Raw genomic sequence first — 72,089 nt, 5'->3', positions numbered from 1 at the left:
CAACATGAATGCAGCTAGAGAGTATTATGCTCAGTGAAATAAGCCAGGCAGAAAAAGACAAGTACCAAATGATTTCACTCATTTGTGGAGTGTAACAGTGAAGCAAAGCTGAAGAAACAAAACAGTAGCAGACTCACAGAGTCCAAGAAGAGACTGGCAGTTACTGAAGTAAAGGATGTGGGGAAGGGAAGAAAAGGGGATTAAGGGGCATTTGGATTAGCGCACATAATGTAGGGTGGACACAGGGAAGGCAGTATAGCACAGAGAAGACAAGTAGTGACTTACTATGCTTATGGACAGTGACTGCAATAGGGTGTGTGTGTGGGGGACTTGATAATATGGGAGAATGTAATAACCACAATGTTGCTCATGTGAAACCTTCATAAGATTGTATATCAATGCTATCTTAAAAAAACAGTCTAGTGTAAATGACAAAACTTCTGGTAAGATTGTGCTAGGAAAAAAGGGAAAGCCATAAGTTATAAATAATGAAAAATGGAAAGGAGGTGTCAATGGAGATTTCAGGAATATTAAAGAGAAATAAGAGTATTGTGAATAATTTTATAAAACATTTAAAAATGTAGTTGGACAGTGAAAAATTTTAGGAAAATAATTTATGAAAATTATTTCCAATAGAAAACATGAATAATCCAATAGCTGTTTACAAAATTAAATAGTCTAAAATACTATCATAAAGAGACTCTAGACCAGATTGTTTGATTTGTTAGTTCTACCAAGTATTTAAGGAAAATTATTCTAATTTTACAACAACACAAAAACCCTTGAGAATACAGAAGAGATGGAATGCTCCACAAGGTGAGCTTCATAACCAAACACAGAGGTAATATGAGAAAGGAAAATCATAGCCTTCTGTTATGAACATATATGCAAAAATCTTAAATAAAATATTAACATCTTTAATTCTAGATTGAATTCCTGGATAAAACATCATAATCACATCAGAAAATCAATGTAATTCACCATATTATTGAAGTAAATAAAAAAAACATGGTCATATAAATAGATGTAGAAAAAGCACTTGATGAAATTAAAATTTCATTAATGATTAAAACAAAAAATAACTATCTCTTAATGAATTAGTAATAGAAGGGAAGTTTCTTAGTTAATTTTGTGTTTCAATTTGGCTAGGCCACAGAACTCAGATAGTTGTTCAAATACTACCAGATGTTTCTGTGAAGGTATTTTTTGGATGGGATTAACATTTCAATCAATAGATTTTGGGTAAAGTAGATTGCCCTACATAGTGTGGGTGGGCCTCCTCCAACCAGTTAAAGTCCTTAAGAAGAATATTGATCTTGCTCAGAGGAAAGGGAATTCTTCCAGTGGACTCCCTTCAATCTTAAACTGCAGTTCTTCCCTGAGTCTCTAGCATTCCAGTTTTCTGTGCAAATTTTCCAGCCTCCAGAATCATATGAACCAATTTCTTAAAATATTTATTTCTCAATCTCTCTCCCTCTCTCTCTCCACATAAATCACACACACACACACACACACACACACACACACACACACACACACACACACAATTGGTTCTGTTTCTCTGGAGAACCCTGGCAAATATACCTATAAAAGAGTATTTGCAAAAAAAAATCATTCTTCATAGGGAAATATTGAAAACTTTCCCTTTGACACTGAGAAGAAAATATTTAGCTTATATTAGAAGCTCAAGAGCAAGAGAATAAGGCAAAGGAAATAAATGAGATAAAATCTGAGAGAGGAAGAAATAAAACCATCATTTATTTATATATGATGTGTGACCATGCATATAGGAAATCTAAAGCATCTACAGATAAATTCACTGTTAATATGCAAAAATTAATTGCATTTTGATGTACCAACAATTATGTAGAGAATGTAATTGCTCTCAGATATCATAAACTATTTTTAAAATCAAGCATCTCAAGGAATAAATCTTATAGTAAACAGATGTGTTAGAATTATATGGAGAAAACTACAAAATTTTATTGAAAGCAATTAAGGTAGATTTAAATAAATGAATGCTCATATTACAGATTAAAAAATTGATAAAATTGGTTTATACTTTACATATTATCATAATAAAAAACACAATATTTAGCATACCAAATTCAAAAATACATCAAGAGGATCATACACCATGACCAAGTGGGATTCATCTCAGGGACGCAAGGATGGTACAACATTCGAAAATCCATCAACATCATCCACCACATCAACAAAAGAAGGACAAAAATCACATGATATCTCCATAGATGCGGAAAAAGCATTTGACAAAATTCAATATCCATTCATGATAAAAACTCTCAACAAAATGGGTATAGAGGGCAAGTACCTCAACATAATAAAGGCCATATATGACAAACCCACAGCCAACATCATATTGAAGAGCAAAAACCTGAAAGCTTTTCCTCTAATATTGGGAACAAGACAGGGATGCCCACTGTCCCCACTGTTATTCAACATAGTACTGGAGGTCCTAGGCACGGCAATTAGACAAGACAAAGAAACACAAGGAATCCAGATTAGTAAAGAAGTCAAACTGTCACTATTTGCAGATGACATGATATTGTACATAAAAAACCCTAAAGACTCCACTCCAAAACTACTAGAACTAATATCGGAATACAGCAAAGTTTCAGGATACAAAATTAATACACAGAAATCTGAGGCTTTCCTATACACTAACAATGATCTAATAAAAAGAGAAATCAGGAAAACTATTCCATTCACAATAGCATCAAAAAGAATAAAATACCTAGGAATAAACCTAACCAAGGAAGTGAAAGACCTATACCCTGAAAACCTCAAGACACTCTTAAGAGAAATTAAAGAGGTCACTAACAAATGGGCACTCATCCCATGCTCCTGGCTTGGAAGAATTAATATTGTCAAAATGACCATCCTGCCCAAAGCAATCTACAGATTCAATGCAATCCTTATCAAATTACCAACAGCATTCTTCAACGAACTGGAACAAATAGTTCTAAAATTCATATGGAACCACCAAAGACCCCAAATAGCCAAAGCAATCCTGAGAAGAAAGAATAATGTGCAGGGGATCTCACTCCCCAACTTCAAGCTCTACTACAAAGCCATAGTAATCAAGACAATTTGGTACTGGCACAAGAATAGAGCCACAGACCAGTGGAACAGAATAGAGTCTCCAGACATTAACCCAAACATATATGGTCAATTAATATATGATAAAGGAGCCATGGACATACAATAGGGAAATGACAGTCTCTTCAACAGATGGTGCTGGCAAAACTAGACAACTACATGTAAGAGAATGAAACTGGATCACTGTCTAACCCCATACATAAAAGTAAATTTGAAATGGATCAAACACCTGAATGTAAGCCATGAAACCACAAAACTCTTAGAAAAAAACATAGGCAAAAATCTCTTGGACATAAACATGAGCAACTTCTTTATGAACATATCTCCCCAGGCAAGGGAAACAAAAGCAAAAATCAACAAGTGGGACTATATCAAGCTGAAAAGCTTCTGTACAGCAAAGGACACCATCAATAGAATAAAAAGGTACCTTACAGTATGGGAGAGTATATTCATAAATGACAGATCCGATAAAGGGCTGACATCCAAAATATATAAAGAGCTCATGCACCTTAACAAACAAAAAGTGAATAATCCAATTAAAAGATGGGCAGAGGAGCTGAACAGACAGTTCTCCAAAGAAAAATTTAGATGGCCAACAGACACATGAAAAGTTGCTCTACATCGCTAGTCATTAGAGAAATGCAAATGAGATATCACCTCACACCAGTAAGGATCGCCACCATCCAAAAGACAAACAACAACCAATGTTGGCGAGGTTGTGGAGAAAGGGGAATCCTCCTACCCTGCTGGTGGGAATGTAAATTAGTTCAACCATTGTGGAAAGCAGTAAGGAGGTTCCTCAAAATAGACTTACCATTTGACCCAGGAATTTCACTTCTAGGAATTTACCCTAAGAATGCAGCAGCCCAGTTTGAAAAAGACAGATGCACCCCTATGTTTATCGCAGCACTAATTACAATAGCCAAGAAATGGAAGCAACCTAAGTGTTCATCAGTAGATGAATGGATAAAGAAGATGTGGTACATATACACAATGGAATATTATTCAACCATAAGAAGAAAGCAAATCCTTCCATTTGCAACAACATGGATGGAACTAGAGGGTATTATGCTCGGTGAAATAAGCCAGGCGGAGAAAGACAAGTACCAAATGATTTCACTCATATGTGCAATATAAGAACAAAGAAAAACTGAAGGAACAAAACAGCAGCAGAATCATAAACCCAAGAATTGAGTAACAGTTTCCAAAAGGATTGGGACTGGGGAGGATGGGTGGGAAGAGAGGGAGAAGGCGGGAGAAGAAGAAAGGGGGCCTTATGATTAGCATGTGTAATGTGGGGGTGGGGGCACGGGGAGGGCTGTGCAACACAGAAAAAACAAGTAGTGATTTTACAGCATCTTACTATGCTGATGGACAGTGACTGTAATGGGGTATGTGGGGGGTACTTGGTGAAGGGGGGAGTCTAGTAAACATAATGTTCCTCATGTAATTGTAGATTAATGATACAAAAAAAACCCTCACAATACTGTTAGCACTTGTAAGTCAAAAACTGACAATGATTCTAAAATTTATATGGAAGGTCAAAGAATGAAAATACCTCATATAAGGTACTGTAAGGTAGTAGATTTTATCTATGAAAGACCTTGTAAGTTAGGATAATCGAGACAATACAATACTGGCATAGAGGCAAATAGCTACAGCAATGCAAAAGACAAAATACATTCGTGCATATGTTGAAACTTGATATATGGAAGGTGTGGCACTATAGAACACTGGAGAATGATGGATTTCTTACTTAATGGTTCTGTGACATTTTAGTGTCAGTATGGAAATAATTGTACCATTAATTATCATTTCAATATATCAAAAATATTAAATACCTAGAAATATGGCTCAAAAATGATGTGTAACATCTTTTTAGAGAACATTTAAAAACTCAATTGAATAGGTGCCTAACTCAAAGGAAAAACCAAAAAGTTTTAGAATATAGGAAAATTACATCATGATCTTGAGGTAGATAAGGACTTTTGAAAAACAGGAATCAGTAGGCACAAAATGAAAAGATTGATAAATTTGATTACATTATACCTATCAGAAAGCATCTCCAAATACCTAACAGATAAACTACAGGAGAAAATATTAACATCACACATAATCAACAAAGAGTTCATATGCAGGATATATAAAGAATTCCTACAAATGGATAAGGAATATACAATCTACAGCAAATCTGTAGAGTACATAGAATCTGTCTATAGGAAGTGGGCAAAAGAGTTGGCATGGCAGTCACAAAAGAGGAAATTCGAATGACCAGTGAACATGATAAATTACTCAAACTCATTAGGAATCAAGGAAATAAAATACTATTATGTACATATGTTGTACACACAAAGTGCTTAATTTCATGTTGGCTAGGATGTGGAATATCTTATACACTGCTGATAAGTTTGCAAATTGATACAACTCCTTTGTACAACAGTGTGATATTTTCTATGATGCAGTAATTCCACTTTTAGGTAAGTATCCTACAGAAATGCCTATTTACATGCACAAGGACACAAATTTTATTTTATGGAAGCATTGTGCAGAACAAACACTGGGAAAAATCCTAATGTCTATCAACAATAGAATGAAAAATTTTGGTGTATTTATATAATTAAATACCACATAGCAGTGACAATAAATGAACTAATGGATGAATCTTAAAAACAGAATATTGAGTGAAGAAAACAGCACACTGATAATACATACAGTATGCTTCCATTAAGCACTTTTAGAGTTTTATTTTATGTTTCACACTTAAAACATTAATTATCATTTCAATATATCAAAAATATTAAATACCTAGAAATATGTCTCAAAAATGATGTGTAACATCTTTTTAGAGAACATTTAAAAACTCAATTGAAAGGCATTACCGAAGATCTAAATAAATGGAGAAATGTACCACACTTAGAGATTGAATCTGTCAACATTGTATACATGTCAATTATCTCCAAATTAAGCTATTTATTCCACTCAACCCCAATACATGCCAACAGATTACATTATGAAATTTCATAAGATCATTCTAAAATATATATTAAAATGCAATGAATCAAGAATGCCGAGATACCTTTCATGAAGAAGAGTAAGATAGGGTACCAGCCAAGATTTATTTTGAAGCTATCATAATTAAAATATAAGCATTCACTGAGACATAGGAATACTAATGGAACTTGACAGAAATACCAGAAAATAAACCCACACATATATTGATACTTGCTACATGATAAAGTTGGTATTATTACGTGTTGGTCAAGAATAGATGGACTTTTCAATTAAGAATGCTGGGGCAATTGGTTAACCACTTGGAAAGAAATGAAGTTGAACTCATTCACACAATCATTTTATTGCACTTTGATTTATTGCCCTTTACAGATGAAGGTTTATGGCAACTCTGCATTGAGCAAGACTATTAACACCATTTTTCCAACAGCATTTGCTCACTTTGTGTCTCTGTGTCACATTTTGGTAATTCTCACAATATTTCAAAGTTGCTCATTATTATTATATTTGTTATGTCATCTGAGATCAGTGGTTATTACTGAAGCTCAGATAATGGTTAACATTTTTAGCAATAAGGTGCTTTTAATTAAGCAATGTACATTGGTTTTTTAAAGACATATTGTTATCACACACTTATTAGGCTGCCGTATAGTGTAAATATAATTTTTATGTGCACAAAATAATCATTTGACTTGCTTTATTGTAATAGTTTCTTGTGGTGGTCTGGAACCAAACTTTCAATATCTCAAAGTATGCTTGAATACACAGAAGCCAACAGGAGGTGAATTAAAGACTAATCTTTGAAAAGCAAAATTCTAAAACTCTTAGGAGAAATTATTGGAATATTTATAAATTCAGGGTAGTGTGTCAGAGTTCATTTCAGCAAGCAGAACACTCGAATATGGAATGTGAAGTGTGTGAGTGTGTATGTATGTGTAAAAGGATTTGTTCTTCCTGCCTCCTTCTAAGGAGCTGTGTCTTCCCATCAGATCCAGGAAGTCAGAAAAAAAGATGAATGCATGGAGAGAGAGAGCAACATGTAATCATACATGTCTTGGTAATTTTATTAAAGAAGAGAAGATGAGGAGTATATTTTCTTGGCTCTTGAATGTTTAAGAATATATTTCTCATTATCATTCAAAACATAGATACATAGAAAATTCTTGATTTAATTTTTCCCCTCAGAACTCTGTAAAAGTGTTGTTTTGTTCCTTTAGTATTATTGCAACAAAAGTAGAAATTCATTAAAATTTTTGGATACCTTTCAGATCATATTTTTTGTTTAAATAGCTTATAATATTTATTTTTTTGTCCTTATAATCTAAAACTTTTGTTAGAATGTGGTAGATATGTTTCTTGTAGTAGATATTATCAGTAGCTTACCCAGTATACTCTCCCTTTTGATGTTACCAACAGAATCTAAATTTTGTTTGAACAGTAATGTTCCCAGACAAAAAAATTCACAGGTTTCATTAGTTTGAGATGACCATGTAACATAGTTTGCTCAATGATCCAATAGCATATGAAGAGAGGTTTTGCTTTTCTACTCTTATCTCTTCCTTATTCCTTCTTCCTGCTCTTGAAACTAAAATGGGGTATTAGAGTTGAAGCAGCCTACATCTCAGTATTCATCTTTCATTTATGTTCATTAGCAGTACATCAGTGAACAAAATAGTAAAAAACCTCTCCCCTAACTTATACTTAGGTTCATCTTAAACTCCATTATATATCAGTTTATAACAACAGAATTAAATAAGTATGTGTAATATTGATGATAACAATGGGTATGGTAAAAATAATATCAGAACATAGGAAACAAAAGCAAAATAACTGGGACTACATCAAACTAAAAATCTTCTATAGAGCAAAAGAAACCATCAACAAAACAAAAAGGCAACCTATAGTATGGGAGAGTATATTCATAAACAATATATCCAATAAGAGGTTAACATCCAAAATATATCCAATAAGAGGTTAACATCCAAAATATACAAATAACTCATATGACTCAACAGCAGAAAAAGAAATAAAGCAATTAAAAAATGGGCAGAGGGTGTAAATAGTCATTTTTTGTAAAGAAGACATACAGATGGCCAAAAAGCACAGGAAAAGATGCTCTAATTGCTATTCATTAGGGAAATGCAAATCAAAACCACAATGAGATATTACCTCACATCAGTCAGAATGGCCATTATCCAAAAGACAAGAAATAACAAGTGTTGAGGATGTGGAGAAAGGGAACCCTCCTATACTGCTGTTGGGAATGTAAATTTGTGCAGCCACTATGGAAAGCAGCATAGATTCCTCAAAAAAACAAACATAGAAATACTATATGACCCAGAAATTTTACTTCTAGGAGTTTACCAGAAGAAAACAAAATATCTGATCTGAAAACATATATGCACCTTATTGTCACAGTACTTACAATAGCCAATATATGGAAGGAATGAAGTGTCTGTCAGTAGGTGAATGGATAAAGAAGTTGTACATATTTACAACGGAATGTTATGCAGCCATAAAAAGAAAGAAATCCTGCCATTTGTGACAACATGGATGGACTTAGAGAGAGTAATATTCTAAGTGAAATAAGTCAGGTGAAGAAAGACAAATACCATAAAGTTTTACTTATATTTCCCCACTATAAAGTTACTCTAATTCCCTTTATAGTTTATAGATATCTTTGGGAAGACATTGCAAGTTGTTTGTCCTCAGACTTTTGCCCACCAATTTGAGCATACATTGGTGAATCTTCTCTACAACAGTTATTATTGGGGCATTTTCAATGAGGATTCTGTATTTCTCTTTTCCATCTACATTTAGTGATTGGAATTAAAAACAAAACAACACAAACTGAACAAAACAGCAGTAGATTCATAGACACTGAGAAGTGACTGGTGGTAATCATGGGGGAGGGGTTGGGGTTATCTTTCACAACCCTGACACTTTGGAAGAATACTAATCAGTAATTTTGTAGAATGATCCTCAAATTGGTTTTATATGATATTTTCTCATGCTTGGAAAATGTATTAGTCTGCTAATATTAATAAGGCTGCCATAGCAAAGTACCATAAACTGGCTGACAAAAACAACATAAATTTATTTCTCGTGATTCTGGAGGCCAGAAGTCCAAGATCAAGATTCCAGTCAATTTTGTTTCTGGTGAGAGTTCTTTTCCTTTCTTGCAGATGGCAGCATTCTCACTATGTCCTCACATTGCTTTGCTCAAGGTGAGCATGCTGGCTTAGTACATTCATGCTGGGATTGGCAAGTAGGTGTGTGGGGTGGTTGCACTCTGATATCACACCTTATAAGGATACTAATACTGTTGGATCAGGGCCCCATCCTTAAGGCCTCATTAATGTTAATTACTTCCTTAGAGGCCCCATCTTCAAATATAACCACATTGGGGGTGAGGGCTTCAATCTATGAATTTTAGGGGGGAAACAAACATTCAGTTCATAACAGCAAGGTTTTGTATTTTGGGAAAGATTACCATGGACACACACGTCTATGCATCAGATCAAGGGATTCATAATACTGACATGTCTTATTGGTGATACTCACCGTAATCATTTGGGTAGCTTAGTCTCTGCTAGGTTTCTCCTCCATAAAGTTACCACCTTTTCCTTTATAGTTTATAAATATCTTTGGGAGACACTGCAAATCCTGTTTCTCCTCAAACTTTTGCACACTAGTTTTAGCATCCATGTGAATCTTATCTTCAACTGTTATTATTGGAGCATTTGCAATGATTCTGTATTTCCCTTTTCCATCTACATTTAGTAATCGGAATTAAACTGTAAGGAAGGGCTGTTACTTCTCTCCCATTTATGTATTTGATTTTTATATTGGTATAGATTCACTGTATATATTTTATTCTAGGGGTTAAAGTCAAGTACCATCGTTATCATTGTTCAAATTATACCAATTTTGGCTATTAAGAGCACCTTCAGATTGGCTCCTGTTTTTGATAAGATCCCATCTTTTTTTAGGCACACTTCCTTACCTTCTGACATCACAAGATGTTCTAGGTTCATCTTCTATTTTTCTTGCCCTATCCCACCCTGGAACCAAATTCTCCAAGAAACTCTGGTTCCTTATGTTGAAGAATCGTATTTAGAAAAAGATCTGGTGCTAGGTGTGCTCATTGTTCAGGAGTGTCAGTGCTTTTAGGTCCTCTTAGTGAACAATTAGGAAATACATGAATGTATACTAACCCCCCACCCCCGCCACACACACACCCATATGTGTATTTCTCTACCTGAATATATATTAAAAACTATTTATACTGATGCCTCTTATTCTAATCCAATGCCACAGAGTTTATTTTAGACTTTCTCCTTTCCTTATAATGTGGTTCTCCAACAGTGAGAAACCTGGTTCTCATTAACTATATGTACTTATTTGTTCAATTCTAGTGTACAGGCAAAGGTAGTTTCAGGATTGCTAACTCATACTGTTGTGAGAAACTTTTGCTACCTTGATAACAGAACTTAAGTCTTTAAATTTTCAGTGCCCAGTGAAGATACCGTTACATAGGTTAGTTATTTGCTTTCCCATCCCATTAAATGTGGTCATGTTATTCTTTTGTAGAATAATTTCGTTTGTTAGGATTTGCATTCTACTCTGGGTACGCCGCCACCCCAAGCATTTCCTGGTTGGTTTTAATCATTTGCTTATTTGGGGACATGTGAAAAGGTATGTGAGACTTTACTATGATTCTAAGAGAGTTATACAAAAGATATAATCAGGAAAATGTTACTCTACTTCATTTCTACTAACCCATTTAACAGTCCCCTTTTATTAGCCTTTTTGCTTATGTAGTCTCTTTAGTTTTTGGTTTATCCTTTCTACTTTATTTCTTTTGTACAAATGAACAGATGTCTATTTTCTTATATTGTTTCTTTCTTATATGTGGGGTAGCAGGCTTTATTTTTTTCCTTTGCTTTTTAAATTTTACAGTATGTCTTGGAAATTGGTCCATACCAGTTCATAATGCTCTTCCTCATTCTTTTCTTACAACTACTTAATATTTCACTGAATGTACATACTATGGTTTTTTCAACCACTCTAGTAATGGGTGTTTAGGTTGTTTCCAGTATTTTGCAATTACAGTAAAAACAATACTGTAATTAATAAACTTTGCATATGTCTTCATATCATTGGAATCATCTGCAGACTCTGATTCTTAGCAATAGAATTGCTAGTTCCATTGGTTGGAAGGTACATATATATGTAATTATTAGACATTGCTGAATTTGCTTCCAGAATTGTACCTCTTTGCATTCCCATCAGCAATGTATGAACATGCCTATTTCCTTAAAGCCTTGCCTACAGAACGTGTTGCCATATTCTTAAATCTTTTCTGGTCTGACCAATGAGAAATGGTACCTGAACGATTTTAATTTTCACTTAGCCAATTTTGAGTGGATTCAAGCATTTTTGTATGTTTGAAGGTCATTTCTCAGTCTTTTATGGTGAATTCTCTGCTTGTGTTTTTTCCATTTTGGGTTTTTCGTCCTTCCCTCCTTAACAAAATCACTTGGCTTTTGTTCTAAGTACAAGTTATAGGAGGAAATTGGTAGAAGGTAATTCCTTTACGTTAGTTGGTTATCTTAGTAATCCAGATCAGAGATAATGCATGGTAGTCACAGTACAGGTGGTGAGCAATGGCCAGATTCCAGGTATAATTTTCATGTAAATGCAAAAAATTTCCTAGCAGTCATTGTAGGGTATGAGGAAAAAGAGAAATCATGGTGGATTCCAACTGTGTCCACTTGAAAAGGCAGAAGCCTGGACTTGTCATTATTTAAAACAGAGATCTTAACTGAAACAAATTTTGGTGTGGATAATAATCAGAAGTTGGGTTTGGCATGTGTCAACTTTGAGGTGTCCATTAAGACTTCAAAGTGGAAATAGCAGGAATGTGGCTGGATATACAGTGTTGAATTTCAGACGGGAGATGCTGGATATAGATGGTATTTTGATCCATGAGATCTAGATGAGATCATCACATGAGTACAGATACGAAATAAGACATACAAGGACTGAGCTGTAGCTCAACTGTAAGAGATCATGGATGAGGAATCAGCCAGATACTGAGAAGCAGTAGCCAATAAGATAGTTGGAAAACAAGGAGAATATTGTGTCTTAGAAGCAAAGTGAGGAACAAATTTCAATGACAGACTGACAAAAAGTGTCAAATGCTGCTGAAAGGTCAAATAAGATGGCTAAAAACTGACCATTGGATTTAGGAATATGATTATTGGATACCTTGGGGAAAAAAAGCTTTAGTGGGGTAGTAAAGAAAAAAAATGAAGTTGAGTCAATTTCAGAATGAGGGTAGGAATTTGAGACCATCAGCACAAATTTGGGGAACCTTGCTGTAAAAGATTCAAGCTACATTTCACTACCATGGAAGAAATATGGGTACTTGATTTCATGAGCAGCAAAGCCTTAATAATATAAGCAGCAGGAAAATCAATAGGAGATAGGCTGAAACAGTAGTAAGAAAATGAAATGAAATGGAAAAGGATGTAATATATCAGGGTGATTTTAAATGAATTAACTTTAACAAACATTGATACATTGTTTATTGTGTCAGGTAAGGATTTAAAAACAATTCAATATTCTCTTCCTGCTAGCCTGAAAATTCGTTTGATTATCTTTTCCAATCTTAAAATGTACTCAGACATGAGCCCAATTTTCTTCTTCTGTTTATACTATCTCCCAAAGCGATATGATCCAAACCTATGACTTCAAATATAGTCTATTTACTGATAGGCTTTAATTATGTATCCCCTACCCCCAACATTTAGTATTTTAGCTTGATGGGAATATGAAGTTTCAATTTTCAATATTTTAGCTTGCTGTATTTTTTTCTACAATGCACATATACTGTTTAATGTTTGAAATATTTTCAAAGGAGGCAATGATACATGGAATTATGTTCTTACTGATAAATAAGACTGACAACTGACCACTGAATCTAGCAACATGGAAGTCACTGGGGGTCTTTGACAAGATTCATTTTGGATCCATTTGACAAGATCCTGTAGTAGGAGGAGCAAAACATGACTAGAATAGCTTGGCAGTTCCTCAAAATGTTAAACAAAGTCAGAGTATGACCTAGTAATTACTCTTAGATATATACCTGAGAAAAGCAAAAACACAAGTCCACACAAAAACTTGTACTCAAACATTCATAACAACATAACTTCCTAGTAACAAAAAGTATAAACCACCCAAATGTCATTTACAGATGAAGGGATAAACAAAGTGTGGTATATCCATACAATGAAATATCATTTAGCAATGTAAAAAAGAATTAAGTATTAATACATGTACAGCATGGATGAACCTTCAAAATAACCAGTCATAAAATATACTGAATTACTCATTCCATGCATATTAATGCCCACAATATGCAAATCCAGAGACAGAGAGTATATTAGTTGTTGCTAGGGCTGGGGGGAGGTGGGCCTGGAGGGTGACTACTAATGGGTATGAGGTTTTTTGGGGGCGGGTGCGAGAAATGTTCTACAATTAGATCATGTTGATGGTTGCACAACTCTGTGGAGATAATATCACCAAACTGTACACTTTAAAAGGGTGAATTTTGGTATGTGAATTCTCAATATAAGCAGTTAGTGAAAAAAAAAAAAAAAAGCTGGAGAAACTATTTGATGATGTTTGCATTTGTTCAACTCCATTTTCTGATTTACTATTTTCTATTTTGGTGCCAAAGTACAGATCTAGCCTTACTTCCAAGAACTTCTTAATCATTTTTTAAAATAAACTTCTCTTCTTCTCCTTAATCCTAATCCCCACACTACTCCCGAGTTCTCCAAAGACAACCAAATATTTGCTTCTATTAAGAAAAACTACACTTTACAATTTTAAGATGTACTAAATGTGGTCATTGTTCTGATTTACTTTTTCACACAATCAAATGACATGTACATATTAAAAAAACAGCATTTGCCTAGGAATAATAGCATATCACCTTAAGCAAACACTAAATAATCTCAACTCTAAAACCTGTCTTGGATTATATGACACTACTTTGTATAAATTACAAAACAAGTGTCCCTTACTCTTGAGAAATGTTTGAATTTTAAAATAATGCTGCTACATTTTCATCCACGAAATTAAAAAATATACAATGTGAGTAGAAGGTATCAGCATTTTATGGGTAAAAAGAGTGAATACATATACAAACCCACTGGTAAATCTAAGTTTAGAGCTCATTTCCTCCCTCAGATTGTATAACTTCAACATTATACAGTAATTATCTATTGGAACACCTGAGCAATTCAGCTAAAGATACAAATAACAAAAACTCTGCACAAATACTCAAACTCAGGTACTTCTAATTCAAATAATAGAAAAAAAGAAAATTTCCTTCCAAAAAAGGTACCCAAAGATTCAGATACCCCACACAGATTATTCATGGGGTCAGATGTGAATCAACCTTCTCTATATTCCCTTAATGTTATAATCAACTGATGAAAAAACAAGTTCCATATTCAAAGATATTTTCAGAATGTATATATAACTCAATGCAATAGCATGTGGAAAAAAAGAACAGCTTTTTCATTGACATCTTTAAGTATACCAACATTTTATTATTTCTGGTGCATCTTCTTCCGCATTTCTTCAAGAGCTGCTTCTTTCTCTCTCAGCACCTGCTTAAGTCTTCGTATTTTTTCATCTCGAATGGTTTCTTCTAACTCTGGTGGAGTCATGGGGAAAAAATCCTCAGTATAATTTTTATTAAAGCAATATCTTTGTTCAAAAGCTCTGTTTGAATTCAATGTACCTTCCTCCTGGTTCTCACAGGTACAGTGTTCTGCCTCACTTCTCTCTTCTTCTCTCATTTTGTCGCAGCTTGTGAGAATGTTATAGTGTGATACATTGGAATCTGGTAAAATGCTGCTAATGAGTTGGGAACTGGTGGAATTAGTTCCTCCATTTAGAGCTGTGTTAAAAGCACTCTCAGTTTTTCTCTTCTTTGTGTGATCCATCTTCTTAACGGTTTTTGCTTTTCTTTTCTTATCAAAACCCTGTTGCAATGTTGAGTAAGATTCCAAAAGAAAAACAAAATATCATTTGCCATATATATAGTATACTCTCAAATTTAAAAAAGTTCACAGGTACAAATATTCAACACTTAAATTCAACTCAACTCAACTCAACTGAGGAAATTGATCTTTAGCATTGTATAGTATCAAAATAAACAGCAATGTCCTAATGACATTCACTGAGAATGAAGTGCTTAGTTAACATATTTCTGCTTAAGTATTGGTACCACCAACATACAACAGCAACTAAGAGGTTGAGAAATAGAATTGATTAAAATGTGTTTTCCCTTTACACAGTAGGCATATATGGAAGATTTTCATTGTTTGGTCTCTGATCTGAAGCTCAGGTCTCTGATCTGAAGCTCAGGGTATTAAACAATGATACATTTATACAGAATGATAGACAAAGTTATAGGGCTATTTCTTTTCATCATTATTGACCATGTACACTTCCTAATGTTTTCATTAATAATACTGCAATGAACACTGCATGATTATATTTTTCCTGTACCTGGATTTATTTTCACTATGACCTTCAAAGTAGGATAACTAGTTAAAAAGCTATGGCCATTTTATGATTGAAAAAAAATAGGTGACTGAACACAAAACATCATCTTTAATTAACTGGGGATGCATTTTTTACCTGTGCACATTTAACTTTTTTTAACACTATTTTGGTATAACATATGTATGTAAAATTAATATATGAGACTAAAAAAATGAAATATATTTTTCATTTCATTTCAAAGTAAGTATATCCATGTACCTCCAGAGTATCTACAAAGGTCACTTTAAAATCTATTACCTGTTTTCTCTCTCCCTCCTTCACTGTAAACTTTGTTTCTTTGTAAGTATCACTCTTCACCAAACTGCTAAAGGACTCAAAACTTTTCCCAGAGCCCAAATGGACAGGAATACGAGTAAGGCACACTCTCAAATCTTTAGTGAGACCAAATATCTTTTTAAATTCAGCATCACTCTTCAAATATGACTTATTGCTTCTTTCTTGATAATTTTTCCTTTCATTTCTTTCTGGAGTAATTTTTCCTAATGTTGATGCCATCTCATTCTGGATCTAGAATTAGAAAAAGAAAACACACAAACAATACTGCCAATTACTTAAGCTATTTCACCAAATTAGCAATGAATTGATTACCTCATCTTAAGACATCATGCTTTAAATAAATGGTTAATTTGCATTACTCTTGTCTTACCACCTACTCTTTAACAAACTGAACTGAGTACAAAACTTAAAATGTTCCCCAATAATTTCTCATTTATTTTACTTTTTGCACTGCAAATGTAACAACTAGTCAATTCTCAAACAAGTGAAATAAGAATACAAACTAATGACAAGTTAAAATAATCTATATGGCATTATTTGGAAATTATAGTCTTCTGGAAAAGTCTTATACTCTAATCAATTGTATAGTTAATTAGAATTTACCTCTTTACATCTCTCAAGTTCAATGAATTCTGTACTCAAGGGAAGGAACTGACATTATTAAGTAGACCTCTAAGTAAGAAAAGGGTGGGTAAAAATATTTAAGAGCACAGACACACTTATCTTAAATAGAACAGAAAGGTAATTGTGGATATGTTGGGTAATAGGATGAGGAGTCAGAAATAAAGACTATAAAAAGGAAAAGAAAACATCAACTAAAAAAAAATCCCCAAAGATGTTGATAAATCCCATTTCTATAAATGACTGAAAGGTACTGATTAGCCCTGTCTTATCTTTTCCACCATTTATCTAAAAATATTGCCAGATACCTTCCTACCATTACAAACAAAAAACCCCAGCTCTTTTTTGTGCAGAACATTGACCTTTTCATATAGTAAAAGTTACTAATATATGCATGTATATATGTATGTCTATGTGTACAGACAGATGTATGTGTATGTGTCACATAAACACACAATCTTACTAGGCTTGGAATTCACATTATCCTTCTTCAACTCTTCTAAACCTTGTTTTTCTTTTTGTTTGTTTGTTTGTTTTAAAGATTTGGCACAAATGATTCAAGAGTAAGATACTGCTTAAACTCTCTCAATTATACTCCTCCTCAAACATTTCTTTCAGATATAATCTTTGACTTAACTAAGCATTCATGTGTGTATGGTATGTGTGTGATGGAGTGAAGGATGGGAGAGGAGGGGAGAAAGAAGAATCATAATTAACTAACTCTGAAAATTAAGAAAGAAAATTTTTCTATATAGATAAAAAGAACACCCTGACATGGGAAAATTACCTTTGGTTCTTGGTCTCTGAAAACGCACTGTTGTGAAGTAACAGTTGTTGCATCAACAGAGGAACTTATTTTCTCTATGCTCTGGATGATATTTTCTTTTCTGGGGGCATTCTGTCCTGTACTAAATCCATCTGGAAAGTCTGGCTTTGTGAATAAATTCTTACTCTGTTTTAAGTAGTTAATGGATTGGTTCATATTATGTGGGTTTGGGGCAGAAAGAGATTTTTCCTTCACTCTTTTATTCTTCTCTGCCCTTAGATTGGCCATGGAAGCAAGCTGGATATTTGAAAGTGATTTTGTGTCCATCTGGGAAGATTTACTTTTAGCCAAAACAATATTTACAACCTTTCTGGATAGTTCTGTGACTGGACTTGAACTCACTATCTGTGATGTATCTTTTCTTGGTGGAATATCAGGAGAAAAAGAATTCTGTTGGTCAGTTTGTGATGGCAAAACATCTGTCCCCTTTTTAGCCAACAGATAGACTTTCCCATTAAACATAACCAAAGCATTATCTTTAATAGGCATACTTTTGGACTGTGTCCCACTAGGACTGATGGTACTCAGTGGTGGCATGTTTACAGTATTATCCCCCGAACTCTGCCTATCTACAAAAGTTTTTAAAATCTTTGAAGCCACATTATTTGAAGACTTAACAGGAACAAGAGATGGAGTACAAGGTTGTAGATTTTCTTGAAAAATCCATTTCACTGGAGCAGCTTGAGAATGCTTACCACCTTTTAATTGTGTCTCTTTAGCAACATTCATTGGAATTTGTGTGGTATTTAGTATCACTGGCTTTGCTATTTCTGTAACAGGTTTTGGGTAAATGTTTTGAAAGTTCTTGGTAACTACATTTTTCACTGTATTTACAGGAGATACGTAAATAATGGTTGGTGTTTGGGAGGCCTCAACTGTTCCTGAGGTACTTGTGGTTGCAGTTGCATGTATCTTTTGCTGAACTGAAGGAGGCAATGATGACGCTGGTACAGATTTCACTTCAGCATGGGCTGGAATCTGTAAATGATGCCCAGAAGGCAAAACTGGAGACTTCACAGTCACTGGAAGACTCTGGGTATTTACTAAAATAAAAGGTGAGTCATTTTGTGTTGAGGAGGGAGAAACAGCAAATGTTTGCATGGTGAGTCCATCAATTTTCACACCATGACTCTGAACTTTAGAAACTGGTGAGGTAAAATTTTCAGTTCCCACAGAAGTAACTCTAACTTTTTCTGAAGTATCTACTGTTCTTGTAAGAAAATAGTTTGAAGAACTGGCTGGCTGAAAAATGGGCAATTGAACTGATGCACTTGTGGAAGAGCTGGAAATCTGAGTCTGAAAAGTAACTTGAACTGGGCTTCCTGTCTTCCCTTTCAAAGCATCAGACATGACTGAAGATTGAACTAGTGGTACAAGATTTCCAGAGGAATTAGGAATTGGAAGTAATTGCAGAAGATTTTTTCCATCCGAGCCAATCGTCTGAACTACTTGGTACATGCAGCCTGAAACACTTAAAAGAACATTGAGTAATTAAATACAACATACTACATGGTATATATTTTATTTTAAAACAAGTTTTGCAAATATTATTTAAAAATGTAAAATGTAATAAAAATATATGATTTGCACTTTGTTCAAAGTGAAGTATTACAAAACAAAGATTTTGAATAAGAACAAGAGATAATCAACAATATGGTCAACTTTGATTTAGATATTCTCATACGATTAGGCAAATGGGTATATTAACATTTATTCCTCAAATTAAAAGTACACTTTTCTAAAGTTTTACCCTGTGTAAAATTATGCATACCAGAATATGTTCCTCTTAAAACTATTAGCATTCTCCTTTTCCTCGAATTCTTTCATCTTCTTTCTTTACTCTTACTGATCAGAATTTTCATTTCACCTCTAGTTATGTTTATTCTATTTCCCTCACTCTTCTACTCCCTACTCAGTCTGTTCTGTTTTTCCTACTGACAATGACTCACACATCCTACATCAGCCATTTTTCTTTTACTTAAGGTATCTCTTATGGTGATACCTTAGTGTGTCACATTTTTGAAGACTAAAAACTGAGTTACTCATGTAGAAACCATTTTCCTCCTTGATTTCTTGATTTAGCACATTTGAAGCTTGGTGCTAAATAACCCTTGGTATGGCAATTATTCATACTAGTTCAAATGCCTGTTAATCCATATATATAATCGCCACTTCAGCTGAATGGTCTTCAATGAACACAGAACACAATGGAAGTCAACCATCTTTTTTTTTAACCTGGCCAATTTTGATCCTGATACTTAGGAGCTACTTCTTAAGCACAGATTGTCTGATTTTTTAAAAATCCAATATATACAAATCTCTTTATAGAATCAATTATCTGTAGCTTTCTTGAACGCAAACACCTCAAATTATTTAAACTTAAAACCACTTTTCAGTTCCTGGAAAAGGGACTCAAGGTGTTCCTGGAAAAGGGACACATGCTGTCTACCTAGGTACTCCACAAAACTCAAGTCTGAGCATAAGTGATACTTACTATGAGATACATTCTCTGATCACCTTGACTACCCTTACCCCTCCTTTATAATTAGTATATATTATCATCCCTGTTAATTTCTTTCATGGTACATTTCATAAATTGTTTATTAATCTGTTGTTCAATTCTAAAGACTGTCTCTCATGCTAAATTCCAGCAACGTAAGTACACAGACCATGTCCTACAGTCCCAGTATGGCTTAATGACTAAGATCAAATGACAAAAAGAATTTAAGAGTAAATAATAATTAGAATTCGCAGCAGTGTAAAGGTATGTTTTACTGCCTGTATGTTTTTAAAATGTGAGGTATTAATAAAAGTCAAAGCCAAAACTTCTATGCATTCTAGGCAGAACTGGAACTCAGCTTTACCTTTCTGCAACCTCAAAGAATATGACTATGTCCTTACAAATATTTAAAAGTTTTCTGGCTACTTGATAGTGCTTCGAAATGTTATATTCACTTTTACTAAATTAAAAGTTAATCTCTAAAGAGAATCATGAATATAAAGAAAAGTATAAACTCTTGCTTTCAGGGCTTGAAGAGGAAAACCTACCTTCATCACCTCCTCACCTGCCAAAAAGCACATATAAACTAGGTCAGAATTTATTCAACAAAAATTTACTGTGTGTCTGTTATGGTTCAGGCACCAGGCTCAGTTATGGGGTAAGGGTCAGTAAACTACAGCCTGCAGGGCAAATCTGGCTCTTTCCCTGTTATTGTGCAGTCAGTCCACAAGCTAAGAATGCTTTTAATATTTTAAACGAATTTTTAAAACTTACAGTAATGCTATTTTGTGAAATGTGGTGAGATTCAAATTTGAGTATCCATAAAGTTTTATAAGTATACAGTTGTACTCACTTTTACATATTGTATATGGCTACTTTCATGTAACAACAATGGAGTTGATTAGTTTTCACAGAGATCATTTTGTCCAAAAAGTCTAAAATATTTATTATCAGGCCCTTTACAGAAAAAGTTTGCCTCCACTCTCTTTTACAGTCTATTTTCTTTCCCATTATTTTACTACACCTCATTCTCAAAGATTACCAATTATGTCCTCACAGTTAAATTTGTCTTTATCCTCATTCCCTAGGTGCTCACTGCTGAAATTGACACTACCAACTATCTCTTCATCTTGAATCTCATCCTATCATTATTTCCAAATCACAATTTGTTTCTTTTGCCTTTCCTAATGCTTATTTTCAGCATTTTAAGCATCCAACTATATATCCCCAAAGTAGAGTTCTTTCAACACATTCTTCCTTAAAGACTACACCAATTTTCATTGTTTCACTATCTTCTTTGTAATAGATTCTCATAATTACTTCCTTTTATTCCTATTGCCCAATATATTGACCTCAGTTCCATATTTGTGATGTCTTACCAAACATTTTCACTTTTAATACCATCACTTTCAAGTTATTATTCCTTACTGAAAACTAGTACTCTCTTACCATCATCCAATCATGTGTGAATACTACTATTTTCCAAGTCACCCAGGTTTTAAATCATATAGTCACTTCTGCCTTATCTTTATCACCCTTCTCATTCACCCACATTTGTACATATGTTTATAATGGGTAAACATCCAATAAATGTACACTGGATGAATCACCAAGTTAATAAAGTTTTTTCTTTTTTTACAGCTCCTTATCATCATCTCTTTCTTCACCACTGTTACTTTCACTACCTAGATCAGACACACATTACCTTGTGTCATCTTCATTACCAAATCCCCATCTTCTGCTGATTTTTAATCTAGTTTTTCTAACTACAGTGACTATTATTATGTATCTCAGGCAAATCAAATCATTGTTTTGATCCTGTTATCTCCTTGCTCAAAGTTTCAGCAATTCAGCACTGTCAATTAAGTTTGGCATGAAAATCATCCAAAATCTAGCCTCAATCAATCTCTACAACAGTACCATCTATAACTTCTCAACATAAAATCTCTTGTTTTACCATAAGTCTCTTTGCTATTCTGGATGATCCCATGTACATGATTTACTCTAAATAATTCTTCAAGTTTTTTCTCCAACAATTTGAAATATAGTTATAAATTTAGGATCAACTCCATCTTCTCTGTAAAATATCTACTAGTCATTCAAATTCACATTAATTTCTTCCAACTTGGAATCCCCAAAGCACTACTATTGATGTCAGTAATATGAGGGGTTATATAATGCCTTCTATAGTGCCTTTGATCTATTAGCTAATTTTGAAAATGAATAAAGCACTGTTTTCCTTAGATTGAAACTCCTTACAATCAAAAACTATCAGTTACTTTGTAGTTGCTCTTGCAGTACAAAACACATTAATGTCTCAAAAAATTTATATAAAAAATAATGCAGCTCTTCTGAACCACCATTTCAAGTGAACTGTCTCAATACCTTTTATGGTTTATTTATGCATTTCATTTCTCAATAACACCTGGCTTACAGATTAGTAGCTTCAACAGAGCAGAACCCATGCTTTTATAATTACGTGTGTGCAGGCAAGCACATTCAAATTGTCATGGTATTTAAACAAATCACTCATGCTTCTGATATTCATTCACATACTTCATTATATGACCTCTATAATTCTCCTTTGCAAAAACCATTTATGAATATTGCACAAATTATTTTCAAATCTAATTATTGATTTTTCCTCTCTTCTCCTCCACTATCCCTCCAAAAAGGAAAAGAAAATAGTTTCTTCTATGTCAGCCTATCAGCAGAGATTCACATATTCTACCAGAGACCATAAATTCCTTAAGGATAGGTTATCCTATTCATATCTGTATCCTCTACACCTGATAGAGCAACTGGCACACTGTAAACAACAATATCAGCTAGAACAAAATACTACAAGGTCTACTTTTTAAAAAATCCAGTTTCCTAGAAACAAACGGAATGAGTTCTAAAAATTAAACTGAAATGCAAAATGCTAAGTAAAGAAGTGACAAATCAGGGTGAAATTCACACCTTTAATCAACATACTTTTTTTTTTTAAATCTAGAAGAGACCTTCCATTTAGAAGATTAACTACTCTGGTTTGTCCACAGAGGAATAATCATAACATGCCAATTATCTTAAAACAGCTAGTGTTTCAACTGAGAAGTTACACTGGAAAAATAATAACAGCTTAAGACTTTCTAAGAGAAAAGAGAAATACATTAGGAAGATTATGGGCTTCTAATCCTAGCTCTTCCAATTATTAGCTGATTTGACTTTGGTAAATTTACCTAGTATCTTTGAATCTCTGTTTCTTCATTTTTAAAATGGGAACAAGAAGTACATGAAATAGCTGGCTGGGATTCTGATAAACTTCCAATATATGCTAGTTACCAAATTCCATTAAAATATACAACTGGTATCCAAGAATAAGTAAATGAATCAGATAGTCTTGAAAATGTGAGAACTTCAATAAAAATGTATGAGAATTTTAATAAAAGGTATGTTAAACATACTTATATAACTTCTGACATTTTAAAATTTCTAATATTGATATGAAGCATTTGTATATTAGAAATTAAATGATAAAAATTTTGTAGGCTAATGAACATTTTATATATATTTTTTCAACTGCTAGACCTTTATCTTACTATGATTTAACATTATGTACATACACAGTATACATAAGTACATGATGTAATAGTATATACAATATATGCCCTATAATATTATATATACATATGTTGTTATAAACAGCCCAACCAATGTGAGTACTGTCATTCCTATTTTATAGCTGAGAAAATGGAAGGTTAGTAATATTAAATAATTTATTCAGAATGAAGTGCTCTCATGGGCAATTGCATCCATTTCTTCTATTTAGCATAACAGGGTTCAAAATATTCAATTGTATAAAATGAGAGGTTGAGAAATATATAGCCGTTAGCCTGTACAGTATGTGTGTCTCACACATGCATACAAGTTGCGAATGTAAAGATAATAACACTGTACAAAGCTAAGTGCTCGCTGAACTGACAAACTATCATTCTAACCAAACCAAGCTCGTTTCTGAGGACAGTCATTTTAGTTCCCCATTTAAGAAGAAAGGGTTAAGGGGCAGATATATGCCAATTGCCAATCACATGACATCCTAATTCCTATTACTGCAGGATGTATTATCACAAGCTGTTATTATAATATTCCTAAGCTGATAACTCACAAGTTTGTTTTCAGCTCTGACCCTGCCTGAGTTTTCAGATTCAAATATCTGATTACTTTCTTGGTGTGTTCTTAATCTCAATTAATTTACAACCATCTATCCTGAAAGCTGGCATCATAATTGATCCCCTGTTCTTCATTTTAACTCACTGACATCTGCCCATTTTCCCTTCTGTATTTCTTTGAATTCAGTAGTCTACATCAGCTTGTTCAGGCCCTCAGAATTTATGAAAGGACAACTTAAAACAGAATCTTAAATATGCCTGATACCTCACCCCCAAATCCACACTGCCATCAGTTATCTAAAATGCACGCATGAACACGACAATCCTTTTCGTAAAATCCTCTGAACAAACTCCAACAAATGAAGTCTAAATCTGTTTAGCAGGGCAAACCAAACCCTTAAAAGTTACCTCTTTATCCTGATTGTAGAATAGAATGGAACAATAAATACCAACTGCTAGTAATAAGCCATTACTAGTGCTTTATTTACCAATACTCACTGCCTGTTTATAATCTGCATTCACCTTTAGTTGGATAACCAGTACTTACATTCTCCAAGTCAGCTGCTTGAGGAATCTTCCCTACAATTCCCTTTTTCTATGCCTTCACAGCATCCTGTGCATAACGTCATTAAAAAATGTATTACATCATCACCTCCCATAGACTGTAAGATTTTTCATGGGCACAGTCCTTATCCTGTTCATTAGTCAGCCTCTCCATTTAGCACAGTCTATCACATAGTAGGCCCTCAGTGAATGTTTTTTAACCAAATGTTTGAACTATACTAGTAAGTGGTAAACCAGGACATAAACCCAGATCTCTAACTCAAAAGTGTACCTTCTTCCTACTAATCCATTCTGACTCCGCTTTGCTCTCTACTAATAAAGCCTAAATCTAAATAAACAATGCCTGCTATCACAAACATCTTCAAGATTTTCCCTTTGTACTGTAAGATTAAATTTGGGTTCCACATTTTATGCCCTGATGAGTTAGAGATACTTTAAAACAATAAACATTCTGTATCACATTACTAAAAATTTTACAAAAGGAAAGTAGCAGTAACTCAAGAAAAATTCAAGTTATCTATAGAAAAGAAAATCATATAGTCATTTTAAGCTTCTGAGTGATTTAGTTCGATCAAACTATTACCAGAATAGTAAGAAAACTAGTTTCCAGCAAACTGAGGAGCTACATAATCAAATGATTTACAAAATTCTATTTGGATATCATGCAGATTGTTACTTACAAAACAGAACACAATCAAATATGCAACCAATAACCAAAATAAGTGCCAAATGGCTTCAGAAAGGTGTCGGATAAGTGTCCCAAATAATGCGATGTAAAACCTCAGTGATTTGAAGAATATGTGCATTTGAAGATGAAAACAATGCATAAACCAATGAGTTAAGGAACTCCAAACGACTTATGAATATAACCCCAAAATTAAATTTGTAATGTAAAAAAGCCAAAAGGCTTAGTTAGAAACTGGATAAAAGAGTTAAAATACACAGTAAATAAAAATGTAAAGTTCTTACTCTATCCAATTTCTGATATTGAAAAAGAATGTAATCCTAAAACAAACTGTCTTAATTCAGAGTAAATCAGTGTCATCAAATATCCAGGTACTAAAACAAGGTATGGGAAATGAACAATTATTAAAATTCTACTTTTACGCATATGGGGCACTATGCCTGCCTCTTCCTCCAACTTCCACCAAAAATAAACCAACAAACCACATACATACACAAAATCCGGCTCTTTGTGAGTTGAAATACAATGGTTTTCTTGGCAGTTCTCCAGTTCTGTTTTAGCTCACCACGATTAGTGACCATTTCTTTTTGAATATTGTACATGCTTCTCAAAAGTCTTTATTACAATCAGATTTTGTATCTACCAGATTTTGTATCTACTTGTAATTAAAGAAAACGTACTTCCTGGACTAAAATGTATACAGATGTTCCATTCTTGTTAACAATAACAATAGCGAACAATTTAATAGTGCTTTGCTATTTTTCCTACACTAAGTATTTTATGTACGTTCATTATTTTAATCCTTAAAATATCTGGAGGTGCTCTTACAAACTGGAAAACGAGGCAGTTGGCCTCACATGCTGTAACTGGCAAAGCTAAAATTAGAGCTTGGGAGCCTGATTTTCTACTAAAATAAATCCTCTTCCATGAATTTTACATTTTAATTTCCATGCTTTCTTCTTCACATTTTCCTTTTGCAGAGACCCATTAGCTATTTTTATCAAGTTACACATCTATCAACCATGGAGCGTACAATTAAGATATTCTGCCTTAACTAACAATTTTGTTCCCATTTCATTCTATTTTAAGGTATTTTTTTTAAAAAGCAGAATGATAAACTTCTTTCTAAAGTTATTTAAGCAATATTGAAATCTCGCCATGTCAAATACAGTATCTCTACAGAAACATGGTGGCGATGGTATTCTTATTACACCTTCAAATACTGTTCCAAAGGACTTGTTTTACATAGAAATTTATTTAACTTTTGTTTCTCTTTATTAAACCTATTATTTGGAATTTAAAAAAATTTGATCCCCTTATTCTAGAACAATTTTTCAATTTCTAAATTCATATACCCATCAATTACACAAACATACATCCTTTCCCTGTCACTTTTAAACGACAGCTCTTTTCACTGAAAGTCCAGCGCCACCTGCGCTGCACTTCTAATCCGCGCTGACTGCTGCGTGTTTTTCTGCGAGTGCGCGAGAATCTTCGAGGTTTTGGTCACATTAAGAGCGTCGGCCATGTTGATTTTCCTCTCCCGTGGAGATCTACTCTGTCCGCCTATGATATTTGAGACGCTGGAGTCCTGCGGGAGCCCGGGCAGCGGCTGATCGCGTCGGGCTCTGAAGAGGTTTTACGTTTCCAAGAGGGATGTGCTCTAAGGGCTGTAAGTGCCAAAGTGACGAGCATGTCCCTAAAGTGGCTCACCCTGCGGGGTCAACCTCATTGCAGAACATCAGGGAACGACGGCCAACTGGAAATCCTGTTAAGAGATGTGGAGGGGCAGGTGTGTCGAGGGAGATTCGAAACCGGTACTTACCAACGCGAGGCGTTGCCTGACTTTCCGTCTGCGGGTTTCAGGAAGACCCTCTGCAGGTTATTGGACATTTTAGGGGGGGTGGGAGGGGCACACATCCAGGAAAGTGAGCAGTGTGGGGCCGAGGTCTCCAAGGCCTGAGAACCAGAGCGATTGTAGATTGGGCTGGAGTTGCCCCGCAACTCAGACTCGATGATGAAAAGAGGGCGACGGCGGTCTCTAAACAGGGCGTATTCCCAGGCTTCCGAGGGAGGTGCCGCCGCCACCGAAAACCGGAAGAATTGAAGCGGCTGACGACGCCGACCAGGTCCTAGGTTCAGCGAATCCGCCCGAATTCCCCGCCCCACCGAGCCTGTGACACCGCTCCAGAGCCTCCTAGAGTCAGCGCGAGAGGCGTGGCCCTAATGACACCGCCCCAGAAGCGCCGGGGCAGTGGTGAAGATCGTGCCACAGGGGCTCGGCGACCCCGCCCACCGAAGCCGCAAGCGAGAGGAAAGTTTAGCCAGCCGCTTCCGGGATCGTCACATCCGGTTGCCAAAATGACTGGGTCGCTGAAGTGCCGCCTTTATGATATGATCCAATCGCAAATGATGTTTGCTCTCTCTTCTTCCGGATCAAGTAACGAATCGCAAAAGAAAGTTTTCCAGATACCTACGCAAAATAAAATGTTTCCGGGGTCATTCGTAAATTTTCTGACTTTGTGTTTACCGGTAGTGTTAGTTTGCATCTCCAGCCGGTTCTTTTAAAAGACGTTGGAGGGCCCTTTTGGAGTCGTCTTGCACTAGTGGTGTGAGAAAATTTTAGACGCCTTCTGTAGCCTGCCCAATATTATTGCTACTTTCTGAGGGTTTCTCGTTTTTTTCCTCTTCCTTGAAACTTTATCTCTAAATTAAACATAACGTCTCCCTCCACCTCACGTTTATGCCTCCGTCAAAATCATTATTTATTGCCATATACTTAAATCGTTTATTCTCTAAAAATTTCATTCCTCATACATACTTAACTTTAAAAAAAATTTTTATTTGGATCTCCAGACAACTTTTCAGAAGTCTGTTGATTCTTACTTGATTTAACCTGATAAGTTAAATCACTTATGCGAGAAACGGGTTAAGTCTGGCTTACAGGGTAGGCATTCTAGTTCAGCTAGGGCTAGAAGGAAGCTGTGGGAGGAGCAATTTAGAAAATCCAGTTTATGAGGTATAGGCAGTAAAAATGTACTGGCTCATACTTGACAAGGAGACTTGACATAAGGTAGACAACTTAAAGGTTTATTTATTTTTATTAATGTTTTCATTTCACTACTTCCCTAATAAGCTAATACTGATTAAAGAACTTAATATCCTATCAAATAAATTAGTCATAGTAATGTAAACACAGCATAGAGAATATAACCAATAGTATTGTAGTATCTTGGTATGGTAGCAGGGGTTAACTACACTGATAATGGTGAGCATTTAATAGTGTACATAATTTTCAAATCACTATGTTGTACTTCTGAAACATTGTATAACAACTGTATTCCAATTTTTAAAAACAATGCCCTGATACATTAACAGGAAGTAAATTAACATTAACAGTAATACTTTCTAACTACTGTTCACTCTTTGTTAAAGGTTAATTTCAGCAATATAGAATTCTATTTGTGTAACTGGCATTTATCTTTCAGTCACATATCTCCCATACTAAAAATGGGATTAGTTGGTGAGCCCTTAATACTATCTGGGTTCCAGTCATCCTCCTATCTGTGACACGAAATTACTTGAGCAAGTTGCCATTCTAGGTTTCTTCCATTTTCTCAGAATTCATTGCTTACCTTTTGCAGGCTGACTTCTCAGATTTATCACCATTGTCACAAATTAGCTTCTTCCAAAAGCAGACTGTGTGTGTGGAGTTTTGAATGTAGGAAGTTTAGGGATCAATATGGATGGGAAAGAACAAAAGCAAAACTGGGCAAGAGAAGTTAGGTTGTTATGCCCAGTCCCAACAAAAGCCTTAACCTATTCCACATAGAGCTCCAAAACTGACAGGAACTTTCAAAGTTTCACCAGTGAGTACTGACGCTTCACCAAGGAAGGCTATACAACCTTAGGCAAGGAGGATCTCTTTATCCAAGGCAATTACTCAAAGAAGGACAATAGCTGAGGCATGTCTACAGAAGCATTCCCAGCAACTGGCAGACTAAGACTTTTATACTTCCAGAGAGGTACATGAGATGTATCATAACAACCACTGTACTTATTAAACCTCTCAGCTCTTAAAATTAATGCTATTTATATCACATTCATTCAAATCCTTAGCAGTACTATTATTCCTTCACTCTTGATGCTGTTGACAATATACATTCTTGGGTTTCCTCTGACTTCTGTGTGTAGTTCTCAAGGTTTATCTTTAAGGTTTATTCTTCTTAGGCATTAAAAGAATTCCTTAAATATTGATCATTGATCCTCTTATTTCTCAAACTTTCCTATCTCCTCAAATGATTTGAATCATACCTTGGCTTCAATTACCACCTTTGTGTTGATAGTATACTAACTAACCAATAAGCATGAATCCATTATACTAACCAAAGACTTGTATACTACTATGTGCCAAGTACTACTGTAAGTGCTTTACAAATATTTACTCATAACAACTAATAAAAATTACTATATACCAAAGAAGAAACTGATACACAGAGAATAACATGGCATGGATGAAAAGTAAGGCTAAAAAATTAGAGCATATTAAAATATATATCTTATTAGCTAAAAGATACAGTGACAAATTTAAGCAACCAACAGAAATGTGTAGATTAATAAGCCAACAAATATAGATGATGATTTTATACATATAACATCTCTAAGAAATTAACAGCTGAAGGAAACCCAAAATAAACATAAATATAAAATTTATAAATCCAATAAACCAGATCAAGCTATTAGACATGTGAATAACTCTCCACTCATCTGAGCATACAGAGACGATGTTTTAGGCTACAAAAGCAGTCATAATATCGCCAAGGACCAATACTATACAGACTATGTTTTCCAGCCATATATTGATTAATTAGCAATCTAGATAAAAAAGAATAATTTTAAGACATACTTAGAAAGTAAATCTATTACTAAATTACCATTGGATTGAAAAGGAAATCAGAATGAAAATTAAGGAAGATGTTGGAAGGTAGTTGGAAAGGAAAAAGAGTATAAAAACAAGGATTAGTTAAGAAACTAGTATAGTTAGCTTTAAAAAAGGATAAAAGCAAATATGAAAAAGTTAATATTTGTGTAAGACAGAGGTGCTAATACTGGATAAAAAGAGTTGCAGAAGAACAAAAATAACATTGCTTTAAAAACAAAAATTATTTTTCCAGGATTAAAGAAAGTAGAAAAATATTAAATGAGAAGAGCCATGAAGAAATGAATAGGGGAGTGGGGGATTAAAAAAAAAAGAAAAAATAAAAAAAAATGAATAGGAGAGAGAGGAAAAAATTGCCTAAAATAGTGAATATTATGAATATCAAAAAGAAAGAGAAAAAATTTAAATCTTCCAGAAAGGAAGAACATACTAGTTATATAATGCTATATAACAAATTACCACAAATTTAACAAATAAAAAAAAAACCCACACATTTATTATCTCAGTTTTTGTGGGCCAAATATCCGGGCATGGCTTTGTTGAGTCATCTGTTTAATGGTCTTTTACAAGGCTGCAACTAAGGTATTGGCCAGGGCTGCAATCTCATCTGAAGGTTGTAATTGGCAAGGACCCAAATTCAAGCTCTTTTAGTTGTTGACAGAAGTCAGTTCCTTGTAGTTGTTGCACAGAAAGCCTCAATTCCTTACTAATGATTTTTTCAGAGGTTGCTCTTGGTCCCTTATGTGGGCTATCAAAGATTAACACTGCTGGACATTTAAAGTAGTGAAAACAGATTTTATCCAGTAACTACTAACAGTAGGAGAAAGTGCTGAGTTCCTTTCCAATTTGTGCAGAAGTGATCAGATGAATAACGAGAATAAGGGAGAAGTGAGTGGGGGCTTAAGTAGAGTAAGAGAAGTGAAAAACTACAACGGGTTTGTCAGTATGAAGGCAATTAAGCCAGCTGTGTCTGCTAACTGGCAATTATCAAAGTTAGGATTCTAGCCTTCCACAAAGATGGGAAGACAGGAGCCTTATCCTTTCTGATGATTACATTTCAAATAAATGACTTTCATGTTCTTAAGAAGACACATCCAAGTTGTACGAAATACATACACATCTCAAAGGGATGGAGGGCGTTTGTAATTGTAAGCCCTTTTTAGTAAATGCTGTAAGAAAGGAAGGTGAGGGGCCAATCATTAGGTGTTGGTTATAACAAATAGAAAATTCTTCTGGCAGTATTGAACTTTCCCAGACAGGCATTTTAATGGGGGCTAGGGTCATCCTAGGGATACAGCCTTATGCTGTCAAAAGTAATGTTAGAGTTTGGTTGTCTCTGTGCAGATTTGGATGGAGTCTTTATGTACTAAAAAGTTTCATAGTCCTTAGGGCCTCCAAATTTGGTAGCTTGCTCTAACAAGCCAACAAAGAAGAGAGTCTAGTAGCAAGATGGTGGTCACAATCTTACATAACTTAAACACAAAAGTGAAATCCCATCACTTTCAATTAATTCTATTGGTTAGAAGAAAGTCGCTGGGCCAGCATACACTTTAAAGAAAATTATTACATGGGAGTGTGAGTACTATTTGGTAGGGATCATTGGAGGCCATCTTAGACGTCTTCTTGCACAATGAGCAAGGATTTAAAAAATGATGTTGATGTCAGATATCTCAACAGAACTTTTGTTGCAAAGATACAATGGAATTTTGAGCCATTAAAGAATAATTGAAGAAAGGTAAAATTATGGTTGTGATGCAAAATGAAATGAACATGTGTTAATGATTTCATTTAACTTGTTAATTAATGAGGAAACCATTAAGCTGTTAAAATAGGCATGAAAGAAAATCCCAAGAGCAGACATCTATTTAGGCAATGATGAACACTGAAATGAATTTAATAATAGATGTAAAACTGGTCGACACACACAGGATAATAAAACAAAGTAACATTTGAAATAATCTCTTCCACAGAGTTTTGGGGAGGGGTAGGGATTAAATACATATCTATCATATGAAATTCATTTACACCTCTGTGAACAGGAACCATTTGCATCACCATCACCCCACTATAAATTAGCTTCTATCACTAAAAAGTTGAAAAATTGGCCAAATATGATAGAAATCAGAAGCCCTATAGGATCTGGTAACCCCAAAACCCCAAAAGGTCTTCTAGATAATGTTCATTATCTAACTATCAATAAGTATTCCATTGAAAGAACACCAGTTATCTCTCCCATTTTAAAGCTTTTGCAAAATTTCCTGAAAGAACCAAAAAATTTATAGTCAACAAAATTGTTCTGTAATACGGCATGCAAAGTCTCATAACTATTTTCACTCTAAGACAAAGATTGAAAATATTTCCAGGAAATATTGAGAAAATAAGGGAAGTACAGTTTGTTCTATACTGATTTTTCTAAGGGCATGATCTGTTCCTATGAAAGTGACATATTACAGAATTTGAACATGTAAATTTTGTATTTCCTTAAGCACATTTTGTATCTAAGAAAAACTAGGTAAATGCAAAAGATTGTACCCAGCCAAACTGAGAAACGTAGGACATAAAAAACCTTCCCATATGCAAAGGCAATGAGTCACACACATACACACCTGGGATTTTACAACTTGGCATCTTATTCAGATAACTCTCCTTCCACCACTTCACAATAATTCACAAGTGGCAGCCCTGTAGATGGCCATCTTGGCTGTTTTGCCCTGTAAATTCACTCTTTGATTTTCCCTTTTCCTGCCAGCCTATTTGTACTTTCTTCTCTCTTCTTCATTATTTTCCTCTCCATTTTCCATTTCTTTTCATTTATGAAAAAAAGTTATTTTTTTCTTCCTCACACAGGCAGCATGGTGGGTGTGGGAGCTAGGAAGTCTGGCTGGAGAAGGGGCATGCACTTCCACAGTAAATTCCAGGTCTTTTACAGGGTAAAAATGTCACATTTATTATAGTTTTTATGTATTTATTATCCATTTAACATGTTAAAAACTGTACTTCCATTTTTCTGTGCTCCCTGTCATTTTGTGTAATGTGTCAGAATTTTTTGGTGTTGTGTTCCTAACTTCATTTTTCCATGATCATAATGGGTTTTTATTATTATTATTATATTTCTCAAGATGGTGGTGTGAGTAGGGTGGCATAAATCTTCTCCCAAAACCATATATATTTTGAAAATACAGCAAATACAACTATTCCTAAAAGAGTGACCAGAAGATACAGTACACCAGCAAGAGTACATCTCATGAAAAGTGTAAGATACAAAGCCATGACCCAGCATGACCCAAGCACTCCCCCAACCCCAGCTGACTGGCAGGGAGAAAAGAATCAGAGTGGGGTGGGAGTGGAAACACAGGACTGCTAAATAACCATCCCTAGTAATATGCACCAGGAGCACAGACACATGTGGCATGATGTACTAGATATTAGAGGAATGGAAAAGCAAAATCTGAGACTAAGACTGAGAACAGGTTCCCACAGCCGGCTGCTCTGGGAAAAAAGAAAAGAAGGCACTTTAAAGTCTTAAGGGACAAGGGTTTAACAGGTGGACAAAATTGTCTTGGCACACTCAGCCCAGAAGGCTGGTAACTTTAAGGAACTTCAGGTGCCCTAAACCCCTGGCAATGCAGCTCCAAAGCACCTCACAGTGATAAGCAGCCTGTGGTTTATTGCCCCCTGCCAGCACTGCAAGCGAACAGGCTGACCCACCATTGCTGCACAGGAACCAGGGAGAAGCCCCACCCACAGCAATCACACAGAGGCTTCTCCCAGTGCGTGACTAACTGGGTGAGACCCAGAGGCTGACCCCTGCCCACAGTTGATTGACACAGTCAGTGGGGACTGGCAAAGAATCCAGAAGGCACAAAGGGGCTTTATTCTTGTGGTGAACATGTGCTGCTTGCCTGCAACCCCCACCAGTGCTGTAGGCCATTCTGAGGCTGCCCCACCAATGACAGATCATGGGATTAACCCAGAGGCTGCCTCCTGCACCCTGTTGACTGGCACAAGCAGAGGAAACTGGTGCAGAATGCAGGAAATTCATAGGGGCTCTGTTCTCACAGCAAACAAGCACTGCTCACCTGCAACCACTGACAGTGCTACAAGCCATCCTGAGGGACACACTGCATATGGCAGCTCACAGAATCAACCCAGAGGCTGCTCTCTGTGTGAGGTTGCACAGAACAGGCAGCAGAGACTGGTCCAGAGTCTGGTAAGCACAAAAGGGGGGCATTATAGTGGGAGAACACATGGTGCACACCTGCGACCCCCACCAGTGCTGTAGGCCATCCCAAGGACTGCACGACCCATGGAAGATCAGTGGATCAACCCACAGGCTGCTCCTCATGTGCAGTTGACAGTCACAGGCAGCATAGATGGGCAATGTGATCAGCAAGCAGGAAGGGACTTTGTTCTCACAGCTGACATATGTGCCACTCACCAGTGATCATGTCCATTGCCATGAAAAGGCAGAAGAACCTGGTCCAGTCCAAAATCCCTCAAACACCACATAGAGGGCCTGGTGAAACCTAAATCACCAAACTTCCTGAGAAAAATAAAATAAGATAAAAGTTATAAGCATGATGATAGAGCTGCAGAGAAATATGCAAGAGCTAAAGTATGAATTCAGGAGGGAGATAACATAAATGAAACAAAAAATGGAAAGATTTAAGAGCAGACTGGAAGAGGTGCAAGAGACTGCTAATGGAATAGAAATCATAGAAGAGGAATACAGAGAAGCTGAGGCAGAGAGAGATAAAAGGATCTCTAGGAATGAAATATTAAGAGAACTGTGTGATCAATCCATACAGAACAATATTCTCATTACAGGGATACCAGAAGAAGAAGAGAGAAAAAGGGACAGAAACTGCCTTTGAAGAAATAATTACTGAAAACATCCCCAATCTGGGGAAGGAAATATTCTCTCAGGCATGGAGTCTACAGATCTCCCAACACAAGAGACCCATGAAGGATAACACCAAGACATATAATAATTCAAACAGCAAAGATCAAAGGCAAGGACAGAGTTTTAAAGGCAGCCAGAGAGAGAAAAAGATCACCTACAAAGGAAAACCCATTAGTGTATCATCAGACTTCTCAGCAGAAACTTTACAGGCCAGAAGGGAATGGCATGATACATTCAATCCAATTAAACAGAAGGGCTTCAAACCAAGAACAGTGTATCCAGCAAGATTACATTTAAATTTGAAGGAGGGAATAAACAATTCCCAGATAAGTAAAAGTTGAGGGAATTTACCTCCTACAAACCATCTCTACAGTGTATTTTAAAGAGACTTCTCTAGATGGAAGTGCTCCTAAGGCTAAATAGATGTCACCTGAGAAAATAAAACCACAGCAAAGAAAGTAGACCAATCAAATACTAACTAATGCAAAATAAAATCAGGTATCCACAGAATCAGTCAAGGGAAACACAGTGCAGAATAAAACATGTAACATATAAAGAGTGGAGGAGGAAGAAAAAGAAGGGAGAGAAATAAAGAATCATTAGACTGTGTTTATAATAGTGTAGTGAGTTAAGCAGGATGGTTAGTGTGTAAAGAAGCTACCCCTGAACCTTTCATAACCACGAATCCAAAGCCTGCAATGGTAATAAGTATATATCTATCAATAATCACCCTAAATATAAAAGGACTGAAAGCACCAATCAAAAGACACAGAGTAATAGAATGGATAAAAAAGCAAGACCCATCTATATGCTGCCTAGAAAAGACTCACCTCAAACAAAAAGACATACACAGACTAAAAGTGAAAGGATGGAAAAGGATATTTCATGCAAACAATAGAGAGCAAAATGCAGGTGTTGCAGTACTTGTATCAGATAAAATTGACTTCAAAACAAAGAAAGTAACAAGAGATGAAGGACATTGCATGATGATAAAGGGGTCAGTCCAACAGGAGGATATAACCATTATATATATCTGCACCCAACACAGGAGCACCGACTTATGTGAAACAAATATTAACAGAATTAAAGGAGGAAAAAGAATGCAATGCATTCATTTTAGGTGACTTCAATACACCACTCACTCCAAAAGACAGATCAACCAGATAGAAAATAAGTAAGGTCAGAAAGGCACTGAAAAACACACTAGAACAGATGGACCTGAGGACATCTACAGAACTCTATACCCAAAAGCAGCAGGATACATATTCTTCTCAAGTGCACATGGAACATTTTCCAGAATAGAACACATACGAGGCCACAAAAAGGTCTTCAGTAAATTCAAAAAGATTGAAATTATACCAACCAAATTCTCAGATCACAAAGGTATAAAACTAGAAATAAATGGTGCAAAGTAAACAAAAAGACTCACAAATACATGGAAGCTTAACAACATGTTCCTAAATAATCAATGGCTCAAAGACCAAATTAAAACAAAGATCAAGCAACAAATGGAGACAAATGAAAAGAACAGCACAATGCACCAATTTCGGATCACAGTGAAGACAGTTCTAAGAGGAAAGTACATAGCAATCCAGGCCTATTTAAAGAAGGAAGAACAATCCCAAATGATTAGTCTAAAGTCATAATTATTGAAGCAGGAAAAAGAACAACTGAGGCCCAAAGTCAGCAAAAGGGGGGATAAAGTAAATATTAGAGAAGAAATAAATAAAATTGAGAAGAATAAAACAATAGAAGAAATTAATGAAACCAAGAGCTGGTTATCTGAGAAAATATAAAAAATATATAAACCCCTAACCAGACTTATTAAGAGAAAAAGAGAATCTACACACATAAACAAAATAAGAAATGAGAAAGGAAAAACCATGACGGACACCACAGAAATACAAAGACTTATTAGAGAATACTATGAAAATCTATCTGCTAACAAACTGGATAATGTAAAAGAAATTGGCAACCTTCCAAGACTGACAATACAACCTTCCAAGACTGACAAAGGAAGAAACAGAAAATCTAAACAGACCAATTACCAGCAACGAAATTGAAGTGCTAATCAAAAAACTACTCAAGAACAAAACCCCTGGGCCAGACGGATTCACCACTGAATTTTATCAGACACTTAGAGAAGATATAACACCCATTCTTCTTAAAGTTTTCCAAAAAATAGAAGAGGAGAGAATACTTCCAAACTCATTCTATGAAGCCAGCAACACTTTAAAACCAAAGCCAGGTAAAGACCCCACAAAAAAAGAAAATTACAGACCAATATCCTTGATGAACATAGATGCAAAAATACTCAACAAAAATGTTAGGAAACCAAATTTAAAAATACATCAAAAGGATAATATGCCATGATCAAGTGGAATTTATTTCAGGGATGCAAGGATGGTACAACATTCGAAAATCTATCTAACAACATCATCTACCACATCAACAAAAGGAAAGAAAAAAACCCACATGATCATTTCCATAGATGCTGAAAAAGCATTCAACAAAATTCAACATCCATTCATGATAAAAACCCAACAAAATGGGTATTGAGGGCAAGTATCTCAACATAATAAAGGCCATATATGACAAACCCACAGCCAACATTATCCTTAACAGTGAGAAGCTGAAACATTTTCCCTTAATATCGGGAACAAGACAAGGATGCCCACTCTCCCCACTTTTAATCAACAAAGTACTGGAGGTCCTAGCCACAGCAATCAGACAACACAATGAAATAAAAGGCACCCATATTGGTAAGGAAGAAGTCAACCTGTCACTCTTAGCAGATGACATGATATTGTGCAAAATAAACCCTAAAGAATCCACTCCAAAACTATTAGATTTATATCTGAATTCAGCAAAGTTGCAGGATACAAAATTAATACACAGAAAACTGTTGCATTATTATACACTAATGATGAACTAGCAGAAAGAGAAATCAGGAAAACAATTCTGTTCACAATTGCATCAAAAAGAGTAAAATACCTAGGAATAAACCTAACCAAGTTAGTGAAAGACCTACACCCTGAAAACTATAAGACACTCTTAAGACAAATTAAAGAGGACGCCAATGAATGGAAATTCATCCTGTGATATTGGCTAGGAAGAACTAATATTTTCAAAATGGTCATCCTGCCTAAAGCAATCTAAAGATTTAATGCAATCCTTATCAAAGTACCAATAGCATTCTTCAACAAACTGGAACAAATAGTTCTAAAATTCATATGGAAACACCAAAGATCCCGAATAGCCATAGCAATCCTGAGAAGGAAGACTAAAGCAGGGAAGATTACACCCCCCCAACTTCAAGCTCTAGTACAAAACCACAGTAATCAAGACAAATTGGTTCTGGCAGAAGAATAGACCCGTAGACCACTGGAATAGAATAGGAAGCCCAGATATTAACCCAAGCATATGTGGTTAATTAAAAATTATGAAGGATCCATGGATATACAGTGGGGAAATGACAGCCTCTTCAACAACTGGTATTGGCAAAACTGGACAGCTACATGTAAGAGAATGAAACTGGATTATTGTCTAACACCATGCACAAAAGTAAAGTCAAAATCATCAAATAACTGGATGTAAGCCATGAAACCATAAAACTCTTTTAAAAAATAGGCAAAAATCTCTTGGACATAAATATGAACCACTTCTTCATGAGCATATCTCCCTGGGCAAGGGAAACAAAAGCAAAAATCAACAAGTGGGACTATGTCAATCTAAAAAGCTTCTGTACAGCAAAGGACACCATCAGTAGAACAAAAGACATCCTACAGTATGGGAGAATATATTCATAAAGGATGATATCTGATAAGCAGTTGACATCCAAAATATATAAAGAGCTCACGCACCTCAACAAACAAAAACAATTAATCCAATTAAAAATGTGCTGAGGATCTGAACAGACACTTCTCCAAGAAAATTCAGATGGCCAATAGGCAGATGAAAAGATGCTCCACATCGCTAACCATCAGAGAAATGCAAATTAAAACCACAATGAGATATCACCTCACACCAGTTAGGATGGCCAACATCCAAAAGACAAACAACAGCAAATGTTGACGAGGATGTGGAGAAAGGGCAACCCTCCTGTGCTGCTGGTGGAAATGTAAATTAGTTCAACCTCTGTGGAAAGCAATATGGAGGTTCCTCAAAAATCTAAAAATAGAAATACCATTTGACCCAGTAATTCCATTCCTAGGAATTTACCCTAAGAATACAGGATCCCAGATTCAAAAAGACATGCATCCCTATGTTTATTGCAGCACTACTTACAATAGCCAAGAAATGGAAGCATCCTAAGTGTCCATCAGTAGATGAATGGATAAAAAAGATGTGGTACATATATACAATGGAATATTATTCAGCCATAAGAAGAAAGCAAATCCTACCCTTTGCAACAAGATGGGTGGAGCTAGAGGGTATTATGCTCAGTGAAATAAGCCAGATGGAGAAAGACAAGTGCCAAATGATTTCATTCATCTGTGGAGCATAAAACAAGCAAAAACTGAAGGAACAAAACAGAAGCAGACTCACAGAACCCAAGAATGAAGTAACAGCTTCCAAAGGGATTGGTACTGGGGAGAATGGGTCATAAGGGAGGGATAAGGGGGAAAAGGGGCATTACAATTAGCACACATAATGTAGGGGAGTACATGGGGAAGGCAGTAAAGCACAGAGAAGACAAGTAGTGATTTTATAGCATCTTATTACACTGATGGACAGTAACTATAATGGGGTATGTGATGGGGACATGATAATGGGGGAAGTCTAGTAACCATAATGTTGCTCATTTAATTGTACATTAATTATACCAAGATAAAAAAATAATGGTTTTTTATTGCATAATTTTGCATAGTGTGGTGGTTTTTTGGAATTCATATGTCGTTATATGGGAACTGACTGCAAAGATAATAAAAACTTTTTAAAAACCACTTCTGGACAATATAAAGTAAGAGGGACTGAATTTGCCCAAATACTTGAAACCACAACAATAACAACAACCAGACAAGAATTCATGACACAGCACTCTTTATGACACTGAACTCAGGCAATGAAGAAGAGTGGCCTGGTTAACCTGGGCTGCTATAACAAGAATACCATAAAACAGATAGCTTATAAATAGCAGAAATTTATTTCTCACAATTTTGGAGGCTGTAATTCCAAGATTAACATGCCAACATGATCAGATTGTAGTGAAGGCTCTCATCTGGGTTGCAGACTACCTACTTCTTATTACATCCTCATCTGACAGAGAGCAGAAAAAGGAAGAAAACTCTCTTGACTCTTATAAGGGTGCTAATCTCATTACAAGTACTCCACAATCATACCTCCTTCTAATACTAGCTGCCTCCCAAAGGCCCCACATCCCAATACCACAAAATGGGGATGGGTGCTTTCAATATATGAACTTGGGAGAACACAGATATTCAGTCCATAACAGATAGTGATCTCTGAAAGATGGGAAACAAATGAGATAAGCCTTTCAATTACTTCAAATTACTGCTTTCAGAGAGATTCCAGACCACAGTTTAGTTTGTGGAGTCTGAAGTAGAGCATGGCAGACTAGCTAAGTTGAGAAGATGCAGCTAAGAGTCCATGAAACAAGGCAGCTAGAGTTAATAGGATAGACTATCAGAGAGAGAAAAGAACTGCATAGAATGAAAACTCCAGAGATCTATAGTCTCTCTTTAGTTTTCATCACAGTACTAATAAGCACATGCCTGTATGGAACAGTCCAAAATTGGAGAAAGGATTATTCAAAAGGAATAGAGGGAATAATATCTGACACTCAAACTGGGTAGGAACAGTACCCTTTACCACATCTAGACTGGAAAAGCTCATATTTAATGGCTCTCCTATGAAGTACTCCTACACTCCAAGTCCACCTCATGAATCATAAAAACAAGACCTCAAAGTATAAAACCATTTTCAAGTAAACTACCTGTATTCCAGAGCAAAGCTCAAGAAAATGTGTAGCAATACAAAATATCCAGCACCCCACAACATAATAGAAATAGTTAGAATCCAACACAAGATTGCCAGGAACATAAAGAGGCAATAAAATATGATCCATTATGAGAATACTCAGGCAAAACTGACCCACATGCTAGAATTAGCAAAGAAGAATGTTAATACAAATATTACAACTGTATAGCATATGTTCAAAAAGTAAATTAAGATGTGAAAGTTATACAAAAAAATAAAAAATTCCAGAGAGCAAATCTACAACGCTAATATGGAAAAATAAACTGGATTGGATTAGTGGAAGATTAGTTGCAGGCAAAATAAGTGAACTTTGAAGCATAGTCCCTAGGTGTAGTTTTATTTGTATTTATCTTGTTTAGAATTCATAGGGACCTTTGAATCTGTATTTTGATAACTTTAATTTTGGAGAATCGTCCACCAGTGTTTCTTTAAATATTGTTTCTCAATCCCCCCTTTCTCTCCACTTTGCCTCCTTCACCTCTCACTACCACCCCACACCTTTCCACACTCCAATTACACATATGTTAGACCTTTTGCCTATGACTCATATGTCTTCTGTGCTCTATTCAGTATTTCCTACCCCTTTTTCTTGTTTGCTTGAGTCTGGATATTTCCTCACTCCTATTTTCCAGTTTATTAATCCTCTGTATGATAATATTTAATAACTATTTTACCACTCTATTAAATTCCTACTTATTATAGTAATTTTTATTTTTATTTAAATTTTTAAAATTGCAGTAGTTTTCATTTTTATAACTTCCATTCAACACTTTTTTATATTTCATATCTCTAGTAAGGTTTTCCACTTTAAAATTTTATATAAACATGTCTGTTAATCATACTTTAAAATACCTGTTAGCACCAAATCTAAATCATTTATGGGTCTCTTGTATATTTTTATTCTTTGTTTCTGTGGTTTGCTCTTGTTTTATAGAATGTCTCATAATTTTTTATTGGACACTGGATACTGTATGTGGAAAATTTTTGAAGAGTAAGTTTTATTTTGTCAACCAGATAGAGTGCCACTGGACAATCCTGTAGAGGATTTATTTGAGACTTTTTTAGGACTTGTCTATTTGAAATTTTATTATTCTAAGGCATGGTCCATATTTCTAGGGTGTGACTATTCTGAGATTTCAACTCAAAGCCCAGATGATTACCAAAACTGCTTAACTTGGAAAGTTTTGAACTCCAGTCTCTGTCTCACCAATAAAACATAGCTGCTGATGTTTGTGCTTACTTTGTTAACCTCCCAGCTGCTGTTTTCTGCTGAACTTATTGGATTACTGTCCCTTATATGTGTAGATAATGATTTGGCCAATAATTTTGGGTGAATTTGTAATTGGACTCTATGACTTCTTCCCCTCTGGGAATTTTCTTAAGTCCCAGCCACTTGGCATTTCTGAACTTTTATCTCTGACTGCTCATTTCAAAATGATTCAAGTCAGAATTTGAGAGACTATGATTCTTGTGAGTGATATGCTTTAGACTTTGACTAAAGTCCCATGTTGGAAAAAACCCTCAGGAAATAGGTCAAAATAAATACAAATCTCTCCTTATGTGCTTTCCTCCTCACAAGAAGCATAGTCCCTCAAATTGATTTTTGTACCCTTCATCTATTTCACTCATCTCCCCCACTAGCCTCCCTATGGTAACCAACAATCTGTTGTGTATCCCTGTGGGTATATTTCTTTTTTGTTTGTTTGCTTTATTTTCTGTATTCCACATATAAGTCAAATGGCATTTGTCTTTCTCTGCCTGGCTTATTTCACTTAGCATGATACCTTATAGGTCCATCCATGCTCCTGCAAATGTCAAAATTTCCTTCTTTTTTATGGTTAAGTAATATTCCATTTTGTATATCTTCTTTATCCATTCATCTATGGATGGACACTGTGGTTGCTTCCATATCTTGGATACTGTAAATAGTTCTGCAATGGATGTAGGTGTGAATATATTTTTTCAAATTAGTGACTTTGTTTGGGTAAATTCCCAGAAGTGGAATTACTGGATTGTATGATTTTTTTTTCTTTTTTCTTTTTTGAGAGGCCATCTCGCATATTTATTGATCAAATGGTTGTTAACAACAATAAAATTCAGTATAGGGGGGTCAACGCTCAATGTACAATCATTAATCCATCTCAAGCCTAATTCTTGTCAGTCTCCAATCTTCTGAAGCATAACGAACAAGTTCTTACATGGTGAACGAATTCTTACATAGTGAATAAATTCTTACATGGTGAACAGTACAAGGGCATTCATCACAGAAACTTTCGGTTTTGATCATGCATTATGACCTATAAACAATCAGGACAAATATGAATATTCGTTTGATTTTTGTACTTGATTTATATGTTGATCCCACATTTCTCCCTCTATTATTATTATTTTTATTTTTAATAAAATGCTGAAGTGGTAGGTAGATGCAAGATAAAGGTAGAAAACATAGTTTAGTGCTGTAAGAGGGCAAATGTAGATGATCAGATGATCAGGTGTGTGCCTATGGACTAAGTATTAATCCAGGCTAGACAAGGGCAGCAAGACATCCACGGATGCAGAAGATTTCTCTCAAAGCAGGGGGGGTGAGGTTCTGAGCCTCACCTCTGTTGATCCCCAAATTCTCACCTGATGGCCCCCCTGCGACTGTGCCTGTCTTAGGTTGTTCCTCCCTTGAGGAATCTTACCCGTCTCTGGCTAACCAGTCATCTTCCGGGGCCATACAGGGAAATGTAAAGTTGGTAAGTGAGAGAGAAGCCATATTGTTTGCAAAGGTTAGCTTTTTACTTCTTTGCAGATTTATGCCCTGTGGCTTCTATGCCCAGCACTTGTGTCGAGGTATCTTTACCACCTGGAGGAATTATGATACTCGGTATATTCGATATGAGGCACGAATTCTATTTAAGGGTTGTAATTAGGAAGGAAGAAGAAAAGCTATAGATGTAGCATATGAAGGAAACATGGGAGGATTGATTATTTCTTTGACATATCTTCTTGTATAGTACCTTAAGTATGTATAGGTTTTAAACTACTAACTAATTTGCACACACATATTAACATAATAGGAATATGGTGACATAAACAAAGCAAATCTATAATTACCATCCATCTCCAGTGAAGCCAAGAAAACCATTTAGGCACCCTAGGCATTTGTGAAAATTTATTTATGATATGATGGATATTGTCCAATTGTACTTGAACAGTCTGAGAAAAATCAGACAAACTAAAGCAGCCCATTTCTGGGATCTGTTCACATCCCATATGTTCTTTTAACCATAGATAGTCTATAGTCGTAAGATTTTGGAGTGCTACAACTTGCACCCCTCCCAACTCCTGGTTGAGTTCCAACAGTACACATCCGGTCAAATTCGTTGTCTCACTGTATGCACATGCCAGCCTAGACATCTCCCTCCTCATTCCTATGGCAAGTCCAGGAGACAGTGGGCTGGATGCAGCCACAACCACAGCATCGTCCGGATACCTGTGGAGGCTTTTTGATGATCATCCCCCGGCACAAGTCCTCCAGAGAGTGCTGATGCCGGAAGCTCCTCCTCATATCGTATCTTAGTTCATTTTCTGGGTATCCAAGCTAGGCCTTGATCTTCTGCATAGAAACAAACAGACCCTTTGCCCACACTTTGACATGCCCTCTATACCACTGTGCAGAACTCACTGGAGCACAGCACACAGTAACTGCTTTTTTTTTTTTTTTAATTAAGAGAAAGGAATATTATCAGAAAAGAGTACCTCCATAGCTGATCATCTGACACCCTTTAAGTGATCAACATTAAGGATATTTAAAGCATGCGTTGATCTTTGATTTACCAATAGTTTTATCCTATCAAGGAGTAATCCCCCTTTTCTTTCTTTTTCTTTTTTTTTTATTTAAATTTTTAATCTACACTTACATGAAGAATACTATGTTTACTATGCTCTCCCCTATATCAGGTCCCCCCTAACAACCACATTACGGTTACTGTCCATCAGCTTAGCAAAATGTTGTAGAGTCACTACTTGTCCTCTCTGTGTTGTGCAGCCTCCCCTTTCTCCCTCCCCCCCATGCATGCTAATCTTAATACCCCCCTTCTTCTTCCCCCCCATCCCTCCCTGCCCACCCATCCTCCCCAGTTCCTTTCCCTTTGGTACCTGTTAGTCCATTTTTGGGTTCTGTAATTCCGCTGCTGTTTTGTTCCTTCATTTTTTCCTTTGTTCCTATACTCCTCAGATAAGTGAAATCATTTGGTATTTCTCTTTCTCCGCTTGGCTTATTTCACTGAGCATAATACTCTCCAGCTCCATCCATGTTGCTTCAAATGGTTGGATTTTTCCACTTCTTATGGCTGAGTAGTATTCCATTGTGTATATGTACCACATCTTCTTTATCCATTCATCTACCGATGGACATTTAGGTTGCTTCCAATTCTTGGCTATTGTAAATAGTGCTGCGAAAAACATAGGGGTGCATCTGTCTTTCTCAAACTTGACTGCTGCGTTCTTAGGGTAAATTCCTAGGAGTGGAATTCATGGGTCAAATCGTAGGTCTGTTTTGAGCATTTTGATGAACCTCCATACTGCTTTCCACAATGGTTGAACTAATTTACATTCCCACCAGCAGTGTAGGAGGGTTCCCCTTTCTCCACAGCCTCGCCAACATTTGTTGTTGTTTGTCTTTTGGATGGCAGCTATCCTTACTGGTGTGAGGTGATACCTCATTGTAGTTTTAATTTGCATTTCTCTGATAATTAGCGATGTGGAGCATCTTTTCATGTGTCTCTTGGCCATCTGTATTTCTTTCTGGAGAACTTTCTGTTCAGTTCCTCTGCCCATTTTTTAATTGGGTTATTTGTTTTTTGTTTGTTGAGGCGTGTGAGCTCTTTATATATTCTGGACGTCAAGCCTTTATCGGATCTGTCATTTTCAAATATATTCTCCCATACTGTAGGGTTCCTTTTTGTTCTATTGATGGTGTCTTTCACTGTACAGAAGCTTTTCAGGTTAATGTAGTCCCACTTGCTCATTTTTGCTGTTGTTTTCCTTGCCCGGGGAGATATGTTCAAGAAGAGGTCACTCATGTTTATGTCTAAGAGGTTTTTGCCTATGTTTTTTTCCAAGAGTTTAATGGTTTCATGACTTACATTCAGGTCTTTGATCCATTTTGAGTTTACCTTTGTATATCGGGTTAGACAATGGTCAAGTTTCATTCTCCTACATGTAGCTCTCCAGTTTTGCCAGCACCATCTGTTGAAGAGACTGTCATTTTGCCATTGTATGTCCATGGATCCTTTATCAAATATTAATTGACCATATATGTTTGGGTTAATTTCTGGGGTCTCTAATCTGTTCCACTGGTCTGTGGCTCTGTTCTTGTGCCAGTACCAAATTGTCTTGATTACTATGGCTTTGTAGTAGAGCTTGAAGTTGGGGAGTGAGATCCCCCCTACTTTATTCTTCTTTTTCAGGATTGCTTTGGCTATTCGGGGTCTTTGGTGTTTCCATATGAATTTTTGAATTATTTGTTCCAATTCATTGAAGAATGTTGCTGGTAATTTGATAGGGATTGCATCAAATCTGTATATTGTTTTGGGCAGGATGGCCATTTTCATGATATTAATTCTTCCTAACATGTGCATGGGATGAGTTTCCATTTCTTAGTGTCCCCTTTAATTTCTCTTAAGAGTGACTTGTTGTTTTCAGAGTATAAGTCTTTCACTTCTTTGGTTAGGTTTATTCCTAGGTATTTTATTCTTTTTGATGCAATGGTGAATGGAATTGTTTTCCTGATTTCCCTTTCTATTGATTCGTTGTTAGTGTATAGGAAAGCTACAGATTTCTGTGTGTTAATTTTGTATCCTGCAACTTTGCTGTATTGCGATATCAGTTCTAGTAGTTTTGGAGTGGAGTCTTTAGGGTTTTTTATGTACAGTATCATATCATCTGCAAATAGTGACAGTTTAACTTCTTCTTTACCAATCTGGATTCCTTGTATTTCTTTGTTTTGTCTGATTGCCGTGGCTAGGACCTCCAGTACTATGTTAAATAACAGTGGGGAGAGTGGGCATCCCTGTCTGGTTCCCGATCTCAGAGGAAATGCTTTCAGCTTCTCGCTGTTCAGTATAATGCTGGCTGTGGGTTTATCATATATGGCCTTTATTATGTTGAGGTACTTGCCCTCTATTCCCATTTTGTTGAGAGTTTTTATCATGAATGGATGTTGAATTTTGTCAAATGCTTTTTCAGCATCTATGGAGATGATCATGTGGTTTTTGTCTTTCTTTTTGTTGATGTGGTGGATGATGTTGATGGATTTTCGAATGTTGTACCATCCTTGCATCCCTGGGATGAATCCCACTTGGTCATGGTGTATGATCCTTTTGCTATACTGTTGAATTCTGTTTGCTAATATTTTATTGAGTATTTTTGCATCTACATTCATCAGGGATATTGGTCTGTAATTTTCTTTTTTGGTGGGGTCTTTGCCTGGTTTTGGAATTAGGGTGATGTTGGCCTCATAGAATGAGTTTGGGAGTATTCCCTCTTCTTCTATTTTGTGGAACACTTTAAGGAGAATGGATATTATGTCTTCTCTGTGTGTCTGATAAAATTCCGAGGTAAATCCGTCCGGCCCCGGGGTTTTGTTCTTGGGTAGTTTTTTGATTACTGTTTCAATTTCTTTGCTCGTAATTGGTTTGTTTAACTTTTGTGTTTCTTCCTTGGTCAGTCTTGGGAGGTTGTATTTTTCTAGGAAGTTGTCCATTTCTTCTAGGTTTTCCAGCTTGTTGGCATATAGGTTTTCATAGTAGTCTTTAATAATTCTTTGTATTTCTGTGGAGTCTGTCATGATTTTTCCATTCTCATTTCTGATTATGTTGATGTGTGTTGACTCTCTTTTTCTCTTAATAAGTTGGGCTAGAGGCTTATCTATTTTGTTTATTTTCTCAAAGAACCAGCTCTTGGTTTCATTGATTTTTGCTATTGTTTTATTCTTCTCAATTTTGTTTATTTCTTCTCTGATCTTTATTATGTCCCTCCTTCTGCTGACTTTAGGCCTCATTTGTTCTTCTTTTTCCAGTTTTAATAATTGTGATGTTAGACTATTCATTTGGGATTGTTCTTCCTTCTTCAAGTGTGCCTGGATTGCTATATACTTTCCTCTTAAGACTGCTTTCGCTGCATCCCACAGAAGTTGGGGCTGAGTGTTGTTGTTGTCATTTGTTTCTATATATTCCTTGATCTCTATTTTGATTTGTTCATTGATCCATTGATTATTTAGTAGCATGTTGTTAAGCCTCCATGTGTTTGTGAGCCTTTTTGTTTTCTTTGTAGAATTTATTTCTACTTTCATACCTTTGTGGTCTGAAAAATTGGTTGGTAGAATTTCAATATTTTGGAATTTACTGAGGCTCTTTTTGTGAGCTAGTATGTGGTCTATTCTGGAGAATGTTCCATGTGCACTTGAGAAGAATGTATATCCTCTTGCTTTTGGATGTAGAGTTCTATAGATGTCTATTAGGTCCATCTGTTCTAGTGTGTTGTTCAGTGCCTGTGTGTCTTTACTTATTTTCTGCCCGGTGGATCTATCCTTTGGGGTGAATGGTGTGTTGAAGTCTCCTACAATGAATGCATTGCTGTCTATTTCCCTCTTTAGTTCTGTTAGTATTTGCTTCACATATGCTGGTGCTCCTGTATTGGGTGCATATATATTTAGAATGGTTATATCCTCTTGTTGGGCTGAGCCCTTTATCATTATGTAGTATCCTTCTTTATCTCTTGTTACTTTCTTTGTTTTGAAGTCTATTTTGTCTGATAATAGTACTGCAACCCCTGCTTTCTTCTCACTATTGTTTGCCTGAAATATGTTTTTCCATCCCTTGACTTTTAGTCTATGCTTATCTTTGGGTTTAAGGTGAGTTTCTTGTAAGCAGCATATAGATGGGTCTTGCTTTTTTATCCATTCTATTACTCTGTGTCTTTTGATTGGTGCGTTAAGTCCATTTACATTTAGGGTGACTATTGAGAGATATGTACTTATTGCCATTGCAGACTTTAGATTCGTGGTTACCAAAGGTTCAAGGTTAGCTTCTTTAGTATCTTAATGCCTAACTTAGCTCGCTTATTGAGCTGTTATATACACTGTCTGGAGATTCTTTTCTTCTCTCCCTTCTTATTCCTCCTCCTCCCTTCTTCATATGTTGTGTGTTTTGTTCTGTGCTCTTTTTAGGAGTGCTCCCATCTAGAGCAGTCCCTGTAGGATGCCCTGTAGAGGTGGTTTGTGGGAAGCAAATTCCCTCAGCTTTTGCTTGTCTGGGAATTGTTTAATCCCGCCATCATATTTAAATGATAGTCATGCTGGATACAGTATCCTTGGTTCAAGACCCTTCTGTTTCATTGCATTAAGTATATCATGCCATTCTCTTCTGGCCTGTAGGGTTTCTGTCGAGAAGTCTGATGTTAGCCTGATGGGTTTTCCTTGATAGGTGACCATTTTCTCTCTAGTTGCCTTTAAAACTCTTTCCTTGTCCTTGATCCTTGCCATTTTAATTATTATGTGTCTTGGTGTTGTCCTCCTTGGATCCTTTCTGTTGGGGGTTCTGTGTAATTCTATGGTCTGTTCGATTATTTCCTCCCCCAGTTTGGGGAAGTTTTCAGCAATTATTTCTTCAAAGAGACTTTCTATCCCTTTTCCTCTTTCTTCTTCTTCTGGTACCCCTATAATACGAATATTATTCCTTTTGGCTTGGTCACATAGTTCTCTTAGTGTTGTTTCATTCCTGGAGATCCTTTTATCTCTCTCTATGTCAGCTTCTATGCGTTCCTGTTCTCTGGCTTCTATTCCTTCAATGGCCTCTTGCATCTTATCCATTCTGCTTATAAATCCTTCCAGGGATTGTTTCACTTCTGTGATCTCCTTCCTGACATCTGTGATCTCCTTTTGGACTTCATCCCACTGCTCTTGCATTTTTCTCTGCATCTCATCCCACTGCTCTTGCATTTTTCTCTGCATCTCATCCCATTGCTCTTGTATTTTTCTCTGCATCTCTGTCAGCATGTTCATGATTTTTTTTTTGAATTCTTTTTCAGGAGGACTAGTTAGGTCTGTCTCCCTCTCAGGTGTTGTCTCTGTGATGTTTGTCTGCCTGTAGTTTTGCCTTTTCATGGTGATAGAGATAGTTTGCAGAGCTGGTACAAGTGACCGCTGGAAGAGCTTCCCTTCTTGTTGGTTTGTGGCCTTCTCCTGGGAGAATAGCGACCTCTAGTGGCTTGTGATGGTCAGCTGTGCACAGACAGGGCTTCTGCTTCCTGCCCAGTTGCTATGGGGTTTATCTCTGCTGTTGCTGTGGGCTTGGCCTGGCTGGGGCTGTTCCTCCAAAATGGTGGGGCTCCGTTGGAGGGGGAGCGGCCTGGAGACTATTTATCTCTGTAAGGGGCCTCTGTGCTCCCTGCTGCCCAGGGGGTTAGAGTGCCCAGAGATCCCCAGATTCCCTGCCTCTGGTCTAAGTGTCCTGTCCTGCCCCTTTAAGACTTCCAAAAAGCACTCTCCAAATCAAAACAACAGCAACAATGAGAGAGGGAACAGAAAGAAAAAAAAAGGAAAAAACACACGATTTTTTTTTTTTGTCCTCAGGTGCCGGTCCCAGGCACCCGCTCACTGGTCCTGCTGCCTTGTGTCCCTAGCACCAGGGTCCCTGTCCTTTCAAGGCTTCCAAAAAGCACCCACCCACCGGTCCCGCAGGGAAAGAACGCTCGATATTCTTTGTCCTCAGGCGCTGGTCCCAGGCACCCGCTCACCAGTCCCGCCGCCCTGCCTCCCTAGCACCAGGGTCCCTGTCCCTTTAAGGCTTCCAAAAAGCACTCACCAAAAAGAGAGAAAAAAAGGGGGAAAATGCGCGATTTCCTCCGTCCTCAGGTGCCATCTCTGGCACCTGCCCACCGGTCCCACAGGGAAAAACGCGGGATATTCTTTGTCCTCAGGTGCCAGTCCCAGGCACCCGCTCACCAGTCCCGTCGCCGTGCCTCCCTAGCACCAGGGTCCCTGTCCCTTTTAGGCTTCCAAAAAGCACTCGCAAGAAAGAGAAAAAAAAAAGGGGGAAAACGCGCGTTTTCCTCTGTTCTCAAGTGCCGGTCTCAGGCACCCGCCCACCAGTCCCGCAGGGAAAAACGTGGGATATTCTTTGTCCTCAGGCACCAGTCCCAGGCACCAGCTCACCAGTCCCACCGCCCTGCCTCCCTAGCACCGGGGTCCCTGTCCCTTTAAGGCTTCCAAATAGCGCTTGCCAAAAAGAGAAAAAAAAAAGGGGGAAAATGCGCGATTTCCTCCGTCCTCAGGCACCGGTCTCAGTCACCCGCCCGCTGGTCCCGCAGGGAGAAACGCGGGATATTCTTTGTCCTCAGGCACCGGTCCCAGGCACCTGCTCACCGGTCCCCCCACCCTGCCTCCCTAGCAACGGGGGCCCGTCCCTTTAAGGCTTCCAAAAAGCACTCGCCAAAAAAAAAAAAAAAAACCGCTCCGGTTTCTTTCCACCCGCCGGGAGCCAGGGGCAGGGGTGCTTGGGTCCCACCGGGCCGGGGCTTGTATCTTACCCCCTTCGCAAGGCGCTGGGTTCTTGCAGGTGTGGATGTGGTCTGGATGTTGTCCTGTGTCCTGTGGTCTCTATTTTAGGAAGATTTTTCTTTGTTATATTTTCATAGCTCTATGTGTTTTTGGGAGATTTCCACTGCTCTACTCACACCGCCATCCTGGCTCTGCCCCCTGATATTTTTATTTTCAGTTTTTGGAGGAACCTCCACACTGTTTTTCACAGTGGCAGGAGAAATTTACATTCCTACCAACAGCATAGGAGGGTTCCCTTTTCTCCACATCCTCAACAACACTTTTTATTTCTTGTCTTTTGGATAGTGGCCATTCTGATTGGTGTGAGCTGATACCTCATTATGGTTTTGATTTGCATTTCCCTGATGATTAGTAGTGTGGAGCATCTTTTCATGTGTCTGTTGATGATTAATTTCTTTGGAAATGTCTTTTCAGGTCTCACACCCACTTTTCAATTGGGTTATTTGGGGTTTTTTTCTTTTTGGTTGAGTTTTATGAGTTATTTATGCATTTTGGGTATTAGTCCCTTATTGGATATATCATTTGCAAATATATTTTCCCATACAGTGAGTTGCATTTATGTTTTAATGGCACTTTCCTTTGCCCTACAGAAGCTTTTTTGTTTGATATAGTCCCACTTCTTTATTTTCTCTCTGTTTCCCTTGCGTGGGGAAGCATATCTAGGAAGAAATTTCTCATGCTGACATTCACGAGATTCTTACCTATGTTTTGTTCTAAGAGTTTTATGGTTTTGTGTCTTACATTTATGTGTTTAATCCATTTAGAGTTTACTTGTGCATGGTGGAAAACAGTTGTCTAGTTTCCTTCTCTTTCATGTAGCTGTCCAATTTTCCCTGTACCATTTATGGAAGAGACTGTCATCTCCCTATTGTATATTCATGGCTCCTTTGTCATACATTAATTGACTGTATATGCTTGACTTTATTTCTGGGATCTCTATTCTGTTCCATTTATCCATGAGTTTGTTCTTGTGCCAGTACCATATTATTTTAACCACTGTAGCTTTGTACTATAGCTTGAAACCTGGGGGCATGATATCTCTAGCTTTGTTCTTTCTCATTTATTTTTGACCAGTTTCCTGTCTAGTTCTTCCAGTATAATGTTAAATAGAAAGGGGCAAGAGTGGACATTATTGTCTTGTATCTGATATTAGGGGGAAATGACATTCACTATGATGTTAGTTCTTAGGTTTTTGTTTTGTTTGTAGATGCCCTGTGTCAGGTTATGGGAGTACCCTTCTATTTCTAGTTTGGTGAGTGTTTTTTTTTTTATGAGAGTCTCGTACTTTTTCTAATGCTTTTTCTGCATCTAATGAGATGATCATATGATTTTTTTTTTAGTTAACAAGATAAATTTATTTCTCATAGTTCTAGAGGCTGGACATTTGTATCATGGTCCCTGTATGGGCAGACTGTGTCTTGGGAGGACCAGATTCACAGATGACCATCTTCTCTAAAAGTCCTTACATGGTGCATAGAGAAAGCAAAATATCTCAGGACTCTTATAAGGACTGTAATCCCATTCTTGAGGGCTCAATCCTCAAGACCCATTCTAATCTTAATTATGTCCCTAAACACCTTACCTCCTACTACTATCTTATTAGGAAATCTGGTTTCAACAAATGAATTTTGGGGAACATAAATATTTATTTCATTATATCATTCATAGGGCCTTTATCTCATGTATACTTTCTGGTGCTTAATGAGACTGGAGCTTTGGCTAAAAGATTTCCCACATTCACAGCATTCATAAGGCCTTTCTCCAGGGTGAACTTTCCAATATTTTTGAGGTTGGACTCATTACTAAATAATTTTCCACATGTACCACACTCATAAGGCCTTACTCCAGTGTGAACTCTCAGTGTTGAATGAGGGGAATAATTTTGTTAAAGGATTTCCCAAATTCTGAACAATCACTGTGAATTATCCGGTGTTTCATTAGGGTAGAGCTATGGGTAAAGAATTTCCCACATTCACAGCATTCATATGGCCTTTCTCCAGTGTGAACTCTTTGTTGTTCTAAGAGAATTGACTTGCAGGTAAACAATACCCCACATTCCTTGCACTCATAAGGTCTTTCTGCAGTGTGAACTCTCTGGTGTTTCATGAGGTTATAGCTATGGATAAAGGATTTCCCACAGTCCCCACACTCATAAGGCCTTTCTTCTGAGTGAACTCTCCAATGTCTAATGAGGCTGTAACTTTGGCTAAAGGATTTCCCACATTTGTTGTACACATAACATCTTTTTCTATAGAGGACTCTCTGGTGATAAACAAATGTATGTTTGCACCTCAAAACATTCATGCATTCTTTGGAATTGTAATGTGATTTTTGCCTGCAAAACCTGCCATTTACTCAATTCCAGTGTTTGTTTTTTCATTAGTGTTAGTAGTACATACCAGGAGAAATCCTGGGCTGGCCAGAAGTCCTTCCCAACTTCCCTGCAGGTAAAGGGCTCCCCATACACATGAAAGTAGTAGTCATTACAAAGGAGACTCTGCTGATGTTGATTCTGAAGGGTTTCTCTCCAGTGTCCTGCTTCTGGTACTGATGGATGTTTGCACTGAAATATAATTGTTTTCCATATGGGCCAAACCTGCATAGCTTCTGTGATTGATGTATTCTCTGGTGCTCAGCCAAGCGCAAATTATCTTTCAAGACTGGACTATACATCTTGCATGGGTGGGACCTATAGGAAGACAGACATGCCTTAGAAACATTGACCTGTGATACTCTTTTTACAGAAACTCTCCACAGATGCTCACCCTCTGCTCCACACCAACAATCCATGTAGGTTGTAAGTGCCAAGTTTGCCAGCATCACATCAAAGTATAGGCATCTATGAGCCTCACCAAGGAGTTCCCATTCCTCCCAGGAGTAGATGCCACATCCTCAAAGCTCACACTGCCCTTCAGAATAATAACCCAACTTAGGCTGCCATTCCAATCCTGATTCTTGAGCCCCTGCAGTTTGTTCCCACCTGAGCCAAGCCCCTCATCACAACCACCACCATTGGACTCTGTGGGTAGAGCAGGCTGGACATGGTGAAAGAGGAGGCAAACCCGGGCATGGTGGTCCTGATCCCAGCCCTGGTGTGGGGTACCTGGGGTGTACCCAGACCCCAGGCACACCTCCATGCAATGGGAACAGGGCCTCTTTGTCTTTTCCAACCTGACACTCAAACTCTAACACAGCATTGGGTGCCTAAGATCAGGGGAACCCACATGAGAGTGGCCAAAATGACTCCAAAGCTAATCATATAATTTTTTTTATTTTATTGATATGATGTATTACATAATCTATTTTCAGATATTAAGCCAAGCTTGAATTAATGGGATAAATCCTATTTGTTGATGGTGTTTATTTTTATACATTACTGGATCTGGTTTACTAACATTTCAGTTGTGGATTTTTGCTTCCATATTCTTAAGACATATTGGTCTGTAGTTTTCTGTGTTATTCCTGGTTTTGGTATAATGGTAATTAATATTGGCCTCATAAAATGAGGTATAAACTGTCTGTTCCTTTTCTATTGTTTGGGAAAGTTTGAGATAAGTTCTATTAATTCTTTGGTGTAATTCATTGTTGAAGCTATTTGGGAATGGGTTTTTTGTGTGTGGACAGATTTTAAATTATTACTAATTAAATCTCTCATTTGTTATAGCCTTACTCAAACTGTGTATTTCCTGTAGTAGTATTTGTAATGTGTCTTTTAAAAAATGTGTCAGTTTCATCTGTAATCTTATTTATTGTGCATGCTATTGTTCATATTATTCCTTTATAATACTCTTTATTCTATAAAGTTGATAGTGATGTTCCACTTTCATTTCCAAGGCTAATAGTGGGGTTCTTTTTATTTTGATCAATCTAGCTAAAGATTTGTTAATTTCATCAATCTTTTCAAAGAATACATTTTTGGTTTCATTCATTTTTTCAGTCAATTTTTTTCTATTCACTACTTCACGAATTCCCCTTTCATCTTTATTTCCTTCTTTCTGCTGGTTTTGGATTTAGTTTTTCTCTTCTTTATATACTGGCTTAAGGCACAAAGTTAGGTTATTGATTTGAAATATTCCTTCTTTCTTTTTTTTGTTGCATAGTTTATCCTGAGGGTCTTTTTATTTATTTATTTTATTAAGGTATTATTGATATACACTCTTATGAAGATATCACATGAAAAAAACAATGTGGTTACCACATTCACCCATGTTATCATGTCCCCCCATACCCCATTGCAGTCACTGCTCAACAGTATGTAAGATGCCACAGAGTCACTATTTGCCTTCTCTGTGCTACACTGTATTCCCCATGAGTGTCAATCATAATATACCATAATCCCCTTCTCCCTTCCTCCCCACCCACTCTCCCACTCCACTCCCCTTTGGTAACTACTAGTCCCTTCTTGAAGTCTGTTGCTGTTTGGTTCCTTCAGTTTTGCTTTATTGTTATACTCCACAAATGAGGGAAATCATTTGTTACTTGTCTTTCTCCACTTGGCTTATTTCACTAAGCATAATATCCTCCAGTTCGATCCATGTTGTTGCAAATGATAGAATTTGTTTCTTTCTTATGGCTGAATAGTATTTCATTGTATATATGTACCACCTTTTCTTTATCCATTCATTTACTGATGGACACTTAGGTTGCTTCCATATCTTGACTATTATAAATAGTGCTGCAATAAACATAGGGGTGCATATGTCTTTTTGAATTTGAGAAATTATATTCTTTGGGTAAATTCTTAGGAGTGGAACTCCTGGGTGAAATGGTATTTTTATTTTAAGTTTCTGAGGAACCTCCATATTGGTTTCCACAATGACTGAACTAGCTTACATTCCCACCAGCAGTATAGGAGGGTTCTCCTTTCTCCACATCTTCACCAGCATTGTTGTTATTAGTTTTTTCGATGGTGGCCATCCAAACTGGTGTAAGGTGATATCTCATTGTGGTTTTTATTTTCATTTCCATGATAATTAGTGATGTGAAACATCTTTTCATGTGTTTGTTGGCCATCTAACTTTCTTTTTTGGAGAATTGTCTGTTCATATCCTCCACCAACTTTTTAATCAGGTTACTTGCTTTTGGGGTTTTGAGGCATGTGAGTTCTTTATATATTTTGGATGTTAACCCCTTGTTGGATATGTCATTTACAGATATATTCTCCCATACTGTAGGATGCCTTTTTGTTCTGTTGATGGTGTCCTTTGCTGTACAGAGCTTTTTAGTTTGATGTAGTCCCATGTGTTCACTTTTGCTTTTGTTTCCCTTGCTCAAGGAAATGCGTTCAGGAAGAAGGTGATTATGTTTATATTCAGGAGATTTTTACCTATGTTGTCTTCTAAGAGTTTATTGTTTCATGAATTACATTCAGGTTTTTGATCCATTTCCAGTTTTCTTTTGTGTATGGGGATAGGCAATAATCCAGTCTCATTCTCTTGCATGTAGCTGTCCAGTTTGCCAACACCAGTTGTTGAAGAGGCTGTCATTTCCCCATTGTATGTCTGTGGCTCCTTTATCATATTATTTCTTCTTTTTTAAACAGACACTTACAACTATATATTTGCCTCTAAGAAACATTTCATCAAAGGTGGCGGTGTGAGTAGGACAGTGGGAATCTCCTCCCAAAAACATATATATTTTTGAAAATACAACAAATACAACTAATCCTAAAAGGGAGACCAGAAAACACAGGACAACAGCCAGACTACATCCACACCTGCGAAAACCCAGCACATGGTGAAAGGGGTAAGATACAAGCCGCAGCCTGGCGGGACCCGAGCGCCCATCACACCAGCTCCCGGTGGGAGGAGAGGAGTTGGAGCAGGGAGGGAGAGGGAGCCCAGGACTGCTAAACACCTGGACCTAGCCATGTGCACGAGACCGCAGACACAGTGCATGTGTGGGGTGCTGGAAACTATGGAAGCAGGACAGTAGGACCTGTGAGCAGTTCCCAAAGCCAGCACCCCTGTGACAAAGAAAAGCAAGTGCTTTTTGAAAGTCTTAAAGGGACAGGGACCCCACGGCTGGATGGAAGCATCCCAGGTCACAGTCCAGCAGCTGAAAATTCCAGGGAACTACGGGTGCACTAAACCCCTGGGCAACAGCTCTGAGACCCCTCATGGAGGTAAACAGCCAAACAGTCTCCCATCCATTACCCCTCCAGGGCCCTGCCATAGCAGAGCAGCAGCCTGAGGCTGGCCACGCCCTCAGCAAGGGAGCTTCCTCCATACCAGCCAGGCAAGATACAAAGACCCAGTCTACATGAAATTGCCCAACACAAGCCATTAGGAGTTGCAGTTGTCCCAGTAAAGAAAAGCCAGGAGCCAAGTGGAAAGGGGCTTGACTCTCTCAGCTGATAGATGCGTCAATAGCACTCCACTGCACCTATCAACATGAAAAGGCAAAAAAATTTGATCCAGACAAGACTAACCCAGACAGCTTCGGCATCTTCAACATCTTCCCCTGAGAAGGAACCTGGGGAGATAGATTTAACCAGTCTTCCTGAAAAAGAATTCAAAACAAAAGTCATAACCATGCTAATGGACTTGCAGAGAAATATGCAAGAACTAAGGAGGGAGAATACAGAAATAAAATAAGCTCAGGAAGGACTTCAAAACAGAATGGATGAGATGCAAGAGACCATTAATGGACTAGAAAACAGAGAACAGGAATGTAAAGAAGCTGATGCAGAGAGAGATAAAAGGATCTCCAGGACTGAAAGAATTTTAAGAGAAATGTGTGACCAATTGAAACAGAACAATATCCGCATTCTAGGGGTACCAGAAGAAGAAGAGAGAGAAAAAGGGATAGAAAGTGTCTTTGAAGAAATAATTGCTTAAAACTTCCCCAAACTAGGGAAGCAAATGGCCTCTCAGACCACAGAGGTACACAGAACTCCAGTGACAAGGGATCCAAGGAGGGCAACACCAAGACATATAATAATTAAAATGGCAAAGATCAAAGACAAGGACAAAGTATTAAAGGCAGCCAGAGAGAAAAAAAAAAGGTCACCTATAAAGGAAAACCCATCAGGCTATCATCAGACTTCTCAACAGAAACCCTACAGGCTAGAAGAGAGTGGCACGATACACTTAATGCAATGAAACAGAAGGGCCTCGAACCAACAATACCGTATCCAGCACTATTATCTTTTAAATATGAAGGAGGGATTAAACAATTCCCAGACAAACAAAAGTTGAGGGAATTTGCCTCCCACAAACCACCTCTACAAGGCATCTTACAGGGACTGCTCTAGATAGGAGCACTACTAAAAAGAGTACAGAACAAAACACCCAACATATGAAGAAGGGAGGAGGAGAAATAAGAAGGGAGAGAAATAAAGAATCATCAGACAGTGTTTATAATAGCTTAATAACCAAGTTAAGTTAGACAGTAAGATAGTAAAGAAGCTAACCTTGAACCTTTGGTAACCACAAACTTAAAGCTTGCAATGGCAATAAGTACATACCTTTCAATAATCACCCTAAATGTAAATGGACTGAATGCACCAATTGAAAGACACAGAGTAATAGAATAGATAAAAAAGCAAGACCCATCCATATGCTGCTTACAAGAGACTCACCTCAAACCCAAAGATATGCACAGACATAAAGTCAAGGGATGGAAAAAGATATTTTATGCAAACAGCACAGAGAAAAAAGCAGGTATTGCAATACTAGTAGCAGACAAAATAGACTTCAAAATAAAGAAAGTAACAAAAGATAAAGAAGGACATTACATAATGATAAAGGGCTCAGTCCAACAAGAGGATATAATCATTATAAATAGATACGCAGCCAATACAGGAGCACCAACATATGTGAAACAAATACTAACAGAATTAAAGGAGGAAATAGAATGCAATGCATTCGTTCTGGGAGACTTCAACACACACTCACTCCAAAGGACAGATCCACCAGACAGAAAATAAGTAAGGACACAGAGGCACTGAACAATACATTAGAACAGATGGACCTAATAGACATCTACAGAACTCTACATCCAAAAGCAACAGGATACACATTCTTCTCAAGTGCACATGCAACATTCTCCAGAAGAGACCACATACTAGGCTACAAGAAGAGCCTCAGTAAATTCCAAAAGATTAAAATCCTACAAACCAACTTTTCAGCCCACAAAGACGAAAAACTAGAAATAAATTGTACAAAGAAAACAAAAAGGCTCACAAACACATAGAGGCTTAACAACATGCTCCTAAATAATCAATGGATCAATGACCAAATTAAAATGGAGATCCAGCCATATATGGAAACAAATGACAACAACAACACAAAGCCCCAACTGCTGTGTGATACAGCAAAAGCAGTCTTAAGAGGAAAGTACGTAGCAATCCAGGCATATTTAAGGAAGGAAGAACAATCTGAAATGAATGGTCTAATGTCACAATTATCGAAATTGGAAAAAGAAGAACAAATGAGGCCTAAGGTCAGCAGAAGGAGGGACATTAAAGATCAGAGAAGAAATAAATAAAATTGAGAAGAATAAAACAGTAGAAAAAATCAATGAAACCAAGAGCTGTTTCTTTGAGAAAATAAAAGATAAGCCTCTAGCCAGACTTATGAAGAGGAAAAGAGAGTCAACACACATCAACAGAATCAGAAACGAGAAAGGAAAAATCACGACGGACCCCACAGAAATACAAAGAATTATTAGAGAATACTATGAAAACCTATATGCTAACAAGCTGGGAAACCTAGGAGAAATGGACAACTTCCTAGAAAAATACAACCTTCCAAGACTGACCCAGAAAGAAACAGAAAATCTCAACAGACCAATTACCAGCAATGAAATTGAAGCGGTAATCAAAAAACTACCAAAGAACAAAACCCCTGCACCAGATGGATTCACCTTGGAATTTTATCAGACATACAGGGAAGACATAATACCCATTCTCCTTTAAGTTTTACAAAAAATAGAAGAGGAGGGGATACTCCCAAACTCATTCTATGAAGCTAACAGCACCCTAATACCAAAACCAGGCACAGACCCCAGCAAAAAAGAAAACTACAGACCAATATCCCTGATGAACGTAGATGCAAAAATACTCAACAAAATATTAGCAAACCGAATTCAAAAATACATAAAAAATATTAGCAAACTGAACTCAAAAATACAAAAAGAGGATCATACACCATGACCAAGTGGGATTCATCCCAGGGATGCAAGGATGGTACAACATTCGAAAGTCCATCAACATTATCCGCCACATCAACGAAAAGAAAGACAAAAACCACATGATCATCTCCATAGATGCTGAAACAGCATTCGATAAAATTCAACATCCATTCATGATAAAAACTCTCAACGAAATGGGTATAGAGGGCAAATACCTCAACATAATAAAGACCATATATGATAAACCCACAGCCAACATCATACTGAACAGTGAGAAGCTGAAAGCTTTTCCTCTGCGATCGGGAACAAGACAGGGATGCCCACTCTCCCCACTGTTATTCAACATACTGGAGGTCCTAGCCATGGCAATTAGACAAAACAAAGAAATACAAGGAATCCAGATAGGTAAAGAAGAAGTTAAACTGTCACTATTTGCAGATGGCATAATATTGTTCATAAAAATCCCTAAAGACACCACTCTGAAACTACTAGAGCTAATATCAGAATTCAGCAAAGTTGCAGGATACCAAATTAACACACAGAAATCTGTGGCTTTCCTATACACTAACAATAAACTAATAGAAAGAGAAATCAGGAAGACAATTACATTCTCAATAGCATCAAAAAGAATAAAATACCTAGGAATAAACCTAACCAAGGAAGTGAAAGACCTATACTCTGAAAACTGTAAGACACTCAAGAGAAATTAAAGAGGTCACTAACAAATGGAAACTCATCCCATGCTCCTGGCTAGGAAGAATTAATATCGTCAAAATGGCCATCCTACCCAAAGCAATATACAGATTCAATGGAATCCGTATAAACTACCAACAGCATTCTTCAATGAACTGGAACAAATAATTCAAAAATTCATATGGAAACACCAAAGACCCCAAATAGCTAAAGCAATCCTGAGAATAAAGTAGGGGGATCTCACTCCCCAACTTAAAGCTGTACTACAAAGCCACAGTAATCAAGACAATTTGGTACTGGTGCAAGAACAGAGCCACAGACCAATGGCACAGAAGAGAGACTCCATACATTAACCCAAACATATATGGTCAACTAGTATTCAATAAAGGGGCCATGGACATACAATGGGGAAATGACAATCTCTTCAACAGATGGTGCTGGCAAAACTGGACAGCTACACATAAGAGAATGAAACTGGATCACTGTCTAACCCCATACACAAAAGTAAATTCAAAATGGATCAAAGACTTGAATGTAAGTCATGAAACCATAAAACTCTTAGAAAAAAACATAGGCAAAAATCCCTTAGACATAAACATGAGTGACCTCTTCTTAAACATATCTCCCCGGCAAGGGAAACAAGTGAAAAAATGAACAAATGGGGCTATATAAAGCTGCAAAGCTTCTGTACAACAAAGGACACCATCAATAGAACAGAAAGGTACCCTACAATATGGGAGAATATATTCGTAAATGACAGATCCAATAAAGGGCTGACATCCAAAATATATAAAGAGCTCACTCACCTCAACAAAAACAAATAACCGAATTAAAACATGGGCAGAGGAGCTGAATAGACAGTTCTCTAAAGAAGAAATTCAGATGGCCAACAGACACATGAAAAGATGCTCCACATCGTTTGTCATCAGAGAAATGCAAATTAAAACCACAATGAGATATCATCTCACACCAGTAAGGATGGCTACCATCCAAAAGACAGACAACAACAAATGTTGGTGAGGTTGTGGAGAAAGGGGAACCCTCCTACACTGCTGGTGAGAATGTAAATTAGTTCAACCATTGTGGAAAGCAGTATGGAGGTTCCTCAAAAGGCTCAAAATAGAAGTACCATTTGACCCAGGAATTCCACTTCTAGGAATTTACCCCAAAAATGCAGCACTCCAGTTTGAAGAAGACAGATGCACCCCTATGTTTCTCGTTGCAGTATTTAAAATAGCCAAGATATGGAAGCAACCTAAATGTCCATCAGTAGATGAATGGATAAAGAAGATGTGGTACATGTACACAATGGAATATTATTCAGCCAGAAGAAGAAAACAAATCCTACCATTTGCAACAACATGGATGGAGCTAGAGGGTATTATGCTCAGTGAAATAAGCCAGCTGGAGAAAGACAAGTACCAAATGATTTCACTCATATGTGGAGTACAAGGACAAAGAAAAACTGAAAGAGCAAAACAGCAGCAGAATCCAGAACCCAAGAATGGACTAATGGTTACCAAAGGGAAAGGGACTGGGCAGGAGGGGTGGGAAGGGAGGGATAAGGGAGTGGGGAATGAATGGGGGCATTACGATTAGCATGTATAATGGAGGGTGGGCATGGGGAGGGCTGTGCAACACAGAGAAGACAAGTAGTGATTCTACAGCATCTTAATATGCTGATGGACAGTGACTGTAATGGGGTTTGTTGGGGGGATCTGCTGATGGAGGAAATCTAGTAAACATAATGTTCCTCATGTAATTGTAGATCAAAGATACCAAAATGAAAAAAAAGAGAAAAAAAAGAAACATTTCATCTGCAACTCATAAATTTTGATAATGTCTTTCATTTTCATTTATCTCAAAGTAGTATCTGATTTCTCTTTTCATTCTTCTTTCACCCATTCATTTCATAGAAATGTATTAATTTCCACATATTTGTGAGTTTCTCAACTTTTTCCCTCTTACTGATTTCAAATTATATTCCCTTATACCTGGAAAATATATATTTTAAATTTCCTTTCTTAAAATTTATTGTTTGTTTTATGGCCCAGCATCATGATGTGTCCTGGAGAATGTTCCATGTGGACTTGAAAAGAATATATATTCTTTTGTTGTTGGGTGGAGAGCTCTATAGATTTTTGTTAAGTCTAATTGATATATAGTGCTTTTCAAGTCTTCTGTTTCCTTGTTGATCTCCAGTCTAGTTGTTTTATTCATTTTTTTAAATGGGGTATTCAGTTATTCAACCATTGTTGTTGAATTATCTTTCTCCCTTCATTACTGTCAAATTTTGCTCCATGTGTATTTCCATTCTGTTATTAGGTGCATATATGTTTATGATTGTTATATCTTCCTGATGGATTGACCCTTTTGTCACTATAAAATATCTCTAGCAACAGTTTTTGTTTTAACATCCTGACCCTTTTATCACTATAAAATGTCTCTAGCAACAGTTTTTGTTTTGATGTCTGTTTTGTCTTATATTTTTATAGCCACTCCAACTTTTTTGTGGTTTCTGTTTACATGATATAGCTTTTTCTATCCTTTTACTTTCAATATACTTGCATCTTCGAATCCAATGTATGTTTACTATAAATAACATATAGTTGGGTCACTTTTTAATTTTAAACTCTGACAATTTTGACTTTTTGATTGGCTTGTTTAATCCATTTATATTTAAAGTTATTACCAATGTTATTGGATTTGCATTTAACATTTTCTTATTTTACATTTCTCATGTAATTTTATTCCTTCATTCCTCTCTTGCTGCCTTCTTTTAATTAAACGAATATGTTTAATGTAGCATTTTAATTTCTTTAATGAGTTTTCACTGTATTTAAGTTGCTTTTTTTGTAGTTGCTCCAGAGTTTACCACATATATCTTAACCTATCAGAATGCACTTTAGATTTACACTATCTTAATTCCAATGACATGTAGAGATGTTACTCCTATATAGTTCTGTTTTCCCCTTTTTGTTACAGTATTGTTGTATACAGTGCATCTGTTGATGTCACATTCTTAACAATACATTGTTATCGTTGTTACTTTACCATCTGTAGTCATTTTGTTAGCTCAATACAGTGTTGTTCTCACACACCACCTTAGTGTACTTATTGGCAAATGCATCACCTGTGTATTAATTTTATATACTTTATAGACTCAATAATACATTGTTTGCATATTATTTTATGCAATTCCTATTTAAATCAGTTAAGAGAGGAAAAATATGCCTTATACTATCTTTTATTACATAATAACTTTTACCAGTGCTCTTTGCTTATGTGGATTTGAATTATGTAAATCTTGTTCATTGGTTTTCAAATTTTAGAGTCAACCTATAGACAAAGCACAAAATATTTAATTTAGTTACAGACAGAACACAGATGTTAACAGCCCAGATGATGGAAAAGTAGAGGTATATCAGACATCTGCCCTCAAGAAGGAGGAAGTAAGGGATGGGAGTTACAGGTCCCACTGCTGTCACCCTCATTTTACTCAGAAGAGAGTAGCCAAAGGTTGAAAATATTTCTAGATAAAGTGTACATAAAGCTACAAGAATAAGCAAAGAACCAAAAATATAACTATCCAAAATTGGGGGGAGGAGGAGAAGGGATAAGGAAATGTCAAAAGTTGAAATCGTCATTTTCCCTTGACATGGGGTAAAAATGACACGTAGAGAAATTATGATTTCAATATATTATTTGGAGAGAAAGGCAACTACTAGAAGAATAAAAAACAGGGTCAGTTAAAATCATTAGCTCTGGCTAAGGAATGGGAGGGATAGGGCAGGAACCTCACTTTTATTCATAAGCTCTTCTGTGCCCTTTGGAGGCTTTTTAGCGCTGACATGTATTATTTGATTTAAAAAATGAACTTTAAATATTTAAAAATGACACAAAAGTCCTGGTCAGCTGAACTAGAAATGACCAGGCTGGTTGCTGGCTGCCTGGATGGGTGCAGAGAGTTCAGTGCAGTGGCAGGGTTTTGAGTAGGAGGTGGGGTAGGCAGGGGGGGTTGGAGAGGGCCAGGGAGTGGCAGGAAAGAGCAAGGGAGGGCAGGAGGATGGGATATGAGGTACGGAGAGTGAGGTGGGGCAGGAGAAAGGGAGGGAGAAGGCTGGTTGGTCTTGGGAGGCAGCATGGAGCTGCCAGAATGGGGTAGGGACAAGGGAGGCAGCTGGAGAGAACTGAGCATGCTAGGCCAGCCTCTTTTGGAAGCACAGCTTCTCCTCTTCCTTTCATTTGGCTCTCCAAAAGCTTCATCTCACTTCACAATGCCTTCCACATGGACTGCTCCAGCTCCAGTACTTTATCCAGGTCCACCTTTGCTTCTGCCCCATTCCATACCTCCCCATGAGCTTTGCCCACACATAATAGGCTTTCATGATGCCTGGGTGGTCCAGAGAATGTCACCAATGTGTAGCAGCATCTCCTTCATCAGCAGGTACTGGCAGTAGTTGAGGGTCAGTGGGTTGATCATCTTTTCCAGTTTCAGCCACTGTACCTCCCAGGGCTTGTTCTTGGCCTGCAGGTTCCTCAGATAGATGACGACTTCCTGGTACTTGGTGGATGCCTCAGGGTGGCATCCCAGCTTGAAGAGTATGTTTCCTTCCCTGTGGAGTATGGACACTGCCAGCATCTTCTCATCATTGCTCAGGTTCCAGGTCTTCCTCTGGTACTCACTCAGAGACTCCTCCTGTAGCAGCTCAGTCATGAATATCAGAAGCTGTGGCTTCTTCTGCAGTTCATCCAGATCCTTGTAGTCCAGCATGTGGTAGGCAAACATGTTGGCCAACCTACACATGTGTGAATGCCACTCTGTCCAGTTGTTGCCCTCCACCCTCTGCTGCAGACAACTGGACAACATAGGGTAGAGCCCTGTGTGGATGCTGCCACATCACTGACCTGTGTGGACGTCATCAGGATTTTCCAGACCTCCAACTTGAATATGTTTCCACTGATAATGTGCATAGGCTGGCCCATCTACTTGCTGTGGATCACTGTGCAGTTCTCCTAACATTTTGTGGTGTGGAAATGAAAGTTCACTTCAGCTTCAGTGATGAAGTTTGGGAGCTCCCTCTTATCCCCATGCAGAATGGTTTTCTTGATCCCTTCCACATTCAGGCAGAGTGACATCCATGGTTCTGGGTGGAGGTAAATATCAGCCATGCTAAGATAATCTCACTGGGAGGAAGGCACTTAGGCAGAGGAGACATGAGGATTGGACCTCAGTGCATCCTCCTTGCCTCCCCTTCTATCCACCACTCCACTGCCAGGCAAAGGGAGAGCCTTCTCATTCAGAAAAAAAAAATGTTTCTTTGGCCTTCTTTTATTGCCATGGGGACTACTCATCATTCACCTGACCTACCAGGGAGGGCTTTGTAGAGAAACGGGTGGAAAGACCCAAACAGGGAAGGCCTCAGCATATATTCACTCATTCCATTCCTGACACTTGATGAAGCCCAGTAATTGAAGGTTAATAAATCAGGTTTTAGAGTCAGACATCCAGGGTTTAAATTAGTGCTAACTGTTCCATCTTTGGCAAGACACTTCACCCTTATGAATCTGTCTTCTGTTTCATCATATGATCATATGCTGCAATCATAATCTGAAGTGCTTATGTTACTGGGACGGGTCATTTTCACCCCACCTCCAGTGCAGTCAGACAAGGAATATGAAAAAAGATGAGAAGTCTAGAAAACAGTTTTACTTAACAAGAAGACAGTACACTCTCGAAGAGAGCAGATGACCTGAGAGGTCAGGACTAGCACTGCTTATCTGAATATTTTTTGGTTTTATAGGAAAGTGTGAGGGGTGGGTTAACATGTTCAGATCATACAACTGCTCTGGGTCTGTGCATGCTCATATCCATAATGCAGACAGAAAAACTCATGGGGGAAAATAGGGGGACTCCTAGTGATCATATTAATGAGAAAAGGTTTTTCTTGGACATGTCTGTGTCTCCTTTGTGCAGGTATCAGCCTTGGGGATTTAATGCTAATTTAATCTAAGGATCATGGAATGGGTCAAGGTCATTATGGGACATGTCTTGGTGTCCTTTGTGCAAGCGTCTGCTTTGGTGACTTCCCAGTTCTGTCTTACTTCTTGTTTGAGGCAAAGAGTAGGTGTAAACTCACCTAGGATGCTTATCAGCATCCACCTCTACCTTCCTTCCTCCTATTCTTATCTTACTAACTGCCTTCTCTAACCCAGGCAAGGGTTATACATGTAACTGAGAGGAAGAGGTGCTAGATGGAGTCAAGGAGAAAGTGCCAGGGAACACCGTGAGTGAAAGAAATAGATCCTTGGAAGTTGAGATGATAACCCTTAGGGACAATGTTCTGTGGGGTTGGATAGATTGTTCTGCTTCACAGTGTACTTTTACCTTCAGTTATTGCCTTGAGGTTCGCAGGTGGCCTAGAGCCAATCTAACCCATTTTGTGACCAATTTATTCTCACGTGTGGAGACGTATTGTGGGTCATCACCATCCTAGTGGCTTTTAAATGGTTGACCCATACCCACTAAGGAAGTGGCAAAAACAACCAAGAATCCAAGAGAAAAAGTCAGAAAGTGTCTTAAAGCAACATAGAATTTCTCCTTACATAGACTATTAGTGAGAGCCATATTGAGTTCCATCATGGTTATCAAAATGTTGAGCAACCCAATCCAGGAAGATCTCCCTCCACACTAGGTTAGACCTCAATCCATGGAAGGATTCTTGACTCTGATCAAGAAACAATTCATGAGCAGGTCAAGCAGGCACAAGCAAAAAGTAGTTTATTAAATAAAGCAAAGCACACACACCAGAGATGAGCAGCATAGCCTGAAGAAATTTCTTTAGTATTTCTTGGGAGTAGAATAGTTAGCAGAAAATTATTCATTATTTACCTGGGAGAGTCTTTATTTTGCTCTCATTTTTAAAAGATATTTTTGTTGGGGGTTAAGTGAGAATATGGTGTTGTAAGTAGGGCAGTGTAAATCTACTCCCAAAACCATATATACTTAGAAAGTACAGCAAATACAACTATTCCTAAAAGAGAGACTAGAAGATACAGAAAAACAGCCTGGCTACATCTTCATCTGGGAGAACTCAGCATCCAATTAAAGGGGTAAGATACAGAGCTGTGACCCAGTGGGACCCGAGAACTCCCCCAACCCCAGCTCACTGGTGGTAGAGGAGTCAGAGTGAGGAGGGAGTGGAAGCACAGGACTGCTCAATACTCAGCACTAGTAATCTTCACCAGAAGCTCAGACACACATTACTGGATATTAGAGAAACAGAAAAGTAAAATCCGAAACTGAGACTGTGAGCGGGTCCCCACAGCTGGTGCCCCTGGGACAAAAGAAAAGCCAATGCTTTAAAAGTCTTAAAGGGACAAGTGCATAACAGGTGGACAAATTGTCCTGGCATACTCAGCCCAGTGGGCTGAGAATCTTAAGGAACTTCATGCACCCTAAACCCCTGGCTGGCAATACAGCTCTGAAAACCCTCACAGCACTAAATAGCCTGCCATTCATTCACCCATGCCAGCAGTGCAAGTGAACCGGCGGACCTGCTATTGCTGCAGAGGAACCAGGGAGCAGCCCCACCCACAGCAAACATACAGAGTGTTCTCCCAGCACACAACTAACTGGGCCAAAACAGGAGGCTACCACCAGCATGCAGATGCCTGGCACAGACAGAGGAAGCCAGTGCAAAGTCTGGAAGGTACAAAGGGATGCCATTATCATGGGAGAACACACGCCATGTGCCTGCAACCCATGGCAGTGCCTTGGGCCAGCTCAAGGGCTGCTTCACCCATGGCAGCTCAGGGAACTAACCCAGAGACTGCTCGCTGTGTGAGGGTAACTGGCACAGGCAGCAGAGAAGAGCAAGGTGACCAGAAAGCAGGAAGAGACATTGTTCTCCCAGCTGACACACATGCCACTTGCCAGTGACCTCTTCTATCACCATGAAAAGGCAGAAGAACCAGGTCCAGTCCCAAATCACTCAAACAATGCCAGAGAGAGGGCCCCTGGTGAGATAGATATAACCAATATTCCTGAAAAATGATTCAAAACAAAAGTCATAACCATGCTGATGGAGCTGCAGGGAAATACGCAAGAGCTAAGGGATAAAGTCTGGAGGGAGAGAAGAGAAATGAAACAATCAATAGAAGGACTTAAGAGCAGACTGGATGAGTTGCAAGAGACTGTTAATGGGATAGAAATCAGAGAACAGGAATACAGAGAAGCTGAGGCAGAGAGAGATAAAAGGATATCTAGGAATGAAAGAATATTAAGAGAACTGTGTGACCAATTCAAACAGAAAAAGGTTTTCATAATAGGGGCACAAAAAGAAGAAGAAGAGAGAAAAAGAGATAAAAAGTGTCTTTGAAGAAATAATTGCTGAAAACTTCCCCAAACTGGGGAAGGAAATAGTCTCTCAGACCATGGAAGCCCACAGATCTCCCAACACAAGGGATCCAAGGAGCACAACAACAAAACATACAATAATTAAAAAGGCAAAGATCAAAGACAAGGATACGGTATTGAAGGCAGCCAGAGAGAGAAAAAAAGTTCACCTAGAAGGAAAATCCATCAGGCTACCATCAGATTTCTCAACAGAAACCTTACAGGCCAGAGGGGAATGGCATGATATATTTAATGCAATGAAATGGAAGGGCCTTGAACCAAGAATACTGTATCCAGCAAGATTATCATTTAAATTTGAAGGAGAGCTTAAACAATTTCCAGATAAGCAAAAGTTGAAGGAATTTTCCCCCACAAACCAACTCTACAGGATATTTTAAAGGGACTGCTCCAGATGGAAGTACACCAAAGGCTAAATAGACATCACCAGAGAAAATAAAATCACAGCAAAGAAAGCATATCAACCAAATAATAACTAAAGGCAAAAAATAAAGTCAGCTATCCACAAAACCTGTCAGTGGAAACATAAATGAGTACAGAATGAAACACCTAACACATAAAGAATGGAGGAGGAAGAATAAGAAGGGAGAGAAACAAAAAATCATGAGACGGTGTATATAATAGCATAATAAGTGAGTCTAAGTTAGATGGTTAGATAGTAAAGAGGCTACCCTTGAACCTTTGAAAGCCATGAATCCAAAGCCTGCAATGGTAATAAGTACATATCTATTGACAATCACCCTAAATGTAAATGGACTGAGTGCACCAATCAAAAGACACAGAGTAATAGAATGGATAAAAAAGCAAGACCCATCTATATGCTGCTTACAAGAGACTCATCTCAAACCCAAAGATATACACAGACTAAAAGTGAATGGATGGAAAAAGATATTTCATGCAACTAAAAGGGAGAAAAAAGCAGGAGTTGCAGTACTTGTATCAGACAAAGTAGACTTCAAAACAAAGAAAGTAACAAGAGATAAAGAGGGACATTATGTAATGATAAAGGGGTCAACCCAACAAGAGGGTATATCCATTATAAATATCTATGCACCCAACACAGGAGCAACGACATATGTGAAAGAAATACTAACAAAATTAAAGGAGGAAATAGAATGCAATGCATTCATTTTAGGAGACCTCAATACACCACTCACTGCAAAGGACAGATCAACCAGTCAGAAAATAAGTAAGGACACAGAGGCACTGAACAACACACTAGAACAGATGGATGTAACAGGCATCTACAGAACTCTACACCCAAAAGCAGCAGGATACACATTCTTCTCAAGTGCACATGGAACATTTTCCAAAATAGATCACATACTAGGACACAGAAAGATCCTCAGTAAATTCAAAAAGATTGAAGTCATACCAACCAACTTCTCAGATCACAAAGGTATAACACTAGAAATAAATTGTACAAAGAAAACAAAAAGGCTCACAAACACATGGAGGCTTAAAAACATGCTTCTAAGTAATCAATGGATCAATGACCAAATTAAAACACAGATCAAGCAATATGTGGAAACAAATGAAAACAACAGCACAATACCCCAACTTCTGTGGGACACAGTGAAGGCAGTTCTAAGAGGAAAGTATATAACAATCCAGGCCTATTTAAAGGAGGAAGAACAATCCCAAATGATTAGTCTAAAGTCACAATTATTGAAAGAGGAAAAAGAAGAACAAATGAGGCCCAGAGGAAGCAGAAAGAGGGATGTAATAAAGATCAGAGAAAATCAATGAAACCAAGACCTGGTTATTTGAGAAAATAAACAAAATAGAAAACCCCTAGCCAGACTTATTAAGAGAAAAAGAGAATCTACACACATAAACAGAATCAGAAATGGGAAAGGAAAAATCACAACGAACACCAAAGTAATAAAATGAATTATTAGTGGATATTATGAAAATCCATATGCTATCAAACTGGATAACCTAGAAGAAATATACAACTTTCTAGAAAAATGCAACCCTCCAAGACTGACCAA

At 37.2% G+C, this 72,089-nt stretch overlaps 1 protein-coding gene and 1 pseudogene across 3 annotated transcripts; both read right to left on the bottom strand.

Moving 5' to 3' along the window:
* Positions 1-12,705: 12,705 nt before the first annotated feature.
* LRIF1 (ligand dependent nuclear receptor interacting factor 1) lies at positions 12,706-27,941 on the bottom strand. 3 transcript variants are annotated; one of them, XM_017643430.3, is made up of 5 exons: positions 27,229-27,940; positions 17,465-18,974; positions 16,018-16,287; positions 14,951-15,194; positions 12,706-14,863 (listed from the first exon to the last, which is right to left on the bottom strand). In XM_017643430.3, exons 1-5 carry the CDS (start codon positions 27,321-27,323, stop codon positions 14,757-14,759), a joined length of 2,226 nt encoding a protein of 741 aa, XP_017498919.2. In that variant the 5' UTR covers positions 27,324-27,940; the 3' UTR covers positions 12,706-14,756. The 3 variants fall into 3 exon arrangements, with proteins under 3 accessions (XP_017498919.2, XP_017498918.2, XP_017498920.1); XM_017643429.3 differs by having other exon boundaries at positions 12,706-15,194; positions 27,229-27,941; XM_017643431.3 differs by lacking the exon at positions 17,465-18,974 and having other exon boundaries at positions 12,706-15,194; positions 27,229-27,860.
* Positions 27,724-66,851, bottom strand: LOC108391490 (aryl-hydrocarbon-interacting protein-like 1 pseudogene; annotated as a pseudogene).
* Between the last annotated feature and the right edge of the window lie 5,238 nt (positions 66,852-72,089).

The sequence above is a fragment of the Manis javanica genome, chromosome 4, assembly GCF_040802235.1.
Source record: "Manis javanica isolate MJ-LG chromosome 4, MJ_LKY, whole genome shotgun sequence".
Classification (NCBI taxonomy): Eukaryota; Metazoa; Chordata; class Mammalia; order Pholidota; family Manidae; genus Manis; species Manis javanica.
This window is presented reverse-complemented; position numbering and strand designations above follow the sequence as displayed.

What these genes read in the sequence shown, in the direction of transcription:
- LRIF1 (XM_017643429.3), bottom strand. Translation starts at nt 27,323, where the DNA reads ATGTGTGCCCCTCCCACCCCCCCTAAAATGTCCAATAACCTGCAGAGG. An exon ending in TCAGGCAACGCCTCGCGTTG is followed by an intron (nt 18,975 to 27,228) that starts GTAAGTACCGGT and finishes TGTTCTTTTAAG; the next exon opens with TGTTTCAGGCTGCATGTACC. An exon ending in TCAGAGACCAAGAACCAAAG is followed by an intron (nt 16,288 to 17,464) that starts GTAATTTTCCCA and finishes TTCTAATTCTAG; the next exon opens with ATCCAGAATGAGATGGCATC.